This window comes from Pristiophorus japonicus, chromosome 5 (genome assembly GCF_044704955.1).
Source record: "Pristiophorus japonicus isolate sPriJap1 chromosome 5, sPriJap1.hap1, whole genome shotgun sequence".
Classification (NCBI taxonomy): domain Eukaryota; kingdom Metazoa; phylum Chordata; class Chondrichthyes; family Pristiophoridae; genus Pristiophorus; species Pristiophorus japonicus.
The window spans coordinates 303,398,431-303,470,519 of record NC_091981.1 but is presented as its reverse complement, the minus strand read 5'-3'; the positions used below and the strand labels follow the sequence as shown (position 1 = coordinate 303,470,519).

Sequence of the window (72,089 nt, the reverse complement as noted above, 5' to 3'; positions counted from 1 at the left end):
AGCCCAGGTGGAGGGGCGGAGCCCGGGCGGAGGTTGGAGCCCGGATGGAGGGGGGAAGTCCGGGCGGAGGGGCGGGAGGGGAGGGGCGGGGCCTGGGTGCAGGGGCGGAGCCAGGGGGAGGGTCTGTGTGGACATTGGGGAAATGTGAATGTGAAAAGGTGAACAATATTGCCTCCAGGAGAGGGACACTGTGTTGAAGGAGTTTCTGAGCGTTCGGTGGGGACCAGTTTCAGTGAACAGAATGGACACAGCAACAAGGATCAGCAGTCAGCTCTTTTATTGCTTTATTCAGGCAGAAACGGCAGAAAGGTTACAGGTCACACACACAGCCTCACAGAACAGCAACTCTCCAATGCAGACAGTGAATGGAGAGTCAGTGCAGGGGGCCTATCAGACAGGCAGTGATGAGGATAAACTGCACGGACTCCAGGATTAATCCTGGCTCGGCTCAGAACAGCAGATGTTACATTGGAGCAGGAATTGGATGAAAGGAGTGGGGCAGTCAGTGGGATGGGCCTGGGACTGATGCCATCAGTCTATACCCGATGTCCTGGGCACAGTGTTGTACAGACACTTTCCCCACTCACTGGTTCCCTTTCACTGACCACTGCCCCCGTGCCCGTGATTTCTCCACCAACGATGTTTTACTGATAGTCCATCTACTGTTTGTTCTCGGATGTGTTGCACAAACCCTTAAAGGGAGCCTCGTTGTGTAAAATCATTGCTGAAAGCAGGTTTGTCCGGAGCTGTGCCCAGGATCAGAAGCTGGCAATAATGGGGATTGGTTGCAGAAGCTGGAAGCACAAAGTGGATATTCCCCAACAAGCAGCGGTTTCAGTTTGGATCAATCCGAAATTCTGGAAAAAAAAAAATCACCGTGTCAGGAAACAATCACAGAAATTTACAGCACGGAAGGAGGCCATTCGGCCCATCGTGTCCGTGCCAGAGACAAAGAACTACCCAGCCTAATCCCACTTTCCAGCTCTCGGTCCGTAGCCCTGCAGGTTACGGCACTTCAGGTGCACATCCAGGTACTGTTTAAATGTGGTGAGGGTTTCTGCCTCTACCACCCTTTCAGGCCGTGAGTTCCAGAACCCCACCACCCTCTGGGTGAAGCCATTTCCCCTCAAATTCCCTCTAATCCTCCCCACAATTAGTTTAAATCTATGCCCCCTGGTTATTGACCCCTCTGCTGAGGGGAATAGGTCCTTCCGATCCACTCTATCCAGGCCCCTCATAATTTTATACACCTCAATCAGGTTTCCCCTCAGCCTGCTCTGTTCCAAGGAAAACAACCCCAGCCTATCTAATCTGTCCTCATGGCTAAAATTCTCCAGTCCAGGCAACATCCTCGTAAATCTCCTCTGTACCCTCTCCAGTGCAATCCCATCTTTCCTGTAATGTGACCAGAACTGCACGCAGTACTCCAGCTGTGGCCTAACCAGTGTTTTATACAGTTTAAGCATAACCTCCTCGCTCTTATATTCTATGCCTCGGCTAATAAAGGCAAGTATTCCGTATGCCTTCGTAACCACCTTATCTACCTGGCCTGCTACCTTCAGGGATCTGTGGACCTGCACTCCAAGGTCCCTCTGTTCCTCTACACTTCTCAGTGTCCTACCATTTAATGTGTATTCCCTTGCCTTGTTGGCCCTCCCCAAATGCATTACCCCACACTTCTCCGGATTGAATTCCATTTGCCACTGTTCTGCCCACCTGACCAGTTCATTGATATCTTCCTGCAGTCCGCAGCTTTCTTCTTCATTATCAACCACACAGCCCATTTTAGTGTCATCTGCAAACTTCTTAATCATACCCCCAACAGTCAAGTCCAAGTCATTGATATATACCACAAAAAACAAGGGACCCAGTACTGGGCCCTGTGGAACCCCACTGGATACATCCTTCCAGTCACAAAAACACCCATCAACCACAACCCTTTGCTTCCTGCCTCTGAGACAATTTTGGATCCAACTTGCCACTTTGCCCTGGATCCCATGGGCTTTTACTTTCGTGACCCAGTCTGCCATGTGGGACCTTATCAAAAGCTTTGCTAAAATCCATTTACACTACATCGTATGCACTGCCCTCATCGACCCTCCTGGTTACCTCCTCGAAAAATTCAATCAAGTTAGTCAGACACGACCTTCCCTTAACAAATCCACGCTGACTGTCCTTGATTAATCTGTGTCTTTCTAAATGAAGATTTATCCTGTCCCTCAGAATTTTTTCAAATCATCTTCCCACCACCGAGGTTAGGCTGACTGGCCTGTAATTACTTGGTCTATCTCTTTCTCTCTATTTAAACAACAGTACTACATTAGCAGTCCTCCAGTCCCCTAGCACCACACCTGTAGCCAGAGAGGACTGGAAAACGATGATCACAGCCTCTGCTGTTTCATCTTTTGCTTCGCTTAACAGCCTGGGACACATTTCATCCGGGTCTGGAGATTTATTCACTTTCAAAGCTGCTGAGCCCCTCAATACTTGCTCTCTCACTATATTTATTTAATATAATATTTCACATTCCTCTGCAAAGAATTCATTAAGAATCATACCCACGTCTTCCGCTTCCACACACAGATTACGCTCATGGTCTCGAATAGGTTTTACTCTTTCTCTAGTTATCCTCTTGCTCTTAATCTATTTATAAAACGTCTTTGGGTTTTCCTTGATATAATTACCAATATTTTTTCATGAACTCTCTTTGCTTTCTTAATTTCCTTTTTAATTTCACCACTGCACTTTCTATACTCCAGGGTTTCAGCAGTATTTGGCCCTCGGTATCTGTCATAAGCTTCCCTTTTTGTCTTTATCCTCCCCTTTATATCCCTCGACATCCAGGGGGCTCGAGATTTATTAGTCCAACACTTTCCCTTTAAGGGCACATATTTGGCCTGAGCCCTCCGGATCTCCCCCTTTGAATGCCTCCCACTGTTCTGACACTGATTGACCTTCAAGTAACTGTTTCCAGTCCACAATGGCCAAATCACTTCTCAGCTTAGCAAAGTTAGCCTTTTCCGAATTGAGAAATTTTATTCCTGGTCTGTCCTTGTCCTTTTCCATAACTACCCTAAATCTGATGAATTATGGTCACTAGCACCTAAATACTCTCCTACTGATACCCCTTCCACCTGCCCAGCTTCATTCCCTAAAACTGCCCCCTCCCCCCCCGCCCCCCGCATACCTTTCACACTAATTCTACCCCAGTTAATATTAAGGTATTACTGCCTTATAGTTTTTGGCACTTGTCAGAATAATATTTTATTTTTTCATTCTCGGGATGTGGGCGTCACTGACAAGGCCGGCATTTATTGCCCGTCCCAAGTTGCCCTGAGAAGGGGCGATGGGCCTTGAACCGTTGCAGTGCAGTTTGACACAAACTGAGGGAATCGCTGGGCCACTTCAGGGGGCAGTTATAGTCAGCCATGTTGGTGTGGGACTGGAGTCACATGTAGGCCCAGACCGGGTAAGGACGGCAGGTTTCCTTGCCCAAAGGACGCGAGTAAATCGGAAATTCCCATTATCGGGATCTTTTCCCCAGGAACACTCTGAGCTCAGTGTACTGGGGGCGGAGCTGAGTGAATGGCCCAGGTATTTGTCGACTGATTGATGCAGCAGTTGGTGGGGATGGCAGGGAATCTCAGCCCAAAGAGTTGAGCAGCTCTGTGACAGTGCGGCATTGGGCAGGGGCCTGGGTAACGGGGGAAGGGTGAGCCTCGATTGTTGGGGGTCGGTCCGTCTATAAACAGGTTGAACGGCATTTGTGAGTCAGTGCTGACACTGGCAGCCTCTGCCTGCTCCAATACCAGTCAGACATTTGACTGCTCCGGCTCGGACAAAGACTGTTAGCTTGGCTCAGTCAGTGGTGTACACACCCAGGGCTCAGCGGGCTGTGGGTTCAAGACCCACTGCAGCACAGGACCGTACAATCTAGGCTGACACGGGCTGTTATACAGTAATATAGTCAATGTGATTCACAGTGTGAGGATATTGGACAACTTTCAACATGATAACCCCCAATATATCAGTGTCAGGACCGTATACTGCAAACCCGTTTATAACCTCCAACCCTATTCGGACTAAGAAACCCATCCCCATTTCCTAGGTCGCCCCCTTCTCACACTAGCTCAGTGTTGATACCATCTCTCCCCCCCGGGCCTGCTGATACAAAGGCAATGGATAAATAACCGCTGTAATCTCACAGGACCTGGGAGTTGGTGGGGCTGGGCAACTCCCGGCCCTCTGGCCTCAAACCCCTGAGCCCTGAGCCCTGAGCCCTGAACCTTGAACCCTGAGCCCTGAACCCTGAGCCCTAAACCGTGAATCCTGAGCCCTGAACTCTGAACCATGAGCCCTGAACTCTGAACCCTGAGCCTTGAACCCTGAGCCCTGAACACTGAGCCCTGAGCCCTAAACCGTGAGCCCTGAACCCTGAACACTGAGCCCTGAACCCTGAGCCCTAAACCGTGAATCCTGAACCCTGAGCCTTGAACCCTGAACCCTGATCTCTGGGAGGGATCTCAGGCACTGAGCGATTGAACGGACCGAGATGAAAGTAGTGAGCTGTCATCAGGAGTTGGGACAGAGCCTCAGGATTAATAACCAACTGTGCACTGTGAGAGTTTCATAACTCTCAACAAAACGATATCCCAGTGGGAAGCAAAGACTTTAAGAGAAGGAAGAGCCATCCGTGGATAACTAAGGAAGGAAAGGATGGTATCAGATTGAAAACAATGGCATACAATGTTGCCGAGATTAGTGTGAGGACAGAGGATTCGGAAATTTTTAGAAATCAGCAAAGGACGACTAAAAAAATAAAAACGAGAGAGAAGATGGACAAGCAAGAAATATAAAAACAGACAGTTAGAGCTTCTACAGGTAACTAATAAGGAAGAGGGTAGCTAAAGTAAACATTGGGCCCTCAGAGGGTGAGACTGGGGAATTAATAAGAGGGAACACGGACATTTGAACAAATATTTTGTATGGGACCTCACAGTAGAAGACACTAAAAACATCCCAATAATGGATAATCAAGGGGCTATAGAGAAGGAGGAACTTAATACAATCACTATCACTAAAGAAAAAGTACTTGGTAAAATAATGGGGCTATAGGCAGATAATTCTGCTGGACCTGATGGCCTGCATCCCAGGATCTTAAAAGAAGTGGCTGCAGGGATAGTGGATGCATTGGTTGTAATCTACCAAAATTCCCTGGATTCTGGGATGGACCCAGCAGACTGGAAAACCGCAAATGTAATGCCCCTATTTAAAAAAGGAGGCAGACAAAAAACAGGAAACTATAGACCAGTTCGCCTAACATCTGTGGTTGGGAAAATGCTGGAGTCCATTATTAAGGAAGCAGTAGCAGGACATTTGGAAAATCATAATACAGCCAAGCAGAGTCAGCATGGTTTTATCAAAGGGAAATCATGTTTGACAAATTTACTGGAGTTCTTTGAGGATGTAATGAGCAGGGTGGATAAGGGGGAACCAGTGGATGTGGTGTATTTGGATTAACAGAAGGCATTCGATAAGGTGCCACATAAAAGGTTACTGGGTCATTTTCCAGTGGGCAAACAATGACTAGTGGGGTGCTGCAGGGATCAGTGCTGGGACTTCATCTATTTACAATCTAGATATGAGATGAGGAATTTTTTCTCTCATAAGGTCATAAATCTGTGGAATTCTCTACCCCAGAGAGCTGTGGAGGCTGGGTCATTGAATATATTTAAGGCGGAGATTGACAGATTTTTGAGCGATAAGGGAATAAGGGGTTATGGGGAGCGGGCAGGGAAGTGGAGCTGAGTCCATGATCAGATCAGCCATGATCTTATTGAACAACGAAGCAGGCTCGAGGGGCCGAATGGCCCACTCCTTCTCCTATTTCTTATATTCTCCGATTTCTTATGTTCTTACGCTGGATAACCAGTGTCAGCTGTGCCTCAGTATGAATGAACTCACCTCTAAGTCAGAAGGTTGTGAGTTTAAATCCCACTCCAGTTACTTGAGCACATAAAACTAAGCCGACACTCCAGTGCAGTGCTGAGGGAGTGCTGCACTGTCGGAGGTGTCCTCTTTCTGAGACCCCATCTGCCCTCTCAGGTAAACTTAAAAATCCCATGGCACTATTTCGAACAAGAGCAGGGGAGTTCTCCCCGGTGTCCTGGCCAATATTTATCCCTCAATCAACATAACAAAAACTGATTATCTGCTCATTATCACATTGCTGTTTGTGGGAGTTTGGTTGCTGTGTTTTCCAACATTACAACAGTGACTACACTCCAAACGTACTTCATTGGCTGTAAAGCGCTTTGAGATGTCCGGTGGTTGTGAAAGGTGCTATATAAATGCAAGCCTTTCTTTCTATCTTTAATACTCACAGCGAGGAATGGCCATCTTCTGCTTCTAGAGGGTCATGAAATCCAAACACTTCCACCTCACACAGCGTCAGGTTAGTCTTGTAGTCTGGGACGATGATGGTCAGATAACGCCCGGGTACCTTGCCCCTCTCACAGGTAAACTCAGCAGCCTGTCCCGCCGGAAGGGATTCGATATTTGCACAGCTGCAGGAGAATAAGGAGAGAATCTTAGTCCACAGGAATCGGTGGATCCAATCTGTAACAAAATCTACACTGTGCTTTACAGTGGGGCGTCAAATGAGTCTGTAACGCAATCTGCAACTTGTATATTACAGGGGGTGTATATTACAGGGTGTCTATATTACAGGAGGTGTATGTTACAAGTTGTGTATATTACAGGGGGAGTATATTACAGGGTGTGTATATTACAGGAGGTGTATATTACAGGGTGTGTATATTACAGGATGTTTATATTACAGGAGGTGTATATTACAGGAGGTGTATATTACAGGAGGTGTATGTTACAAGGTGTGTATATTACAGGGAGAGTATATTACAGGGGGTGTATATTACAGTGGCTGGATATTACAGGTGATGTATATTACAGTAGCTGTATATTACACGGGGTGTATATTACAGGAGTGTGTATATTACAGGGGCGTACATTACAGGGGGTGTACATTACAGTTGCTGTATATTACAGGAGGTGTATATTACAGGAGGTGTATATTACAGGGGATGTATATTTCAGGGGATGTATATTTCAGGGACTGTATATTACAGCGCATGTGTATATTACAGGGAGATACATATTACAGAGGGATGTATATTACAGAATTATGTATATTACAGAGTGAAGTATGTTATGGAGTGATGTATATTACACAGGATATATATTACAGCGGATATATATTACAGGATGTAGATTACAGGGGTTGTATATTACAGGGGGTGTATTACAAAGGGATGTATATTACTGGGTATATATTACAGGGTGATGTATATCACAGGGTGTATATTACATGAGATGGTTATGAGAGGGGATGTATATTACAGGAGAGAACATCTGTGGTTGGGAAAATGTGGCAGTTCATTATTAAAGAAGCAGCAGCAGGACATTTGGAAAAGTATAATTCGATCAGGCAGAGTCAGCATGGATTTATGAAGGGAAAGTCATGTTTGACAAATTTGCTGGAGTTCTTTGAGGATGTAACGAACAGGGTGGATAAAGGGGAACCACTGGATGTGGTTTATTTGGACTTCCGAAGGCATTTGACAAGGTGCCACATAAAAGGAGCAGCAAGTGCCGGCCATGGGCAGCGTGATGGTGTACCGCGGCAGGGTACGGTGCGAGCTGGTGCAGGAGGGCGACGGCAGCGAAGAGTGACATCACCACGGTCCAGGTCGCTGATTGGAGCGTGGGCAGGTACAGCAGGAGCAGCGAGGTCGGGGCGAATGAGCGGCGAGAGATTGTAGAGCGACGTGATCGGGGCCCAGGAGAGGCGCGAGTTCGGGGCCAGGGGCCCAGGGGCAGCACGGGCCCAGCCCACACTGCGATGTGAGCGCACTGGGTCCGTGCAGCAGAGCAGGTCTCCAGTCGTCCTGGTTAACCCTTGCCACTGGACCAAGACCTCGCTCTGTCGAGCCCGTGTGGTGGCTGGTGTGCAACGGTCACCACACGTTAAAAAAATCCACCCACAGGCATCTTCCACCCTTCCGGATGTAGTTCGGGATCTGGAATATTAGGTCCTTCATTGAAACACCTGTGAACTCATCCTTTTTTGGCGTGGAAGCAAGTCATCCTCGCTTCGAGGGACTGCCTATGATGATGATGATATTACAGGTGAATGCATATTCCAGGGGGTGTATATTACAGCATGTGTATATTACAAGAATATACACACTACAGGGAGATGTAAATTACAGGGTGATATACAATACAGGGCGTATATTACACTATGTATATTACACGGGCAATGTATATTACAGGGGGTGCATGTTACAGGGGGTGCATGTTACAGGGGGTGTATATTACAGGGGCTGTATATTACAGGGTGGTGTATATTACAGTGAATATATAATTACAGGGGATGTATATTATAGGGTGTATATTACAGGGTGTATATTGCAGGGGTGTATATTACAGTTGATGTATATTACAGGGATTGTATATTACAGGTTGTATATTACAGAAGGTGTATATTACAGTGAAGTATATTACAGGGGGTATATATTACAGAAGGTGTATATTAAACGGGGTGTATATTACTGGGGGGTATATTACAGGGGTGTATATTACAGTGGTGTATATTACAGGGGAGTATATTGCAGAGGGTATATATTACATGGGGTTTATATTAAACATGATGTATATTACAGGGGTGTATATTACAGGGCTGTATATTACAGGGTGTGTATATTAAAGGAGGTGTATATTACAGGGTGTGTATATTAGAGAGGGTGTATACTACAGAGGGTGTATATTACAGGAGGATATATATTACAGGTGGTGTATATTACAGGAGGTGTACATTAAAGGGGGTGTATATTACAGGGGGTGTATATTACATGGGCGTATATTACAGGGTTTATATTACAGGGTGTGTATATTACAGGGTGTGTATATTAGAGAGGTGTATATTACAGAGGAGTATATTACAGAGGTGTATATTACAAGGGTGTATATTACAGGGGATGTATATTACAGTGGGTGTATATTAAGAAACATAGAAACATAGAAAATAGGTGCAGGAGTAGGCCATTCGGCCCTTCTAGCCTGCACCACCATTCAATGAGTTCGTGGCTGAACATGCAACTTCAGTACCCCATTCCTGCTTTCTCACCATATCCCTTGATCCCCCTAGTAATAAGGACTACATCTAACTCCTTTTTGAATATATTTAGTGAATTGGCCTCAACAACTTTCTGTGGTAGAGAATTCCACAGGTTCACCACTCTCTGGGTGAAGAAGTTTCTCCTCATCTCGGTCCTAAATGGCTTACCCCTTATCCTTAGACTGTGACCCCTGATTCTGGACTTCCCCAACATTGGGAACATTCTTCCTGCATCTAACCTGTCTAAACCCATCAGAATTTTAAACGTTTCTATGAGGTCCCCTCTCATTCTTCTGAACTCCAGTGAATACAAGCCCAGTTGATCCAGTCTTTCTTGATAGGTCAGTCCCGCCATCCCGGGAATCAGTCTGGTGAACCTTCGCTGCACTCCCTCAATAGCAAGAATGTCCTTCCTCAAGTTAGGAGACCAAAACTGTACATAATACTCCAGGTGTGGCCTCACAGGGTGTGTATATTAGCGGGGTGTATATTAGAGGTGTTGTATATTACAGGATGTATATTACAGGGGTGTATATTACAGGGGATATATATAACAGGATGTATATTACAGGGGTGTATATTGCAGGGTGTATGTTACAGGGGTGTATATTACACGGTATGTATATAACAGGGTGTGTCTATTACAGGATGTATATATTACAGGGGTGTATATTATAGATTATGTATATTACAGAGTATGTATATTACAGGTTGTGTATATTACAGCGTGTTTATTACAGGGTGTGTATATTACCAGGGGTGTATATTACAGGGGTGTATATTAAAGGGTGTGTATATTACTGGGTGCATATTATAGGGAGTGTATATTACAAGGGTGTATATTACAGGGTGCATAATACAGGGTGTATAGTACAGGGTGTGTATTACAGGGTGTATATTACAGGGTATGTATATTACAGGGTTTAAATTACAGGGGTGCATATTACAGGGTATGTATATTACAGGGTATGTATATTACAGGGTGTGTATATTAAAGTGGTGTATATTACAGGGGTGAATATTACAGGGGTGTATATTACAGGGGGAAGTATATTACAGGGTATGTATATTACAGGGGTGCATATTACAGGGTATGTATATTACAGGGTGTGTATATTACAGGGGGGGTATATTACAGGGGTGTATATTACAGGGGTGAATATTACAGGGGTGTATATTACAGGGGTGTATATTACAGGGGTGAATATTACAGGGGTGTATATTACAGGGGGGAGTATATTACAGGGTATGTATATTACAGGGTATGTATATTACAGGGTGTATATTACAGGGGTGCATATTACAGGGTATGTATATTACAGGTTATGTATATTACAGGGTGTGTATATTACAGTGGTGTATATTACAGGGGTGAATACTACAGGGGTGTATATTACAGGGGGGGTATATTACAGAGGTGTATATTACAGGGGTGCATATTACAGAGGTGTATATTACAGTGGTGTATATTACAGTGATGTATATTAAAGGGGGTGTGTATTAGAGGGTGCATATTATAGAAAGTGTATATTTCAGGGGTGTATATTACGGGGGTGTATATTACAGTGGGTGTACAATACAGGGGGTGTACATTATAGGGGATGTACATTACAGGGGTATATATTACAAGGGTGTATATTACAAGTGTGTATATTACAGGGGTGTATATTACGGGGGTGTATATTACAGGGGGCTGTTGTTGATATTTTCTCCGATGCGGATTTCTGCTCCTGTCAAGCCGGGTCCATCGCTGCTGGTGGTGATTCGAACACGTTTTACTTGGTAACGGTAGAACATATCAACTCTCCACCAAGGAGATTCTTCATTTGCTGTGCGGCTGCATGATCCCATACTGTAATCGGTGTTGTTATTTCCATCAATTGCATTCCCAGCATATCCCAGATAATTTGCGATACTGGACTGGGTCGCCCGAATGGTCGCAGCCAGATTTCCTGAAAACAGGAGGATGAAAGGTGTTGAAAGGGTTAACTTTTACTCAACTTTCACCGAAGGTCAGGATTGAAGGTGATTGACAAAAGAACCAGAGGCCAGATGAGAAAACATGTATTTACGCAGCGAGTGTTTGTGATCTGGAACACACTGCCTGAACTAGCGGTGGAAGCAGATTCAATAATAACTTTGAAAAGGGAACTGGATAAATATTTGAACAGGAAACATTTGCAGGTTGATGGGGAACGAGCTGGGGACTGGGAGTAATTCAATCGCTCTGTCACAGAGCCAGCACAGGCAGGATGGGCCGACTGGTCTCCTGTTGTACGTGTGAGTCTATGATTGTATGGTCAGTATCCCATCACACACACACACACACACACACACACACACAGAACAATACAGACAGTCACAGACCCAGGATGGGGTAGGGTTAGGGTTTCCTGCCAGTCCGGAAAAAGAGTGGGAGAGCGATAATGATCGGGGATTCGATTGTAAGGGGAATAGATAGGCGTTTCTGCAGCTGCAACCAAGACTCCAGGATGGTATGTTGCCTCCCTGGTGCAAGGGTCAAGGATGTCCTGGAGCGGGTGCAGGGCATTTTGAAGGGGGAGGGTGAACAGCCAGTTGTCGTGGTGCTAAAAGGTACCAACGATATAGGTAAAACACGGGATGAGGTCCTACAAAATGAATTTAGGGAGCTAGGAGCTAAATTAAAAAGTAGGACCTCAAAAGTAGTAATCTCAGGATTGCTACCAGTGCCACATGCTAGTCAGAGTAGAAATCGCAGGATAACTCAGATGAATACGTGGCTTGAGGAGTGATGCAGAAGGGAGGGATTCAAATTCCTGGGACAATGGAACCGGTTCTGGGGGAGGTGGGACCAGTATAAACCGGACGGTCTGCACCTGGGCAGGACCGGAACCAATGTCCTAGGGGGAGTGTTTGCTAGTGCTGTTGGGGAGGAGTTAAACTAATATGGCAGGGGGATGGGAACCAATGCAGGGAGACAGAGGGAAATAGAATGGGGGCAGAAGAAAAAGATAGAAAGAAGAAAAGTAAAAGTAGAGGGCAGAGAAACCCAAGGCAAAAAGCAAAAAGGGCCACATTACAGCAAAATTCTAAAGGGGTAAAGGGTGTTAAAAAGACAAGCCTGAAGCTCTGTGCCTCAATGCGAGGAGTATTTGGAATAAGGTGGATGAATTAACTGCGCAGATAGCAGTTAATGGATATGATGTAATTAGCATCACGGAGACATGGCTCCAGGGTGACCAAGGCTGGGATCTCAACATCCAGGGGTATTCACCATTCAGCAAGGATAGACGGAGAGGAAAAGGAGGTGGGGTGGCATTGCTGGTTAAAGAGGAAATTAATGCAATAGTAAGGAGGGACATTAGCCTGGATGATGTGGAATCGGTATGGGTGGAGCTACCGAATACCAAAAGGCAGAAAACGCAAGTGGGAGTTGTGCACAGTTCACCAAACAGTAGTAGTGAGGTTGGGGATAGAATCAAACAAGAAATGAGGGATGCGTGCAATAAAGGTACAGCAGTTATCATGGGCGACTTTAATCTACATATTAATTGGACAAACCAAACTGGTAGCAATACAGTGAAGGAGGATTTCCTGGAGTATATTAGGGATGGTTTTCTAGACCAATATGTCGAGGAACCAACTAGAGGGCTGGCCATCCTAGACTGTGTGATGTGTAATGAGAAGGGACTAATTAGCAATCTTGTTGTACGAGGCCCCTTGGGGAAGAGTGACCATAATATGGTAGAAGTCTTTATTAAGATGGAGAGCGACACAGTTAATTCAGAGACTAGGGTCCTGAACTTAAGGAAAGGTAACTTCGATGGTATGAGACGTGAATTGGCTAGAATAGACTGGGAAGTGATACTTAAAGGGTTGGCAGTGGATAGGCAATGGCAAACATTTAAAGATCACCTGTATGAACTACAACAATTATACATCGCTGTCTGGAGTAAAAATAAAACGGGGAAGGTGGCTCAACCGTGGCTAACAAGGGAAATTAAGGATAGTGTTAAATCCAAGGAAGAGGCATATAAATTGGCCAGAAAAAGCAACAAACCTGAGGACTGGGAGAATTTGATAATACAGCAGAGGAGAGCAAAGGGTTTAATTAGGAGGGGGAAAATAGAGTATGAGAGGAAGCTTGCTGGAAACATAAAAACTGATTGCAAAAGCTTCCATAGATGTGTGATGAGAAAAAGATCAGTGAAAACAAACGTAGGTCCCTTGCAGTCAAATTCAGGTGAAATTATAATGTGGAACAAAGAAATGGCGGACCAGTTAAACAAATATTTTGGTTCTGTCTTCACGAAGGAAGACACAAATAACCTTCCGGAAATACTAGGGGACCGAGGGTCTAGTGAGAAGGAGGAACTGAAGAAATCCTTATTAGGTGGGAAATTGTGTTAGTGAAATTGATGGGATTGAAGGCTGATAAATCCCTGGGGCCTGATGGTCTGCATCCCAGAGTACTTAAGGAAGTCGCCCTAGAAATAGTGGATGCATTGGTGATCATTTTCCAACAGTCTGTCGACTCTGGATCAGTTCCTATGGACTGGAAGGTAGCTAATGTAACACCACTTTTTTAAAAAGGAGGGAGAGAGAAAACGGGTAATTATAGACCGGTTAGCCTGACATCAGTAGTGGGGAAAATGTTGGAATCAATCATTAAGGGTGAAATAGCAGCGCATTGGAAAGCAGTGACAGGATAGGACCAAGTCAGCATGGATTTATGAAAGGGAAATCCTGCTCGACAAATCTTCCAGAATTCTTTGAGGATGTAACTAGTAGAATGGACAAGGGAGAACCAGTGGATGTGATGTAATTGGACTTTCAAAAGGCTTTTGACAAAGTCCCACACAAGAGATTGGTGTGCAAAATTAAGGCACATGGTATTGGGGGTAATGTACTGACGTGGATAGAGAACTGGTTGGCAGACAGGAAGCAGAGAGTCGGGATGAACGGATCCTTTTCAGAATGGCAGGCAGTGACTAGTGGGGTGCCGGAGGGCTCAGTGCTGGGACCCCAGCTCTTTACAATATACATTAATGATTTGGATGAGGGAATTGAGCATAATATCTCCATGTTTGCTGATAACACTAAGCTGGGTGGCGGTGTGAGCTGTGAGGAGGACACTAAGAGGCTGCAGGGTGACTTGGACAGGTTGGGTGAGTGGGCAAATGCATGGCAGATGCAATATAATGTGGATAAATGTGAAGTTATCAACTTTGGTGGAAAAACACAAAGGCAGAATATTATCTGAATGGCGGCAGATTAGAAAAAGGGGAGGTGCAACGAGACCTGGGTGTCATAATACATCAGTCATTGAAAGTTGCCATGCAGGTACAGCAAGTGGTGAAGAAGGCAAATGGTATGTTGGTTTTCATAGCTAGAGGATTTGAGTATAGGAGCAGGTAGGTCTTACTGCAGTTGTACAGGGCCTCAGTGAGGCCTCACCGGGAAAATTGTGCACAGTTTTGGTCTCCTAATCTGAGGAAGGACATTCTTGCTATTGAGGGAGTGCAGCGAAGGTTCACCAGACTGATTCCAGGGATGGCTGGACTGTCACATGAGGAGAGACTGGATCAACTGGGCCTCTATTCACTGGAGTTAAGAAGGATGAGAGAGGATCTCATAGAAACGGATAAGATTCTGACGGGACTGGACAGGTTAGATGCGGGAAGAATGTTCCCGATGTTGGGGAAGTCCAGAACCAGGGGACATAGTCTTAGGATAAGGCATAGGCCATTTAGGACTGAGATGAGGAGAAACCTCTTCACTCGGAGAGTTGTGAACCTGTGGAATTCCCTGCCGCAGAGAGTTGTTGATGCCAGTTCATTGGATATATTCAAGAGGGAGTTAGATATGGCCCTTATGGTTAAAGGGATCAAGAGGTATGGAGAGAAATCAGGAAAGGGGTACTGAGGGAATGATCAGCCATCACCTTATTGAATGGCGGTGCAGGCTCGAAGGGCCAAATGGCCTACTCCTGCATCTATTTTCTATGTTTCTATGTTTCTATGCCTGCACATGCATGCAACTAGTGGCAACTCATACACCTTCATTGCTTACCTGTTGAGGGATGAGATTGAGCAAGCTCCCAGAGGCAGGCAAACACCAGCATGTAATGGGAATTCATCCTGTAGAAAAGGCACAAAGTCAAGGAAACACTCCCAGGACAGGTATAGCACGGGTTAGATACAGAGTAAAGCTCCCTCTACACTGTCCCATCAAACATTCCCAGGGCAGGTACAGCACGGGTTAGATACAGAGTAAAGCTCTCTCTACACTGTCCCATCAAACATTCCCAGGGCAGGTACAGCACGGGTTAGATACTGAGTAAAGTTCCCTCTACACTGTCCCATCATACATTCCCAGGGCAGGTACAGCACGGGGTTAGATACAGAGCAACGCTCCCACTACACTGTCCCATCCAACACTCCCAGGACAGGAGCAGCATTGGTTGCATACATAAGACCATAAGAAATAGGAGCATGAGTCGGCCACTTGGTCCCTCGAGCCTGCTCCGCTATTCAATACGAACATGGCTGATCCGATCATGGACTCAGCTCCACTTCCCCGCCCGCTCCCCATAACCATTCAATCCCTTATCGCTCAAAAATCTGTCTATTTCAATCTTAAATATATTCAATGACCCAGCCTCCACAGCTCTCTGGGGCAGAGAATTCCACAGATTTCTCAACCTCTTAGAGAAGAAGTTCCTACTCATTTCATTTCTAGATAGGCGGGCCCTTATTCTGAAACTATGCCCCCCAGTTGTAGATTCCCCCATGAGGGGAAACATCCTCTCTGCATCTACCTTGTCGAGCCCCCTCTATCTTGTATGTTTCAATACGATCACCTCTCATTCTTCTAACCTCCAATGAGTACAGGCCCAACCTGCTCAACCTCAGTACAGTCCCATTAAACACTCCCAGGGCAGGTACATCATGGGGTATCTTACAGAGTAAAGCTCCCTCTACACTGTCATAGAAATATAGAAACATCGAAAATAGGTGCAGGAGTAGGCCATTCGGCCCTTCGAGCCTGCACCGCCATTCAATGAGTTCATGGCTGAACATGCAACTTCTGTACCCTATTCCTGCTTTCTTGCCATACCCCTTGATCCCCCTAGTAGTAAGGACTACATCTAACTCCTTTTTGAATATATTTAGTGAATTGGCCTCAACAACTTTCTGTGGTAGAGAACTCTCTGGGTGAAGAAGTTTCTCCTCATCTCGGTCCTAAATGGCTTACCCCTTATCCTTAGACTGTGACCCCTGGTTCTGGACTTCCCCAACATTGGGAACATTCTTTCTGTATCTAACCTGTATAAACCCATCAGAATTTTAAACGTTTCTATGAGATCCCCTCTCATTCTTCTGAACTCCAGTGAATACAAGCCCAGTTGATCCAGTCTTTCTTGATATGTCAGTCCCGCCATCCTGGGAATCAGTCTGGTGAACCTTCGCTGCACTCCCTCAATAGCAAGAATGTCCTTCCTCAAGTTAGGAGGACCAAAACTGTACACAATACTCCAGATGTAGCCTCATCAAGGCCCTGTACAACTGTAGTAACACCTCCCTGCCCCTGTACTCAAAACCCCTCACTATGAAGGCCAACATGCCATTTGCTTTCTTAACCGCCTGCTGTACCTGCATGCCAACCTTCAATGACTGATGTACCATGACACCCAGGTCTCGTTGCACCTCCCCTTTTCCTAATCTGCCACCATTCAGATAATAGTCTGTCTCTCTGTTTTTACCACCAAAGTGGATAACCTCACATTTATCCACATTATACTTCATCTGCCAAGTATTTGCCCACTCACCTAACCTATCCAAGTCACTCTGCAGCCTCATAGCATCCTCCTCGCAGCTCACACTGCCATCCAACTTAGTATGATCCGCAAATTAGGAGATACTACATTTAATCCCCTTATCTAAATCATTAATGTACAATGCAAACAGCTGGGGCCCCAACACAGAACCTTGCAGTACCCCACTAGTCACTGCCTGCCATTCTGAAAAGTACCCATTTACTCCTACTCTTTGCTTCCTGTCTGCCAACCAATTCTCAATCCACGTCAGCACACTACCCCCAATCCCATGTGCTTTAACTTTGCACATTAATCTCTTGTCGAAAGCCTTCCACATCAACTGGTTCTCCCTTGTCCACTCTACTGGAAACATCCTCAAAAAATTCCAGAAGATTCGTCAAGCATGATTTCTCTTTCACAAATCCATGCTGACTTGGACCTATCATGTCACCTCTTTCCAAATGCGCTGCTATGACATCCTTAATAATTGATTCCATCATTTTACCCACTGCCGATGTCAGGCTGACAGGTCTATAATTCCCTGTTTTCTCTCTCCATCCTTTTTTAAAAAGTGGGGTTACACTGGCTACCCTCCATTCCATAAGAACTGATCCAGAGTCTATGGAATGTTGGAAAATGACTGTCAATGCATCCGCTATTTCCAAGGCCACCTCCTTAAGTACTCTGGAATGCAGTCCATCAGGCCCTGGGGTTTTATCGGCCTTCAATCCCATCAACTTCCCCAACACAATTTCCCGACTAATAAGGATTTCCCTCAGTTCCTCCTTCTTACTAGACCCTCTGACCCCTTTTATATCCGGAAGGTTGTTTGTGTCCTCCTTAGTGAATACCGAACTAAAGTACTTGTTCAATTGGTCTGCCATTTCATTGTTCCCCGTTATGAGTTCCCCTAATTCTGACTGCAGGGGACCTACGTTTGTCTTTACTAACCTTTTTCTCTTTACGTATCTATAGAAGCTTTTGCAGTCCATCTTAATGTTCCCTGCAAGTTTCTTCTCGTACTCTATTTTCCCTGCCCTCATCAAACCCTTTGTCTTCCTCTGCTGAGTTCGAAATTTCTCCCAGTCCCCGGGTTCACTGCTATTTCTGGCCAATTTGTATGCCACTTCCTTGGCTTTAATACTATCCCTGATTTCCCTTGATAGCCACGTTGAGCCACCTTCCCTTTTTTATTTTTACGCCAGACAGGGATGTACAATTGTTGTAGTTCATCCATGCGGTCTCTAAATGTCTGCCATTGCCCATCCACTGTCAACCCCTTAAGTATCATTCACCAATCTATCCTAGCCAATTCACGCCTCATACCTTCAAAGTTACCCTTCTTTAAGTTCTGGAACATGGTCTCTGAATTAACTGTTTCATTCTCCATCCTAATGTAGAATTCCACCATATTATGGTCACTCTTCCCCAAGGTGCCTCGCACAACGAGATTGCTAATTAATCCTCTCTCATTACACAACACCCAGTCCAAGATGGCCTCCCCCCTAGTTGGTTCCTCGATATATTGGTCTAGAAAGCCATCCCTTATGCACTCCAGGAAATCCTCCTCCACCGTATTGTTTCCGATTTGGTTAGCCCAATCTATATGCATATTAAAGTCACCCATGATAACTGCTGCACCTTTATTGCATGCACCCCTAATTTCCTGTTTGATGCCCTCCCCAACATCACGACTACTGTTTGGAGGTCTGTACACAACTTCCACTAACGTTTTTTGCCCTTTGGTGTTCTGCAGCTCTACCCATATAGATTCCACATCATCCAAGCTAATGTCCTTCCTAACTATTGCATTAATCTCCTCTTTAACCAGCAATGCTACCCCACCTCCTTTTCCTTTTATTCTATCCTTCCTGAATGTTGAATACCCATCAAACACTCCCAGGGCACGTACAGCACGGGTTACCTACAGAGTAAAGCTCCCTCTACACGGTCCCATCAAACAATCCCAGGGCAGGTACAGCACAGGTTAGATACAGAGTAAAGCTCCCTCCAAACTGTCCCATCAAACACTCCCAGGGCAGGTACAGCACGGGTTTGATACAGAGTAAAGCTCTCTCTGCACTGTCTCATCAAATACTCCCAGGGCAGGAGCAGCATGGGTTGCATACATAAGAACATAAGAAACATGAGCAGGACTAGGCCATATTGCCCCTCGAGCCTGCTCCACCATTAAATACGATCATGGATGATCTGACCATGGACTCAGTTCCACTTCCCTGCCTGCTCCCCATAACCATTCATTCACTTATCGCTCAAAAATCTGTCTATCTCAGTCTTAAATATATTCAATGACCCAGCCTCCACAGCTCTCTGGGGCAGAGAATTCCACAGATTTATGACCCTATGAGAGAAGAAATTCCTGCTCATCTCATATCCAGATGGGCGGCTCCTTATTCAGAAACTATTCCCCCTAGTTGTAGATTCCCCCACGAGGGGAAACATTCTCTCTGCATTCACCTTGTCGAGCCCCCTCTATCTTGTATGTTTCAATACGATCGCCTCTCATTCTTCTAACCTGCAATGAGTACAGGCCCGACCTGCTGAACATCAGTATAGTCCCATCAAACACTCCCAGGGCAGGTACAGCATGGGGTATCTTACAGAGTAAAGCTCCCTCTACACTGTCCCATCAAACACTCCCAGGGCAGGTACAGCACGGGGTTAGATATAGAGTAAAGCTCCTTCTACACTGCCCCATCAAACACTCCCAGGGCAGGTACAGCACGGGGTTAGATATAGAGTAAAGCTCCCTCTACACTATCCCATCAAACACTCCCAGGGCAGGTGCAGCATAGGTTAAATACAGAGTAAAACTCCCTCTACACTTTCCCATCAAACACTCCCAAGGCAGGTACAGCATGGGTTAAATACAGAGTAAAGCTCCCTCCACACTGTCCCATCAAACACTCCCAGGGCAGGTACAGGGGGATAGATCCAGAGTAAAGCTCCCTCTACATTGTCCCATCAAACACTTCCAGGGCAGGTACAGCATGGGTTTAGATACTGAGTAAAGCTCTCTCTACACTGTCCCATCAAACACTCCCAGGGCAGATACAGCACGGGGTTAGATACAAAGTAAAGTTCTCTCTACACTGTCCCATCAAACACTCCCAGGGCAGGTACAGCACGGGTTTAGATACAGAGTAAAGTTCCCTCTACACTGTCCCATCAAACACTCCCAGGGCAGGTAAAGCACGGGTTAGATACAGAGTAAAGCTCTCTCGACACTGTCCCATCAAGCACTCCCAGGGCAGGTACAGCACGGGGTTAGATACAGAATAAAGTTCTCTCTACACTGTCCCATCAAACACTCCCAGGGCAGGTACAGCATGGGGTTAGATACAGAGTAAAGTTCTCTCTACACTGTCCCATCAAACACTCCCAGGGCAGGTACAGCACGGGGTTAGATACAGAGTAAAGTTCCCTCTACACTGTCACATCAAACATTCCCAGGGCAGGTACAGGGGGATAGATCCTGAGTAAAGCTCCCTCTACATTGTCCCATCAGACACTCCCAGCGCAGGTACAGAATGGGTTAGATACAGAGTAAAGCTCCCTCTACATTGTACCATCAAACATTCACAGGGCAGGTACAGCACGGGTTAGATACTGAGTAAAACTCCCTCTGAACTGTCCCATCAAACACTCCCAGGGCAGGTACAGCACGGGTTAGATTCAGAGTAAAGTTCTCTCTACACTGCCCAATCAAACATTCCCAGGGCAGGTACAGCACGGGGTTGGATCCAGAGTAAAGCTCCCTCTACACTGTCCCATCAAACACTCCCAGGGCAGGTACAGCACGGGTTAGATACAGAGTAAAGTTCCCTCTACACTGTCCCATCAAACACTCCCAGGGCAGGTACAGCATCGGTTAGATACAGTGTAAAGTTCCCTCTACACTGTCCCATCAAACATTCCCAGGGCAGGTACAGCACGGGTTAGATACAAAGTAAAACTCCCTCTGAACTGTCCCATCAAACACTCGCAGGGCAGGTACAGCACGAGTTAGATACAGAGTAAAGCTCTCTCTACACTGCCCAATCAAACATTCCCAGGGCAGGTACAGCACGGGGTGAGATACAGAGTAAAGTTCCCTCTACACTGTCCCATCAAACACTCCCAGGGCAGGTCCAGGGGGATAGATCCAGAGTAAAGCTCCCTCTACACTGTCCCATCAAACACTCCCAGGGCAGGTCCAGGGGGATAGATCCAGAGTAAAGCTCCCTCTATCTTGACTGGAATGTGACCTAATCCAAACCTCGGACAGCATCCAACGTCACATTTATCAATGTGTTGCATTGTGCTGCCAATATCGCAGATAGGTAGATGTCCAGTGGGAAGGTTTGGTGACTGTTGGACACAGGAGGGACCTTCGATCCAACAGAAAGACACCTCTTTGATCTGGTCAGTCTACACTGGGTCTGATCGCCACTCCACCTTTACACTGCCTCATTGAATCCCTGCTCCCTCCATGTCTCCTTCACTGACACACATTTCCTCCCTACAGCTCAGCTCTCCTTGAAATCCCAGGCTGCAGAGGGGCAGCAGTGAAGAGGGACTGCGAATAATGACTCACCTTCCACAGGACTTCGCAGTAGCTGAGCGTCCGTTTAACCGGAGCTTATATGTCCCTGAGGTTTGTGCACAGGGCGGTGGACAATTGGTCACACACTATGCCAGCTGTGCCCCTATTGGTCCCAGCTATCACTGGGTATTTTATCAGCAGGTCCCGGGATGGATGCAATTGATGGCCCTGTGATGGACAGCTGTTGAGGAACAGGATTTGCAGCGCGGATGTTCGAAACCTTTTGTTCCGACTGAGTCACTTCACATTGTTCGAGCGACTGAAGTTTGTTTCATGCTCCATCAGTAACTGTTCCTGGTGTTCTCTGCACAAACTGCACGCCACAATGCTCCGACCTTGGTAATCTTACAGCTCACTGGATTGCTGCCTGCATTGTGTTGCCATTGCCAGGGTTGCTGGAGGTGACTCTCAGGCCAACCCCATATCTTTCCATTGAAGCCTCTTACAAATCATACAGTCCTCGAAATTTACAGCATGGAAGGAGAGCATCTCAGCCCATCGTGTCCGCGCCGGCCGACCAAGAGCTATCCAGCCTAATCCCACTTTCCAGCTCTCGGTCCGTAGCCCTATGGGTTACAGCACTTCAGGTGCACATCCAAGTACTTTTTAAATGTGGTAAGGGTTTCTGCCTCTACCACCCTTTCAGGCAGTGAGTTCCAGACCCCCAGTACCCTCTGGGCGAAAAACGTTCTCCTCAAATCCTCTCTAATCCTTCCACCTTTAAATCTATGCCCCCTGATTGTTGACTTCCCTGATAAGGGAAACAGGTCCCTCATATCAACTCTTAACCGATAAGGGAATAAGGGGTTATGGGGAGCGGACAGGGAAGTGGAGCTGAGTCCATGATCGGATCAGCCATGATTGTATTAAATGGCAGAGCAGGCTCGAGGGGCCGTATGGCCTACTCCTGTTCCTATTTTTTATGACTCTATCTCAGCCCCTCATAATTTTACACACCTCAATCAGCCCTCCTCTCAGCCTCCTTTGTCCCAAAGAAAACAAACCCAGCCTATCCAATTTTTCCTCATAGCTAACATTCTCCAGTCCAGGCAACATCCTCGTAAATCTCCTCTGTACCCTCTCTAGTGCAATCACATCTGTCCTGTAATGTGGTGACCAGAACTGCATGCAGTACTCCAGCTGTGGCCTAACCCGAGTATTATACCAGAGTAGCATAACCCCCCTGCTCTTGTATTCTATGCCTCGGCTAATAAAGGCAAGTATCCCATCGGCCTTAACCACCTTATCTACCTGGCCTGCTACCTTCAGGGATCTGTGGACCTGCACTCAAGGCCCCTCTGTTCCTCTACACTTCTTAGTGTCCCACCATTTAGGGAATGAAGCTGGGCAGGTGGAACTGGTATCAGTGGGAGAGCATTTAGGTGCTAGTGATCATAATTCAGTTAGATTTAAGGTAGCTATGGAAAAGGACAAGGATAGACCAGGAATAAAAGTTCTACTTTGGAGAAAAGCTAACTTTGCTAAGCTGAGATGTGATTTAGCCATTGTGGACTGGAAACAGCTACTTGAAGATAAATCAGTGTCAGAACAGTGGGAGGTATTCAAGGAGGAGATCCGGAGGGTTCAGAGCAAGTATGTTCCCTTAAAGAAAAAGGGTGGGACAAACAAATCTCGAGCCCCCTGGATGTCGAGGGATATACAGGGGAGGATAAAGAAAAAAAGGGAGGCTTATGACAGATACCGAGGGCTAAATACTGCAGAATCTCTCGAGGAGTACAGAAAGTCCAGGGGTGAAATTATAAAGTGTTTTTGTGACTGGAAGGCTGTTTCCAGTGGAGTGCCGCAGGGCTCAATGCTGGATCCCTTGCTTTTTGTGGTATACATCAATGATCTAGACTTGAATGTAGAGGGTATGATTAAGAAGTTTGCAGATGATACTAAAATAGGCTGTGTGGTTGATAATGAAGAAAGCTGTAGACTGCAGGAAGATTTCAATTAACTGGTCAGGTGGGCAGAACAGCGGCAAATGGAATTTAATCCGGAGAAGTGTGAGGTCATGCATTTGGGGAGGGCTAACAAGGCAAGGGAATACACATTAAATGGTAGGACACTGAGAAATGTAGAGGAACAAAGGGCCGTTGGAGCCCAGGTCCACAGATCCCTAAAAGTAGCAGGCCAGGTACACAAGAAATTAAGAAATAGGAGCAGGAGTAGGCCACCTGACCCCTCGAGCCTGCTCCGCCATTTAATAAGAGCATGGCTGATCTGATCATGGACTCAGTTCCACTTCCCTGCCCGCTCCCCATAATCCTTTATTCCCTTATCGCTCAAAAATCTGTCTATCTCCACCTTAAATATATTCAATGACCCAGCTTCCACAGCTCTCTGGGGCAGAGAATTCCACAGATTTACAACCCTCTGAGAGAAGAAATTCCTCCTCATCTCAGTTTTAAATGGGCAGCCCCTTATTCTGAAACTATGGGCCAGACTTTCCATAAAGGCCCTCAACGCCCGATTGCCCGGTGAGAAGGACCGCTATCGCTCGGTGAAAAAAGCGGCCGAGAATTTCCACTTTGAGGGTAAAAGTAAGTAGAACTGATCGCCCGGCGAGAAAAATGGGCGTTGCCCTCATTCTTGGCGGCTTCTCGGCGGGTAAGTGCAAAGTTACACAAGTGGGCGATCGTTACCGGAATGGACGGAAAGGAGAAAAATTTAGTCCCAGGCTGCGGTTGGGCCTAGGGAGGGGGGAGGGGGGAAAGTCCCAAAAAAATTTTCATTTAACAATATAAACACATACTACTCATTCCCAAGACAGTTTTAACCCAAATCGCCATGGTAAAATTAATAAAAAATAATTAAAGAACCTTTAACTGACCTTTCTTTGCAGGGACCCCCTTACCGCCCGGTTTAAGCAGCGTTAACAGGGCGGGTCTCTCGGCGATCTGGACCTCGGCGGTTGAGGCCAAACTTACATCCTGCCGGTTGTTCTCGGCGTTGCACGCGGGCAGTTTTGGTTCTGGCGGGCAACTTCAGAAGTGGGCGATACCATGAAAAACTAACGTGGAAACTCTCACCGGGCGAAAAACCAGCTGTAACACTAATAAATTCACCGACAATCAAGAAAAAGTCTGGCCCTATGTCCCCTCATTATCTTATACGTTTCCATAAGATCAACTCTCATTCTTCTGAACTTCAATGACTTAAGGCGCGACCTGCTCAACCTATCCTCATAACTCAACCCCCTCATCTCCGGAATCAACTGAGTGAACCTTCTCTGAACTGCCTCCAATGCAAGTATATCCTTTCATAAATACAGAGACCAAAACTGCATGCAGTACTCCAGGTGTGGCCTCACCAATACCCTGTTCAGTTGTAGCAGGACTTCTCTGCTTTTATACTCTATCCCCCTTGCAATAAAGGCCAACATTCCATTTGCCTTCCTGATCACTTGCTGTACCTGCATCCTAACTTTATGTGTTTCATGCACAAGGACCCCCAGGTCCCTCTGTACTGCAGCACTTTGCAATTTTTCTCCATTTAAATTATAATTTGCTTTTCTATTTTTTCTGCCAAATTAGATAACCTCACATTTTCCCACATTATACTCCATCTGCCAAATTTTCACCCACTCACTGAGCCTGTCTACATCCCTTTGCAGATTTTTTGTGTCCTCCTCACAATTTGCTTTCCCACCCATCTTTGTATCATCAGCAAACTTGGCGACATTACACTCGGTCCCTTCATCCAAGTCATTAATATAGATTGTAAATAGTTGGGGTCCCAGCACCGATCCCTGCGGCACCCTATTAGTCACTGTTTGCCAACCGTAAAATAAAATATGGATGAACTCCATCAATTGTATATACCTGTCTGGAGTAAAAATAAAATGGGGAAGGTGGCTCAACCGTGGCTAACAAGGGAAATTAAGGATAGTGTTAAATCCAAGGAAGAGACATATAAATTGGCCAGAAAAAGCAGCAAACCTGAGGACTGGGAGAGATTTAGAATTCAGCAGAGGAAGACAAAGGGTTTAATTAGTAGGGGGAAAATAGAGTGTGAGAGGAAGCTTGCCGGGAACATAAAAACTGACTGCAAAAGCTTTTATAGATATGTGAAGAGAAAAAGATTAGTGAAGACAAACGTAGATCCCTTGCAGTCAGATTCAGGTGAATTTATAATGGGGAACAAAGAAATGGCAGACCAGTTGAAAAAATACTTTGGTTCTGTCTTCACGAAGAAAGACACAAATAACCTTCGGGAACAACTCGGGGACCGAGGGTCTAGTGAGCAGGAGGAACTGAAGGAGATCCTTATTAGGCGGGAAATTGTGTTAGGGAAATTGATCAGATTGAAGGCTGATAAATCCCCGGGGCCTGATAGTCTGCATCCCAGAGTACTTAAGGAAGTGGTCCTAGAAATAGTGGATGAATTGGTGATCATTTTCCAACAGTCTGTCGACACTGGATCAGTTCCTATGGAATGGAGGGTAGCTAATGTAACATCGCTTTTTAAAAAAGGAGGGAGAGAGAAAACGGGTAATTATAGACCGGTTAGCCTGACATCAGTAGTGGGGAAAATGTTGGAATCAATTATTAAAGATGAAATAACAGCGCATTTGGAAAGCAGTAACAGGATCGGTCCAAGTCAAGATGGATTTATGATGTGCAAAATTAAAGCACATGGTATTGGGGGTAATATACTGACGTGGATAGGGAACTGGTTGGCAGACAGGAAGCAGAGAGTCAGGATAAAAATATTATCTGAATGGCGGCAGATTAAGAAAAGGGGAGGTGCAACGAGACCTGGGTGTCATGGTTCATCAGTCATTGAAAGTTGGCATGCAAGTACAGCAGGCGGTGAAGAAGGCAAATGGTATGTTGGCCTTCATAGCTAGGGGATTTGAGTATAGGAGCAGGGAGGTCTTACTGCAGTTGTACAGGGCCTTGGTGAGGCCTCACCTGGAATATTGTGTTCAGTTTTGATCTCCAAATCTGATGAAGGACGTTCTTGCTATTGAGGCAGTGCAGCGAAGGTTCACCAGACTGATTCTCGGGATGGCTGGACTGACATATGAGGAGAGACTGGATCAACTGCGCATTTATTCACTGGAGTTTAGACGGATGAGAGAGGATCTCAGAGAAACATATAAAATTCTGACGGGACTGGACAGGTTAGATGCGAGAAGAATGTTCCCGATGTTGGGGAAGTCCAGAACCAGGGACACAGTCTAAGGATAAGGGGTAAGCCATTTAGGACTGAGATGATGAGAAACTTCTTCACTCAGAGAGTTGTTAACCTGTGGAATTCCCTACCGCAGAGAATTGTTGATACCAGTTTGTTGGATATATTCAAGAGGGAGTTAAATGTGACCCTTACGGCTAAAGAGATCAGCGGGTCTGGAGAGAAAGCAGGAAAGGGGTACTGAGGTGAATGATCAGCCAAGATCTTATTGAATGGTGGTGTAGGTTCGAAGGGCTGAATGGCCTACTCCTGCACCTACTTTCTATGTTTCTATGTTTCTATGACCCATTAATCTGACTCTCTGTTGTCTGTTAGTTAGTCAATCCTCTTTCCACACTATATTACCCCCAACACCGTGAATTTTTATCTTGTGCATTAATCTTTTATGTGACACCTTATCGAATGCCTTCTGGAAATCCAAATACACCACATCCACTGATTCCCCTTTACCCACCCTGCTCATTACATCCTCAAAGAACTCCAGCAAATTTGCCAAACATGATTTCCCTTTCATAAAACCATGCTGACTCTGCTTGATTGGATCATGCTTTTCCAAATGTCCCGCTACTGCTTCCTTAATAATGGACTCCAGCATTGTCCCAACCACAGATGTTAGGCCAACTGGTCGATAGTTTCCTGCTTTCTGTCTCCCTCCTTTTTTAAATAGGGACGTTACATTTGCAGTTTTCCAATCTGCTAGGACATAGAAACATAGAAACATAGAACAATAGGTGCAGGAGTAAGATATTCGGCCCTTCGAGCCTGCACCACCATACAATAAGATCATGGCTGATCATTCACCTCAGTACCCCTTCCCTGCTTTCTCTCCATACCCCTTGATCTCTTTAGTTGTAAGGGTCACATCCAACTCCTTCTTGAATATATTTAATGAACTGGCATCAATAACTCTCTGCGGAAGAGAATTCCACAGGCTAACAACTCTCTGAGTGAAGAAGTTTCTCCTCATCTCAGTCCTAAATGGCCTACATCTTATCCTAAGATTGTGACCCCTGGTTGTGGACTTCCCCAACATCGGGAACATTCTTCCTGCATCTAACCTGTCTAGACCCATCATAACTTTATATGTTTCTGTGAGATCCCCTCTCATTCTTCTAAACTCCAGTGAATAAAGGCCCAGTTGATCCTCATATGTCAGTCCTGCTATCGCTGGAATCAGTCTGGTGAACCTTCGCTGCACTCCCTCAATTACAAGAACGTCCTTCCTCAGATTAGGAGACCAAAACTGAACACAATATTCCAGGCGAGGCCTCACCAAGGCCCTGTACAACTGCAGTAAGACCTCCCTGCTCTTATACTCAAATCCCCTAGCTATGAAAGCCAGCATGCCATTTGCCTTCTTCACCACCTGCTGTACCTGTATGCCAACTTTCAATGACTGATGAACCATGACACCCAGCTCTCGTTGCACCTCCCCTTTTCCTAATCTGCCGCCATTCAGATAATATTCTGCCTTCGTGTCTTTGCCCCCAGAGTGGATAACCTCACATTTATCCACATTATACTGCATCTGCCATGCATTTTCCCACTCACCTAACCTGTCCAAGTCACCCTGCAGCCTCTTAGCATCCTCCTCACAGCTCACACCACCACCCAACTTAGTGTTATCTCAATTCCTTCATCTAAATCATTGATGTATATTGTGAAGATCTGGGGTCCCAGCACTGAGCCCTGCGGCACCCCACTAGTCACTGCCTGCCATTCTGAAAAGGACCCGTTTATCCCGACTCTCTGCTTCCTGTCTGCCAACCAGTTCTCTATCCACATCAATACATTACCCCCAATACCATGTGCTTTAATTTTGCACATCAATCTCTTGTGTGGGACCTTGTCAAAAGCCTTTTGAAAGTCCAAATACACCACATCCACTGGTTCTCCCTTGTCCACTCTACTAGTTACATCCTCAAAAAATTCTAGAAGATTTGTCAAGCATGATTTCCCTTTCATAAATCCATGCTGACTTGGACCGATCCTGACACTGCTTTCCAAATGCGCTGCTATTTCATCTTTAATAATTGATTCCAACATTTTCCCCACTACTGATGTCAGGCTAACCTGTCTATAATTCCCCATTTTTTCTCTCCCTCCTTTTTTAAAAAGTGGTGTTACATTCGCTAACCCCAAGTCCATAGGAACTCATCCAGAGTCGATAGACTGTTAGAAAATGATCACCAATGCATCCACTATTTCTAGGGTCACTTCCTTAAGTACTCTGCGATGAAGACTATCAGGCCCTGGGGATTTATCGGCCTGCGATCCCATCAATTTCCCTAACACAATTTCCTGACGAATAAGGATATCCTTCAGTTCCTCCTTCTCGCTAGACCCTCGATCGCCTAGTATTTCCGGAAGGTTATTTGTGTCTTCCTTCGTGAAGACAGAACCAAAGTATTTGTTCAATTGGTCTGCCATTTCTTTGTTCCCCATTATAAATTCACCTGATTCCGACTGAAAGGGACCTACATTTGTTTTCACTAATCCTTTTCTCTTCACATATCGATAGAAGCTTTTGCAGTCCGTTTTTATGTTCCCGGCAAGCTTCTTTTCATACTCTATTTCCCCCCTCTTAATTAAACCCTTTGTTCTCCTCTGCTGAATTCTAAATTTCTCCCAGTCCTCAGGTTTGCTGCTTTTTCTGGCCAATTTATATGCCTCTTCCTTGGATTTAACACTATCCTTAATTTCCCTTGTTAGCCACGGTTGAGCGACCTTCCCCATTTTATTTTTACTCCAGACAGGGATGTACAATTGTTGAAGTTCATCCATGCGATCTTTAAATGTTTGCCATTGCTTATCCACCATCAACCCTTTAAGTGTCATTCGCCAGTCTATTCTAGCCAATTCACATCTCATACCATCGAAGTTACCTTTCCTTAAGTTCAGGACCCTAGTCTCTGAATTAACTGTGTCACTCTCATCTTAATAAAAAATTCTACCATATTATGGTCACTCATCCCCAAGGGGCCTCGCACAACAAGATTGCTAATTAGTCCTTTCCCATTACACATCACCCAGTCTAGGATGGCCAGCCCTCTAATTGGTTCCTCGACATATTTGTCTAGAAAACCATCCCTAATACACTTCAGGAAATCTTACTCCACTGTACTGCTACCTGTTTGGTTAGCCCAATCAATATGTAGATTAAAGTCCCCCATGATAACTGCTGTACCTTTATTGCACACATCCCTAATTTCTTGTTTGATGCTGTCCCCATCCGCACTACTGTTTGGTGGTCTGTACACAACACCCACTAGCGTTTTCTGCCCTTTGGTATTCCGCAGCTCCACCCATACCGATTCCACATCATCCATGTCAATGTCCTTCCTTACTATTGCATTAATTTCCTCTTTAACCAGCAACACCACCCCGCCTCCTTTTCCTCTCTGTCTATCCTTCCTGAATGTTGAATACCCTGGATGTGAGTTCCCAGCCTTGGTCACCCTGGAACCATGTCTCTGTAATCCCAATTATATCATATTAGTTAATAGATGCCTGCACAGTTAATTCGTCCACCTTATTACAAATACTCCTCACATTGAGGCACAGAGCCTTCAGGCTTGTCATGTTAACACACTTTGTCCCTTTAGACATTTGCTGTCATGTGGCCCTTTTTGCTTTTTGCCTTGGGTTTCTCTGCCCTCCACTTTTACTTTTCTTCTTTCTATCTTTTGCTTCTGCCCCCATTCTACTTCCCTCTGTCTCCCTGCATAGGTTCCCATCCCCCTGCCATATTAGTTTAACTCCTCCCCAACAGCACTAGCAAACACTCCCCCTAGGACATTGGTTCCGGTCCTGCCCAGGTGCAGACCGTTCATTTAGTACTGGTCCCAACTCCCCCAGAACCGGTTCCAATGTCCCAGGAATTTGAATCCCTCCCTGCTGCACCACTCCTCAAGCCACATATTCATCTGAGCTATCCTGCAATTCCTACTCTGACTAGCCCGTGGCACTGGTAGCAATCCTGAGATTACTACCTTTGAGGTCCTGCTTTTTAATTTAACTCCTAGCTCCCTAAATTGAACTTGTAGGACCTCACCTTTTTTACCGATATCGTTGGTACCTATATGCACCACGACAACTGGCTGTTCACCCTCCTCCTCCAAAATGTCATGCAGCCGCTCCGAGACATCCTTGACCCTTGCACCAGGGAGGCAACATACCATCCTGGAGTCTTGATTGCAACCGCAGAAACGCCTATCCATTCCCCTTACAATTGAATCCCCTATCACTATAGCTCTCCTACTCTTTTTCCTGCCCTCCTGTGCAGCAGAGCCACCCACGGTGCCATGAAGTTGGCTGTTGCTGCCCTCCCCTAATGAGTCATCCCCCTCAACAGTACCCAAAACGGTGTATCTGTTTTGGAGGGGGATGACTGCAGGGGGCTCCTGCACTACCTTCCTTGCACTGCTCTGCCTGATGGTCACCCATTCCTTATCTGCCTGAGTAACCTTTGCCTGCATTGTGCCCAACTCACTAAACGTGCTATTCACAACATCCTCAGTATCGCGGATGCTCCAGAGTGAATCCATGCACAGCTCTAGTGCCGCAATGCGATCTGTCAGAAGCTGCAGCTGCATACACTTCCTGCACACTGAGTAGTCAGGGACACTGGAAGCGTCCCTGACTTCCCACATAGCACAGGATGAGCATGACATGTGTCTAAGCTCTCCTGCCATGACTTAACCTTTAGATTAACTTAATTTGGCAACAATATCAAAGGTTACCTACTGATAAGGAAATAAAAAGAAGAAATGGACCTCCCCAGAATCCAGGGAATTTTGGCAGATTACAATCAATGCATCCACTATCTCTGCAGCCACTTCTTTTAAGACCCTAGGATGTAGAAACATAGAAACATAGAAACATTGAACATAGGTGCAGGAGTAGGCCATTCGGCCCTTCTAGCCTGCACCGCCCTTCAATGAGTTCATGGCTGAACATGCAACTTCAGTACCCCATTCCTGCTTTCTCGCCATACCCCTTGATTCCCCTAGTAGTAAGGACTACATCTAACTCCTTTTTGAATATATTTAGTGAAATGGCCTCAACAACTTTCTGTGGTAGAGAATTCCACAGGTTCACCACTCTCTGGGTGAAGAAGTTTCTCCTCATCTTGGTCCTAAATGGCTTACCCCTTATCCTTAGACTGTGACCCCTGGTTCTGGACTTCCCCAACATTGGGAACATTCTTCCCGCATCTAACCTGTCTAAACCCGTCAGAATTTTAAACGTTTCTATGAGATCCCCTCTCATTCTTCTGAACTCCAGTGAATACAAGCCCAGTTGATCCAGTCTTTCTTGATATGTCAGTCCCGCCATCCCGGGAATCAGTCTGGTGAACCTTCGCTGCACTCCCTCAATAGCAAGAATGTCCTTCCTCAAGTTAGGAGACCAAAACTGTACACAATACTCCAGGTGTGGCCTCACCAAGGCCCTGTACAACTGTAATAACACCTCCCTGCCCCTGTACTCAAATCCCCTCACTATGAAGGCCAACATGCTATTTGCTTTCTTAACCGCCTGCTGTACCTGCATGCCAACCTTCAATGACTGATGTACCATGACACCCAGGTCTCGTTGCATCTCCCCTTTTCCTAATCTGTCACCATTCAGATAATAGTCTGTCTCTCTGTTTTTACCACCAAAGTGGATAACCTCACATTTATCCCATAGGCCACCTGGCCCCACAAACCTGCTCTGCCAGTTAATAAGATCATGGATGTAAGCCATCAGGTCCAGGGGACTTGTTCGCCTTTAGTCCCATTATTTTACCGAGTACTACTTCATTAATGATAGTGATTGTATTAAGTTCCTGCCTCCCTATAGCCCTCGTAAGGATAGGCAGAAACGTAAAGGAGGTGAGGTAGCTCTGTTAATAAGGTATGAGATCAGTGCTGTAGTGACAAATGATATTGCTTCAGAAGATCAAGATGTAGAAACAGTTTGGATGCAGATCAGGAATAATAAGGGAACAAAGTCACTGATGGGCCTAGTCTACAGGTTGCTACACACTGTAGGACAGAGTATAAATCAAGAAATAATGGAGGCTTAAAAGAAAGGTACGGCAATAATCAAGGGCGATTTTAATCTTCATATTGATTGGACAAATCAAATTGCAGGGGGTAGCCTTGAGGAAGAATTCATAGAGTGTATGCGGGATGGTTTCTTGGAACAATACATTGTGGAACCAACCAGGGAGCAGACTATTTTAGATCAGGTAATGTGTAACGAGGCTGGATTAATTAATGATCTCGTAGTGAAGGATCCTCTTGGGAAGAGTGATCATAGCATGGTAGAATTTCAAATGCAGTTTGAGGGTGAGAAGGTTCGGTCTCAAACTAGTGTCCTTAACTTAAATAAAGTTAATTACAAAGGTATGAAGGCAGAGTTTGTTAATGCAGAAAATAGATTAAAGAGTAAGACTGTAGAAAAGCAGTGGCAAACATTTAAGGAGATATTTCTTAATCTCAGCAAAGAGTTATTCCAGTGAGAAATAAAGATGTTAAGAGAAGGATGAACCATCCGGGACTAACTGAGGAAGTAGATGATGATATCAGATTGAAAACAGAGGCATACAATGTTGCGAAGAAGGGTGGAAGCCCAGAAGATTGGGAACATTTTTCGAAACGCGCAAAAAATGATAAAAACAGAGAAGATGACCGATGAGAGTAAACGAGCATGAAATATAAAACAGACAGTAAGAGCTGATAGAGGTATATAAAATGGAAGCGAGTAGCTCAAGCAACGTTGGTTCCTTAGAGGATGAGACTGGAGAATTAATAATGGGGAACAGGGAAATGGCAGAGACATTGAACAAATATTTTGTATTGGTCTTCACGGTAGAAGATACTAAAAAGATCCCAATAATTGATAATCAAGAGGCTTTTGGTGGAGGCGGGGGGAACTTAAAACAATCACTATCACGAGAGATAAAGTACGAGCCAACCTAATGGGACTAAAGGTGGACAAATCCTCTGGACCTGATGGCCTGCATCCCAGGGTCTAAAAAGAAGTGGCTGCAGGGATAGTGGATGCATTGGTTGTAATCTCCCAGAATTCCCTGGATGGGTGTTTTTGTGACTGGAAGGATGTTTCCAGTGGGGTTCCGCAGGGCTCAGTACTGGGTCCCTTGCTTTTTGTGGTATATATCAACGATTTAGATTTGAATATAGGGGTATGATTAAGAAGTTTGCAGAAGATACAATAATAGGCTGTGTGGTTGTTAATGAAGAAGAAAGCTGTAGACTGCAGGAAGTTATCAATAAACTGGTCAGGTGAGCAGAACAGCGGCAAATGTAATTCAATCCGGAGAAGTGTGAGGTAATGCATTTGGGGAGGTCTAACAAGGAAAGGGAATACACATTAAATGGTAGGACACTGAGAAGTGTAGAGGAACAAAGGGACCTGGGAGTGCAAGTCCACAGATCCCTGAAGGTAGCAGGCCAGGTCGATAAGAAGGTAAAGTAGGCATACAGAAAGCTTCCCTTTATTAGCCGAGGCATAAATAAAAAACCAGGGCGGTTATGCTTGAACTGTATAAAACACTAGTTAGGTCACAGCTGGAGTACTGCGTGCAGTTCTGGTCACCACATTACAGGAAAGATGTGATTGCACCAGGGAGGTACAGAGGAGATTTACGAGGATGTTGCCTGGACTGGAGAATTTTAGCTATGAGGAAAGATTGGATAGGCTGGGGTTGTTTTCTTTGGAACAGAGGAGGCACAGGGGAGACCTTATTGAGGTGTATCAAATTATGAGAGGCCTAGATAGAGTGGACAGGAAGGACCTGTTTCCCATAGCAGAGGGGTCAACAACCAGGGGACATCGATTTAAAGTAATTGGGGGAGGTTTAGAGGGGATATGAGGGGAAATACCTTCACCCAGAGGGTGGTGGGGGTCTGGAACTCACTGCCTGAAAGGGTGGTAGAGGCAGAAACCCTCACCACATTTAAAAAGTATTTGGATGTGCACCTGAAGTGCCGTAACCTACAGGACTACGGACCAAGAGCTCGAAAGTGGGATTAGGGTGGAAAGCTCTTGATCAGCCGGCACGGACATGATGGGTCGAATGGCCTCCTTCCGTGCTGTAAATTTCCAGGATTCTATCCCCATATCCCTTGATTCCCATAATATCCTTATAAAGCGGGAAATTGTGTTTGGGAAATTGATGGGATTGAAGGCCAATAAATCCCCAGGGCCTGATAGTCTCCATCCCAGAGTACTTAAGGAAGTGGCCCTAGAAATAGTGGATGCATTGGTGATCATTTTCCAACAGTCTATCGACACTGGATCAGTTCCTATGGACTGGAGGGTAGGTAATGTAACACCACTTTTTAAAAAAGGAGAGAGAGAGAAAACGGGTAATTATAGACCGGTTAGCCTGACATCAGTAGTGGGGAAAATGTTGGAATCAATTATTAAAGATGAAATAGCAGCGCATTTGGAAAGCAGTGACAGGATCGGTCCAAGTCAGCATGGATTTATGAAAGGGAAATCATGCTTGACAAATCTTCTGGAATTTTTTGAGGATGTAACTAGCAGAGTGGACAAGGGAGAGCCAGTGGATGTGGTGTATTTGGACTTTCAAAAGGCAAGGTCCCACACAAGAGATTGGTGTGCAAAATTAAAGCACATGTTATTGGGGGTAATGTACTGACGTGGATAGAGAACTGGTTGGCAGACAGGAAGCAGAGAGTCAGGATAAACGGGTCCTTTTCAGAATGGGAGGCAGTGACTAGTGGGGTGCCGCAGGGCTCAGTGCTGGGACCCCAGCTCTTTACAATATACATTAAAGATTTTGATGAAGGAATTGAGTGTAATATCTCCAATTTTGCAGATGACACTAAACTGGGTGGCAGTGTGAGCTGTGAGGAGGACGCTTGGACAGGTTAGATGAGTGGGCAAATGCATGGCAGATGCAGTATAATGTGGATAAATGTGAAGTTATCCACTTTGGGGGCAAAAACATGAAGGCAGAATATTATCTGAATGGCGGCAGATTAGGAAAAGGGGAGGTGCAACGAGACCTTGATGTCATGATACATCAGTCACTGAAAGTGGGCACGCAGGTACAGCAGGCGGTGATGAAGGCAAATGGTATGTTGGCTTTCATAGTTAGGGGATTTGAATATAGGAGCAGGGAGGTCTTACTGCAGTTGTACAGGGCGTTGGTGAGACCTCACCTGGAATATTGTGTTCAGTTCTGAGGAAGGACGTTCTTGATATTGAGGGAGTACAGCAAAGGTTCACCAGACTGATTCCCGGGATGGCGGGACTGACATATGAGGAGAGACTCGATCAACTGGGCTTTTATACATTGGAGTTTAGAAGGATAAGAGGGGATCTCATAGAAACATATAAGATTCTGACGGGACGGGACAGGTTAGAGGCGGGAAGAATGTTCCCGATGTTGGGAAAGTCCAGAACCAGGGGACATAGTCTAAGGATAAGGGGTAAGCCATTTAGGACTGAGATGAGGAGAAACTTCTTCACTCAGAGAGTGGTGAACCTGTGGAATTCCCTGCCGCAGAGAGTTGTTGATGCCAGTTCATTGGATATATTCAAGAGGGAGTTAGATATGGCTATTACGGCTAAAGGGATCAAGGGGTATGGAGAGAAAGCAGGAAAGGGGTACTGAGGGAATGATCAGCCATGATCTTATTGAATGGTGGTGCAGGCTCGAAGGCCCGAATGGCCTACTCCTGCACCTATTTTTTATGTTTCTATGGGCCCAAGTTTCGAGCCGCGCCTAGAACAGCGCAGCTCCGACCTGGATGCCCGTTTTTCGCGCCACAAAGTGCGCCTAAAAAAAAATTACAGATTCTCCAGCTCGCTGCAAGTCCTCTGGCCCTCGGCGCAGCACAGCAGGAGCTGTAGGGGGCGGAGCCAGGTCCCAGAGCTGAAAACAGTGCCGGGACCTCTGCACATGCGCGGTACAGTGGGCGCGCATGTGCAGTAGCTCCAGGCACCCAAAACCGTGTGGGAGGGGCCCGAAGCACGCAACCCCTAGCCCTGGCCGAATGGCCTCACTGGGGCTGCATGAATAAGGTCCTCCCACGCTCAGCTCCTGCTTCCTCCCGACCCGACTCGACTCCCGCTTCCTCCCCCTTCCGGACCAGACCCTGACCCGACTCCCCAGACTGGAGCCGACCCGTGCTCCCCCCCACACCCGACCTCCCTCTCCCTCCCTCCCTCCCCCCCCGACCCGAACCGAATCGACCTCCCTCCCTCCCTCCCCCCCCTGACCCGAACCGAACCGACCTCCCTCCCACCACCCCCCCCCCGACCCTCGATCCCCCTGGAGCCTGATAGTCTGCATCCCAGAGTACTTAAGGAAGTGGCCCTAGAAATAGCAGATGCATTGGTGATCATTTTCCAACAGACTATCGACTCTGGATCAGTTCCTATGGACTGAAGGGTAGCTAATGTAACACCACTTTTTAAAAAGGGAGGGAGAGAGCAGCGCATTTGGAAAGCAGTGACAGGATCGGTCCAAGTCAGCATGGATTTGTGAAAGGGAAATCATGCTTGACAAATCTTCTGCAATTTTTTGAGGATGTAACTAGCAGAGTGGACAAGGGAGAACCAGTGGATGTGATCTATTTGGACTTTCAAAAGGCTTTTGACAAGGTCCCACACAAGAGATTGATGTGCAAAATTAAAGCACATGGTATTGGGGGTAATGTACTGACGTGGATAGAGAACTGGTTGGCAGACAGGAAGCAGAGAGTCGCGATAAACGGGTCCTTTTCAGAATGGCAGGCAGTGACCAGTGGGGTGCCGCAGGGCTCAGTGCTGGGACCCTAGCTCTTTACAATATACATTAATGATTGAGATGAAGGAATTGAGTGTAATATCTCCAAGTTTGCAGATGACACTAAACTGGGTGGCAGTGTGAGCTGCGAGGAGGACGCAAAGAAGCTGCAAGGTGGCTTGGATAGGTTAGGTGAATGGGCAAATGCATGGCAGATGCAGTATAATGTGGATAAATGTGAGGTTATCCATTTTGGGGGCAAAAGCACAAAGGCAGATTATTATCTGAATGATTACGAAAAGGGGAGGTGCAACGAGACCTGGGTGTCATGGTTCATCAGTCATTGAAGGTTGGCATGCAGGTACAGCAGGCGGTGAAGGCGGCAAATGGTATGTTGGCCTTCATAGCTAGGGGATTTGGGTATAGGAGCAGGGAGGTCTTACTGCAGTTGTACAGGGCCTTAGTGAGACCTCACCTGGAATATTGTGTTCAGTTTTGGTCTCCTAATCTGAGGAAGGACGTTCTTGCTATTGAGGGAGTGCAGTGAAGGTTCACCGGACTGATTCCAGGGATGGCTGGACTGTCATATGAGGAGAGACTGGATCAACTGGGCCTTTATACACTGGAGTTTAGAAGGATGAGAGGGGATCTCATAGAAACATAAAAGATTCTGACGGGACTGGACAGGTTAGATGCGGGAAGAATGTTCCCGATGTTGGGGAAGTCCAGAACCAGGGGACATAGTCTTCGGATAAGGGGTAGGCCATTTAGGACTGAGATGAGGAGAAACTTTCTCACTCAGAGAGTTGTGAACCTGTGGAATTCCCTACCGCAGAGAGTTGTTGATGCCAGTTCATTGGATATATTCAAGAGGAAGTTAGATATGGCCCTTACGGCTAAGGGGATCAAGGGGTATGGAGAGAAAGCAGGAAAGGGGTACTGAGGTGAATAATCAGCCATGATCTTATTGAATGGTGGTGCAGGCTCGAGGGGCTGAATGGCCGACTCCTGCACCTATTTTCTATGTTTCTATATGCACCACTGTTCATCAACCGTCCTACACTTTAATCTATTTTCCCATCCACTTTAGCCAACTCTTCCCTCATACCTTCATAGTCTCCTTTATTTAAGTTTAGTTCGCTGGTTAGAGATCCAACTTTCTCACCCTCCATCTAAATTTAAATTCAATCGTGCTATGATCACTCATTCCGAGGGGATTCTTTACTAGTTTATTAATCCTGTCTCATAGCTTGCCCCCTGGTTGATTGCATTACATAATGCTCAAGGAACCCGTCCCTTATGCACTCTATGAACTCTTCCTCAAGGCTACCCTGACCAATTTGATTTGTTCAATCAATATGGAGGTTAAAATCACCCATGATTCTTGCTGTTCCCTTTTTACAAGCCCCAACTATTTCCTGGTTTATACTCCGACCAACAGAGTTGCTACTGTTCGGGGCCTATAGACTACACCCACCAGTGATTTTTTTCCCCTTATTGTTCCTTATCTCCACCCAAACTGTTTCAACATCCTGATCATTTGAGCCAATATCGTTTCTTACTATTGCAGTGATTCCATCCTTTATCAACAGAGCTACCCCACCTCCTTTTCCTTTCTATCTGTCCTTCCGGATTGTCAAATACCCCTGAACATTTAGTTCCCAGACCTGGTCACTTTGCAATCACATCTCTGTCATAGCTATCAGGGTGGTTAATATCAGGAATTCTCTACCCAGAGGGCTGTGGAGGCTCAGTCTTTGAGTATATTCAAGACGGAGATGGATAGATATTTGGATATTATGGGAATTAAGGGATATGGGGATCGAGGGGAGGGAAGTGGAGTTGAGGTTGATGGCCTGCTGTGACCTCATTGAATGGCAGAGCAGGCTCGAGGGCCGACTCCTGCTCCTATTTATGATGTTCTTATGAGAATGTGAAAATGTGAACAATATTCCCTCCAGGGGAGGGGCTGAGCCCGGGTGGAGGGGCGGAGCCCAGGTGGAGGGGCGGGAGGGGAGGGGCGGGGCCTGGGCGGAGGAGCAGGAGGGGAGGGGCGGAGCCAGGGGGAGGGTCTGTGTGTAAATTGGGGAAATGTGAATGTGAAAAGGTGAACAATATTGCCTCCAGGAGAGGGACACTGTGTTGAAGGAGTTTCTGAGCGTTCGGTGGGGACCAGTTTCAGTGAACAGAATGGACACAGCAACAAGGATCGGCAGTCAGCTCTTTTATTACTTTATTCAGGCAGAAACGGCAGAAAGGTTACAGGTCACACACACAGCCTCACAGAACAGCAACTCTCCAATGCAGACAGTGAATGGAGAGTCAGTACAGGGGCCCTATCAGACAGGCAGTGATGAGGATAAACTGCACGGACTTTAGGATTAATCCTGGCTCGGCTCAGAACAGCAGATGTTACATTGGAGCAGGAATTGGATGAAAGGAGTGGGGCAGTCAGTGGGATGGGCCTGGGACTGATGCCATCAATCTGTACCCGATGTCCTGGGCACAGTGTTGTACAGACACTTTCCCCACTCACTGGTTCCCTTTCACTGACCACTGCCCCCGTGCCCGTGATTTCTCCACCAATGATGTTTTACTGATAGTTCATCGACTGTTTGTTCTCGGATGTGTTGCACAAACCCTTAAAGGCAGCCTCGTTGTGTAAAATCATTGCTGAAAGCAGGTTTGTCCGGAGCTGTGCCCAGGATCAGAAGCTGGCAGTAATGGGGATTGGTTGCAGAAGCTGGAAGCACAAAGTGGATATTCCCCAACAAGCGGCAGTTTCAGTTTGGGTCAATCCGAAATTCTGGAAAAAAAATCACCGTGTCAGGAAACAAGATTTTATTTTTTCATTCCGGGGGTGTGGGGGTCGCTGGCAAGGCTGACATTTATTGCCCGTCCCGCCTTGCCCTGAGAAGACCTCCCCCCCAAGGATGAAAGATGAAAGCAGTGAGCTGCCGTCAGTAGTTGGGATCAATACTCACATTTAGGATTGTAACTCCTCTTCATGGTGAGGTTCGTGCGTTCCAAACGCTTCCACCTCACACAGCGACAGCGCTGCGTTACGGCCCGGGATGATAATGTTCAGGTAACGACCATGCACTCCCAGTCCGCCACAGGCAAACCTGGCAGTCGTGCCAGCTGCAATGGATTCGATTTTTGCACAGCTGTAGGAGACACAGGGAGAATAAGGAGTGAGTCCACAGGAATCGGCGGATCCAATCTGTAACAAAATCTACACTGTGCTTTACAGTGGGGAGTTAAATACATCTGTAACACAATCTGCAAGTTTTATATTACAGGGTGTGCATATTACAGGGTGTATACTACAAGGTGGTGTATATTACAAGGGTTGTATATTGCAGGGGTGTGTGTATATTACAGGGGTTGTATATTACAGGGGGTGTATATTACATGGGCTGTGTATATTACAGGGGGTATGCATATTACAGGGGGTGTGCATATTACAGGGGGGCTGCATATTACAGGGGGTGTGTATATTATAGGGTGTGTATATTACAGGGGGTGTGTATATTACAAGGGTTGTATATTACAGGGGGTGCATATTACAAGGGTTGTATATTACATGGGTTGTATATTACAGGGGGTGTATATATTACAGGGGTTGTATATTACAGGGTGTATATTACAGGGGTTGTATATTACATGGGCTGTGTATATTACATGGGCTGTGTATATTACATGGGTTGTATATTACAGGGGTTGTATATTACAGGGGTTGTATATTACAGGGGTTGTAAATTACAGGGCATTGTTGTTGCCATTGTTTTCCGTCGAGTCTCCGATGCGGATTTCTGCTCCCTGCAAGCCTTCTCCATTTTTGCTGGTGGTGATCAGTACGACATAGACGTGGTAATGGTAGAACAGATCGACTCTCCACCAAGGTGATCTTTCAATTGCTGTGCTGCTGCATGATCCCAACTTGCAATCGGTGTTGGCATTTCCATCAATTGCATTTCCAGCATTTCCAAGATGGTCTGCGATGCTGGACTGGCTCGCACGAATGGTCGCAGCCAGATTTCCTGAAAACAGGAGGGTGAAAGTTCTTTCAGAGTTTATCTTTTACTCAACTTTGACAAAAGTTCTGTCTAAAAAATAGAAGAACTTGCATTTGTATAGCCACTTTCTCAACCTCAGGATGTCCCAAAGCGCTTTACGGCCAATAAAGTTATTTTGGAGTGTAGTCACTGTTGTAATGTAGGAAACGCTGCAGGCAATTTGCGCACAGCAAGCTCCCACACACAGCAATGAGATAATGACCAGATAATCTGTTTTTGTTCTGTTGATTGAGGGATAAATATTTTCCAGGACATTGGGGATAACTCCCCTGCTCTTCTCCGAAATCGCGCCATGGGACCTTTTACGTCCACCTGGTTCAATGTCTCATCCGAAAGACGGAAGCTCCGACAGTGCAGCACTCCCTCAGTACGGCACTGGAGTGTCAGCCTGGATTGTTCTGCTCAAGGCTCTTGAGTAGGACTTGAACACACGGGATGGCGGGACTGACCTATCAAGAAAGATTGGATCAATTGGGATTGTATTCACTGGAGTTCAGAAGAATGAGAGGGGACCTCATAGAAACGTTTAAAATTCTGACGGGTTTAGACAGGTTAGATGCAGAAAGAATGTTCCCAATGTTGGGGAAGTCCAGAACCAGGGGTCACAGTCTGAGGATAAGGGGTAAGCCATTTAGGACCGAGATAAGGAGAAACTTCTTCACCCAGAGAGTGGTGAACCTGTGGAATTCTCTACCACAGAAAGTAGTTGAGGCCAATTCACTAAATATATTCAAAAGGGAGTTAGATGAAGTCCTTACTACTCGGGGGATCAAGGGTTATGGCGAGAAAGCAGGAAGGGGGTACTGAAGTTTCATGTTCAGCCATGAACTCATTGAATGGCGGTGCAGGCTAGAAGGGCTGAATGGCCTGCTCCTGCACCTATTTTCTATGTTTCTATGTTTCTACACAACCTTCTGATTGAGCGACGAGGCAAAGCCTACCAACAGAGCCACGGCTGACATTGAGATTAAAGGTGATTGACTAAAGACCCAGAGGCCAGATGAGGTAACATGTATTTACGCAGCGAGTGTTTGTGATCTGGAACACACTGCCTGAACTAGCGGTGGAAGAAGATTCAATAATAACTTTGAAAAGTGAACTGGATAAATATTTGAACAGGAAACATTTGCAGGTTTATGGCGAATGAGCTGGAGACTGAACATAAGAACATAAGAAATAGGAGCAGGAGTGGGCCATATGGCCCCTTGAACCTGCTCCACTATTTAATAAGATCATGGCTGATCCGATCATGGACTCAGCTCCACTTCCCTGCCCGCTCCCCATAACCCCTTATCGGCCCCGACCAGCGAGAGACCATCAGCGGCAGGTCGGGGCCATAACTGGAGCGACGAGTGCCGGCCGTGGGCAGTGTGCCGGTGTACCGCGGCAGGGTACGGTGCGAGCTGGTGCAGGAGGGCGACGGCTGTGAAGAGTGACATCACCACGGTCCAGGTCGCTGATTGGAGCGTGGGCAGGTACAGCAGGAGCGGCGAGGTCGGGGCGAAGGAGCAACGAGAGATTGTAGAGCGACGTGATCGGGGCCCAGGAGAGGCGCGAGTTCGGGGCCAGGGGCCCAGGGGCAGCACGGGCCCAGCCCACACTGCGATATGTGTGCGCACTGGGTCCGTGCAATAGAGCAGGTCTCCTGTTAGTCTTGGGTAATCCTTGCCACTGGACCAAGACCGAGCTCAGTCAAGCCCGTGTGGTGGCCGTTGCACACCAGTTAAATAAATCCACGCACAGGCATCTTCCACCCTTCAGGATGTCGTTCGGGATCTGGAATATCCGGTCCCTCATTGGAACACCTGTGAACTCATCCCTTTTTGACGTGGAAACAAGTCATCCTCGCTTAGAGGGACCGCCTATGGTAAAAACCTTACTGGTTAAGAAACTGTCTATATCTGTCTTAAATTTATTCACTGTCCCGGCTTCCACAGCTCTCTGAGGCAGCAAATTCCACAGATTTACAACCCTCTAACTGGGACTATTTCGATCGCTCTATCACAGAGCCAGCACAGGCATGATGGGTCGAGTGGTCTCCTGTTGTACGTGTGAGTCTATGATTGTATGGTCAGTGTCCCATCTCACACACACACACACAGACAGTCAGAGACCCAGGATGGGTTAGGGTTAGGGTTTCCTGGGGTCTGTATCAGAGCTGTGACTGTACTCAGCTAGCTGACAGTCAGGGACAGTGTGAGCCAACACAGGCTGTACCTGGTCTGACTCACCGAGCACTGACCCAGTCTGTCCATCCCCAGTCTGCACCAATAACCCGTGTATATGGGAATCAGACACTGCCTGAATCTCAGTCACATCCTTCATACCCTGCCTGCACATGTCTGTAACTAGTGGCAACTCACACACATTCATTGCTTACCTGTTGAGGGATGAGACTGAGCAAGCCCCCAGAGGCAGGCAAACACCAGCATGTAATGGGACTTCATCCTGTAGAAAAGACATAAAGTTGAGGAACTGTTAACCACAAAGAAAAAGGGGCATCCTGGTGTTGAGAGGGATCTTCCACATCACATAGAAAAATAGAAACAGAGAAACATAGAAAATAGGTGCAGGCCCTTCCAGCCTGCACCACCATTCAATAAGATCATGGCTGATCATTCCCTCAGTACCCCTTTCCTGCTTTCTCTCCATACCCCTTGATCCCTTTAGCCGTAAGGGCCATATCTAACTCCCTCTTGAATATATCCAATGAACTGGCCTCAACAACTTTCTGTGTTAGAGAATTGCACACGCTCACAAATCTCTGAGTGAAGAAGTTTCTCCTCATCTCGGTCCGAAATGGCTTATCCCTTATCCTTAGACTGTGACCCCTGGTTCTGGACTTCCCCAACATCAGGAACATTCTTCCTGCATCTAACCTGTCCAGTCCCATCAGAATGTTATATGTTTCTATGAGATCCCCTCTCATTCTTCTAAACTCCAGTGAATACAGGCCCAGTCGATTCAGTCTCTCCTCATATGGCAGTCCAGCCATCCCTGGAATCAGTCTGGTGAACCTTCGCTGCACTCCTTCAATAGCAAGAATGTCCTTCCTCAGATTAGGAGACCAAAACTGAACACAATATTCCAGGTGAGACCTCACCAAGGCCCTGTACAACTGCAGTAAGACTTCCCTGCTCCTATACTCAAATCCTCTCGCTATGAAGGCCAACATACCATTTGCCTTCTTCACCGCCTGCTGTACCTGCATGCCAACTTTCAATTATTGATGTACCATAATACCCAGGTCTCGTTGCACCTCCCGCTTTCTCAATCTGTCACCATTCAATAATAATCAGCCTTCCAGTTTTTACCATCAAAGTGGATAACCTCCGATTTATCCACATTATACTGCATATGCCATGCATTTGCCCACTCACCTAACCTGTCCAAATCACCTTGCAGCCTCTTAGCATCCTTCCCGCAGCTCAGACTGCCACCCAGTTTAGTGTCATCTGCAAACTTGGAGATATTACATTCAATTCCTTCATCTAAATCATTAATGTCTATTGTAAATAGCTGTGGTCCCAGCACTGAACCTTGCAGTACCCCATTAGTCACTGCTTGCCATTCTGAAAAGGACCAGTTTATCCCTACTCTCTGCTTCCTGTCTGCCAACCAGTTCGCTATCCACATCAATAATACATTACCCCAAATATCATGCGCTTTAATTTTGCACACTAATCTCTTGTGTGGGACCTTGTCAAAAGTCTTCTGAAAGTCCAAATACACCACATCTATTGGTTCTCCCTTGTTCACTCTACTAGTTACATCCTCAAAAGATTCCAGAAGATTTGTCAAGCATGATTTCCCTTTCATAAATCCATGCTGACTTGGACCGATCCTGTCACTGCTTTTCAAATGCGCTGCTATTTCATCTTTAATAATTGATTCCAACATTTTCCCCACTACTGATGTCAGGCTAACCGGTCCATAATTACCCGTTTTCTCTCTCCCTCCTTTTGTAAAAAGTGGGGTCACTGACAGACTTTACTAAGATGTTGATGATTATTTATTGGGAGATTTAGCTCCTTCCATCACCAGCCGTGTCAGGAAGACTTCTTTTTTCCCGGCCACAGTTGATTACGACTCAGGACGGTTCAGTCGCTGGCAGATGAGTAAAGTTCCCTCTACACTGTCCCATCAAACACTCCCAGGGCAGGTACAGCACAGGGTTAGATACAGAGTAAAGCTCCCTCTACACTGGCCCATCAAACACTCCCAGGGCAGGTACAGCACGGGGTTAGATACAGAGTAAAGCTCCCTCTACACTGTCCCATCAAACACTCCCAGGGCAGGTACAGGGGGTTAGATACAGAGTAAAGCTCCCTCTACACTGTCCCATCAAACACTCCCAGGGCAGGTACAGGGGGTTATATACAGAGTAAAGCTCCCTCTCCACTGTCCCATCAAACACTCCCAGGGGAGGTACAGCACAGGGTTAGATACAGAGTAAAGCTCCCTCTACACTGTCCCATCAAACACTCCCAGGGGAGGTACAGCACAGGGTTAGATACAGAGTAAAGCTCCCTCTACACTGTCCCATCAAACACTCCCAGGGCAGGTACAGCACAGGGTTAGATACAGAGTAAAGCTCCCTCTACACTGTCCCATCAAACACTCCCAGGGCAGGTACAGCACGGGTTAGATACAGAGTAAAGTTCCCTCTACACTGTCCCATCAAACACTCCCAGGGCAGATACAGCACAGGGCTAAATACAGAGTAAAGCTCCCTCTACACTGTCCCATCAAACACTCCCAGGGCAGGTACAGCAAGGGTTAGATACAGAGTAAAGCTTCCTCTACACGGTCCCATCAAACACTCCCAGGGCAGGTACAGCATGGATTAGATACAGAGTAAAGCTCCCCCTACACTGTCCCCATCAAACACTTCCAGGGCAGGTACAGCGGGGTTAGATAGAGAGTAAAACTCTCTTATAAAGATAGGTTGAGTAGGTTGGGTCTATACTCATTGGAATTCAGAAGAATGAGAGGAGATCTTGTCGAAACATTTAAGATAATGAGGGGGCTTGACAAGGTAGATGCAGAGAGGATATTTCCACTCATAGGGGAAACTAAAACGAGGGGACATCGTCTCAGAATAAGGGGCCGCCCATTTAAAACTGAGATGAGGAGGAATTTCTTCTCTCAGAGGGTTGTAAATCTGTGGAATTCTTTGCCCCAGAGAGCTGTGGAGGCTGGGTCACTGAATATATTTAAGGCGGAGATAGACAGATTTTTGAGCGATAAGGGAGTAAAGGTTTATGGGGAGCGGGCAGGGAAGTGGAGCTGAGTCCATGGTCAGATTAGCCATGATCTTATTAATAGAAACATAGAAAATAGGTCCAGGAGTTGGCCATTTGGCCCTTCGAGCCTGCACCACCATTCAATGAGTTCATGGCTGAACATGCAAATGATGGAGCAGGCTCAAGGGGAAATATGGCCAACTCCTGCTCCTATTTCTTATGTTCTTATGTACACTGTCCCATCAAGCACTCCCAGGGCAGGTACAGCACGGGGTTAGATACAGAGTAAAGCTCCCTCTACACTGTCCCATCAAACACTCACAGGGCAGGTACAGCACAGGGTTAGATACAGAGTAAAGCTCCCTCTACACTGTCCCATCAAACACTCCCAGGGCAGGATATAGGAAATATTCTGTTATTCGGTGCCCCTCCTGCTGTCTGTGCGCCCCAATACAGATTTAAGATGGACCTTGAGGACCAGGATGTTTGGGAAGAGTCCCAGCTTGGATCCACTCCCTGAGCCCCAGACAACAATCGGACTGTGAGAAAAGAGATCAGGAAAGCTCACTCACCTTTCGTAGCTTCTTCACAGGTGTTGAGATCACCCGCAGGCTCAGAGTTTATATCACAGCAGTTTGGGGATGGGTCAGTGTGCAACTGGTCACATGCTGCCAGAGCTGGCTTTCTATTGGCTAAAAGTTTGATGCCATTTCTCAATCTTTGGAAATATCAATTGAGCAAAAGTTGCTGGGAAATAGGAGAAGAGAAATGTGCAATGTGTGTGGGGCCGTTACACGGGATGGGGAAAGAGGGAGCGGGCTGTTTGAAAGGAGAAGTTTAGCCAGACCAAGAGCTCAGGGGGTGGGTGAAGAGGTCAGACAATCACAAGATTTCTTTTCAATGGTACAAGAAACAGAAATAATCAGGTTTAGGAATCACTGAGAAAGCAACTGTGAATACAGGAGGGATTAGAACAAGTGTCAGAGAAGTCAACCAAACCAGACTCGACATTTCAGCAATACTGCAAAGCGTGGAAGTGAAGTCAAAGAACTGCCAGGTCCCTTACAGGATTAACGGGGTACAATTATTGCACTTAATCAGGGCAGCGAAACATAGGAACATAGAAACATAGAAAATAGGTGCAGGAGTAGGCCATTCGGCCCTTCGAGCCTGCACCACCATTCAATAAGATCATGGCTGATCATTCCCTCAGTTCCCCTTTCCTGCTTTCTCTCCATACCCCTTGATCCCTTTAGCCGTAAGGGCCACATCTAACTCCCTCTTGAATATATCCAATGAACTGGCCTCAACAACTTTCTGTGGTAGAGAATTCCACAGGTTCACAATTCCCTGAGTGAAGAAGTTTCTCCTCATCTCAGTCCTAAATGGCCTACCCCTTATCCTTCGACTGTGACCCCTGGTTCTGGACTTCCCCAACATCGGGAACATTCTTCTTGCATCTAACCTGTCCAGTCCCGTCAGAATTTTATATGTTTCTATGAGATCCCCTCTCACTCTTCTAAATTCCAGTGAATATAAGCCTAGTCGATCCAGTCTTTCTTCATATATCATCCTGCCATCCCTGGAATCAGTCTGGTGAACCTTTGCTGAACTCCCTCAATAGCAAGAATGTCCTTCCTCAGATTAGAAGACCAAAACTGCATACAATACTCAAGGTGTGGCCTCACCAAGGCCCTGTACAACTGCAGTAAGACCTCCCTGCTCCGATACTCAAATCCCCTCGCTATGAAGGCCAGCATACCATTTGCCTTCTTCACCACCTGCTGTACCTGCATGCCAACCTTCAATGACTGATGAACCATGACACCCAGGTCTCATTGCATCTCCTCTTTTCCTAATCTGTCACCATTCAGATAATATTCTGCCTTCCTGTTTTTGCCACCAAAGTGGATAATCTCACATTTATCCACATTATACTGCATCTGCCATGCATTTTCCCACTCACCTAACCTGTCCAAGTCACCCTGCAGCCTCTTAGCGTTCCCCTCACAGCTCACAATGCCACCCAGTTTAGTGTCATCTGCAGGAGGGGACCATTCAGCCCTGTGGAGTGAGTGTGTTCTGCCATTCAATTCGATCACAGCTGATCTGTACCTCCACTCCATTTGTCCCCCTTTGAGTCATACCCCTCGATACCTTTATCCAACAATAATCCATCAATCTCAATGCTGAAAGCTCCGACTGAGCTCCAGAATCCACAGCTTTTTGGGGCTCAGAGTTCCAGAGCGGCCTGGCTATAATTTCAATGTTGTGTTCTAGACTGCCCCACCAGAGGAATGTGTCTCTCTATCAGCCCTGTCAAATCCTTGAATCAGCTTAAAGACCTCTGTCATGTTTTCAACTATCATTGTAACCCATGTATAAACTGACCAAAGTTGTACACCTTGTGAACATTGACCACAAGGGGGTGAACTTGTGGGAGACACTCCTAACCTGGACTTTCCAGTATAAAAAGTGAAGCTCCACCCACCTTCATCACTTGAGGTCTTGGTAATAAAGGTAACTGGTCACAGAGTGACCTTCTCTCAAGTATGGGCCTTGTGTGCATTTATACTGTATAGTAAGGACACATCATTGGCGACGAAAAACTGGGATTTAAACCACGCGAGCATGGCCACTAACAGCACAGAAGAGAGGTACTGTGTTGGTGATGATTAGGACGACTTTATTGAGAGACTACAGCAAAATTTTGTCACTAAGGAATGGTTGGGACAGGATTCGGCCGACAAACGCAGGGCTCATCTCCTGACGGTTTGTGGATCCAGGACATACTCCCTGATGAAGGGCCTTCTAGCACCAGAGAAGCCGGCGGACAAGAAATTCGAAGAGCTCAGTAAGTTGATCGGGGAACACTTTAAACCGGCGAGCAGCATGCACATGGCGAGACACCGGTTTTACATACACCGGCGGCGAGAAGGGCAAAGCGTTCCAGACTTCGTGGCAGACCTCCGGTGACTGGCGAGCCTATGTAAGTTCCCAGATACATGCAGAGCGGAGATGCTGCCAGACTTTTTCATTGAGGGCATCGGTCATGCTGGGGTTTTCAGGAAACTGATTGAGACCAAAGACTTGACCTTGGAAGCGGCGGCTCTGAAAGCCCAGACATTTATTTCAGGGGAGGAAGAGACCAGAATGATGTATGACAAAAATCTTGGCTCAAATGCGACAAATGACCAGGGAGTCAACATTGTTAACGCGGCACACAGTTCTCCAGGCAGACAGGGGCAATCGGACATGCCCGAGCATGTAGTCGAACCCAAAGGGTGAATTCAACAGAGACAATGGCTAGCTGAACGGTAATTCATGCCATCGCAATGAACAATGCGGCCAGTAATGAGGCCATCAACACCTGTTAATGGTGCACTTAAGGACAGTTACAGAGACAGTCAGAGACGATCGACTGGTAATGGACCTTTTGTTTCCAACAACGGGGCCTCCAGCTCATGTTGAAGGTGTGGAGGCAAACACCCAGCCAGAGCTTGCAGGTATCAGCAATATACCTGCAGAACCTGCAACGTCAGCGGTCACTTGGCGCGTATGTGCAGGAAGCCTGCAGCCAGGTCGATGTATGAGGAGGACGGGCCCGATGTAAGCTCTACGAGGCCAAATGAATATTGGGGGAAATCGCTGGAAGCTGAAGTTCAGCGAGTTCATGTGGAGCACATATACAGTTCATATACCAGGACGCCACCGATAATGATGAAAGTGCTCCTCAATGGCATCCCAATATTAATGGAGCTAGACACGGGGGCCAACCAGTTCCTGATGAGTATCAAACAGTTCGAAAGGTTGTGGGTGTCCAAGGCCAGGAGGCCAAAATGATTGCCGATTGATGTACAGCTACGGACATATACAAAGGAGATCATTCCGGTGCTAGGCAGCACCACGATAGTCATGACCCATATAGATTCGGAGAACAGGTTGCCACTCTGGATTGTCCTGGGGAACGGTCCCGCACTACTGGGGAGGAGTTGGCTTGCTGTCATGAACTGGAAATGGGGCAATGTCAATGCAATTTCTTCTGCGCAGTGAGTATCATGCTCACAGGTACTGGACAAATTTGACTCATTATTTCAACCCTGTATCGGCACTTTCATGGGGGCCAAGGTAGTGATTCACATAAACCCGGACACCAGGCCAGTACACCACAAGGCCAGAGCGGTGCCGTACATGATGCGGGAAAAGATAGAAGGCGAATTGGACCACCTGCTGAGGGAAGGCATCATCTCGCCAGTCGAATTCAGTGACTGGGCGAGCCCGATTGTGCCGGTGCTCAAGGCGGATAGGTTGGTCAGGATATATGGCGATTACAAGGCCACCATCAATCAGGTGTCACTCCAAGACCAGTACCCGCTACCGAGAGCGGAGGACCTCTTTGCGACGCTATCCGGTGGCAAACTTTTTTCAAAATTGGACCTGACCTCAGCTTACATGACCCAGGAGCTGGCAAGTGAGTCGAAGAAGCTGACCACCATCACGACACACAAGGGGTTGTTTGAGTATAATAGATGTCCGTTCGGGATTCGTTCGGCCGCCGTGATCTTTTAGCGAAATACGGAAAGCCTACTCAAGTCGATTCCAAGGACAGTGGTTTTTCAAGATGACATCCTCATCACGGGTCGCGATACTGAAGAACACCTCCACAACCTGGAGGAGGTGCTACGCAGACTGGACCGGGTAGGGCTGCGACTGAAAAAGGCGAAGTGCGTCTTCCTAGCTCCAGAGGTAGAATTCCTGGGGATGAGTGTAGCAGCAGACGGGATCAGACCTACTGTGTCCAAAACGGAAGCGATCCAGAGAGCACCCAGATCCCATAACACGCCGGAGCTGCGTTCATTCCTGGGGCTCCTGAACTATTTTGGTAACTTTCTTCCCAAATTGAGCACGCTGCTAGAGTCGCTACACGTGCTCCTACGCAAAGGTCGCGATTGGGTCTGGGGGGACAGCCAGGAAAGGGCTTTTGATAGAGCACACAACTTGTTATGCTCCAACAAACTGTCAACGTTATATGACCTGTGTAAGAAACTTGTTCTAACGTGCGATGCGTCGTCCTATGGGGTTGGGTGTGTGTTGCAGCATGTTAATGTCAAGGGTCAGTTACAGCCGGTAGCTTATGCCTCCAGAAGTCTGTCCCAGGCAGAAAGGAGCTACGGGATGGTAGAAAAGGAAGCGCTAGCATGTTTGTATGCAGTAAAAAAAAATGCACCAGTAGCTGTTTGGCAGGAAATTTGAGCTGTAAACAGATCACAAACCCCTAACGTCCCTTTTGGCCGACAACAAGGCCATAAATGCAAACGCATCGGCCCACATACAGAGGTGGGCATTTACGTTAGCCGCCTATGACTATACAATTTGGCACAGACCGATCACCGAAAACTGCGCCAATGCACTCAGCAGGCTCCCACTAGCCACCACTGAGGGGGCAACTGAGCATGATGCTGAGATGGTTATGGCTGTTGAACCTTTCGAAAGCGAAGGCTCACCTGTGACAGCCCGTCAGATTAAAGTCTGGACAAATAGAGACCCGCTATTGTCTTTAGTTCAGAAATGTGTCCTGAATGGGGACTGGGCAGCCACGTACGGGGCATGCCCTGAGGAATTTAAACCGTTTCAAAGGCACAAGGATGAACCCTCGATTTAGGCCGATTGCCTACTGTGGGGAAACCGAGTAGTCATGCCCCAGAGGGGCAGAGAGGTGTTTATCAGAGAACTTCACAATGAGCACCCGGGCATTGTCATGATGAAGGCAATTGCCAGGTCACATGTCTGGTGGCCAGGGATAGATGCAGACCTGTAACTTAGTGTTCACAGGTGCAGCACGTGCGCCCAGCTGGGCAATGCGTCCAGGGAAGCCCCCCTTAGCCCCTGGTCCTGGCCCGCCAAGCCATGGTCACGCATCCATGTGGACTACGCAGGTCCTTTCATGGGAAAAATGTTTTTGGTTGTCGTAGACACCTACTCCAAATGGATTGAGTGTGACATTTTAAATTCAAGCACATCCTCTGCCACGTAGAAAGTCTACGGGCAAAGTTCGCCACCCATGGTCTACCGGATGTCTTGGTCAGCGACAATGGCCCGTGCTTCACAAGCACTGAATTCCAGGACTTCACGGCAGGCAATGGAATCAACCATGTCAGAACAGCACCGTTCAAGCCGACCTCAAACGGCCAGACGGAACGAGCAGTGCAGATAATCAAACAGGGGATGCTCAGAATCCAAGGGGGTTCCCTACAAAGCCGCTTATCACGCTTCCTGTTGGCCAATAGATCCCGACCACACTCGCTCACAGGGGTTCCACCCGCAGAGTTGCTAATGAAAAGGACGCTCAAAACCAGGTTATCTCTTATGCACCCCACCATGAAAGAAATTGTTGAGAGCAGGCGTCAGTCACAATGTGACTACCATGACAGGAATGCGAGGGCACGATGTATTGATGTTAATGACCCTGTTTTTGTCCTTAATTACGCTGCAGGGCTCAAATGGCTCGCAGGCACTGTGATTGCCAAAGAGGGGAATAGGGTTTTGCTAGTTAAACTTACCAATGGACAAATCTGCCGCAAACACGTGGATCAAACTAAAAGGAGGCTCAGCAACCCCATAGAAGAAACAGAGGAAGAACACGACGTAGAGTTTACTCCACCACAGGTGACCGAACACCGGAACCAAAGGGAGGTGAGCCCAGTCACTGTGGGCAGTCCGGACAGGCCTGAGGCACCGCAAACAGCAGACACTCAGGCCAGCGCCCAACAACTGGAGCCCCAACTCAGGCGCTCTACAAGGGAGCGTAAACCACCAGAGAGACTTAACCTGTGATCCCAATAAGGCTTTGGGGGGGGAGGTGATGTCATGTATTCAACTATCATTGTAACCCATGTATAAGCTGACCTAAGTTGTACACCTTGAGAACATTGACCACAAGGGGTGAACTTGTGGGAGACACTCCTAACCTGGACCTTCAGGTATAAAAGGGGAAGCTCCACCCACCTTCATCACTTGAGGTCTTGGTAATAAAGGTAACTGGTCACAGAGTGACCTTCTCTCAAGTATGGGCCTCGTGTGTATTTATACTGTATAGTAAGGACATATTAACCTCGATTACATCACCCCATAAACTCGAGGTAATACAAATCTGGTCTGAGAAGCCTGTACTCATAAAATTCAACCCTCCAAGCCTCAGTATTATTCTGGTGAATCTGCCCCCTCCGAGGCCCATATACCCTCCCTGGGGTGTGGGGGGCCCAGGACTGGACACAATGTCCAGCGAGGGTCTGACCGAGGCCGATATACTCTCCCTGGGGTGTGGGGGGCCCAGGACTGGACACAATGTCCAGCGAGGGTCTGACCGAGGCTGATATACTCTCCCTGGGGTGTGGGGGGCCCAGGACTGGACACAATGTCCAGCGAGGGTCTGACCGAGGCTGATATACTCTCCCTGGGGTGTGGGGGGCCCAGGACTGGACACAATGTCCAGCGAGGGTCTGACCGAGGCTGATATACCCTCCCTGGGGTGTGGGGGGCCCAGGACTGGACACAATGTCCAGCGAGGGTCTGACCGAGGCCGATATACCCTCCCTGGGGTGTGGGGGGCCCAGGACTGGACACAATGTCCAGCGAGGGTCTGACCGAGGCTGATATACTCTCCCTGGGGTGTGGGGGGCCCAGGACTGGACACAATGTCCAGCGAGGGTCCGACCGAGGCCGATATACTCTGCCTGGGGTGTGGGGCCTCGGACTGGACACAATGTCCAGCGAGGGTCTGACCGAGGCCGATATACTCTCCCTGGGGTGTGGGGCCTCGGACTGGACGCTGTGTCCAGCGAGGGTCTGACCGAGGCCGATATACTCTGCCTGGGGTGTGGGGCCTCGGACTGGACGCAGTGTCCAGCGAGGGTCTGACCGAGGCCGATATACCCTCCCTGGGGGGCCCGGGACTGGACACAGTGTCCAGCGAGGGTCTGACCAGAGCTCTGTACAACTGAAGTATGACTTCCTGCCCTTTGACCCCCCCAGCCCAAGATAATGGCCAACATCCCATGAACCTTGGTCCTCTGGCTTTTAATGGCCTGGGTACAGGGACTCTCAAATCTCTCGGCTCCTCCACAGTTCCGAGCACCTCACCATTTACAGAATACTCTGGTCAATCTTGGATCCAAAGTGATGGCCACACACTTCCTCACATTGATGTCCATCTGCCACAGTTTGCCCCGCTCACTCAATCCATCAATGTCCCTTTGTGACTTCCCACTCCACAAAAACACTTACATTTCTACAGCAGCTTTCACAGCCTCAGGACGTCCCAAAACCCTTCGCAGCCAATGAAGTACTTTTGACGTGTGGTCACTGTTGTCTTGTGGGAAACGCAGCAGCCAATTTGCGCACAGCAAGCTCCCACACACAGAAATGTGATAGCGACCAGATAATCTGTTTGAGTTCTGACGAAGGGTCACAGACCTGAAACATTAACTCCGCTTCCTCTCCACAGAGGCTGCCTGACCCGCTGAGACTTCCAGCTTTTATTCCAGATTTCAGCATCCCAGTATTTTGCTTTTGTAATCTGTTTTAATCATGTTGATTGAGGGATAAATATTGACCACGAGACCGGGAATAACTCCCCTACTCTCTTCAAAATAGTGCCATGGGAAATTTTACATCTTCCTGAGAGAGAAGATAAAACCTGAGTTTAACGTCTCATTCAAAAAGCAACACCTCCGACAGTACAACACTCCCTCAGTACTGCACCTCCGACAGTGCAGCACTCCCTCAGTACTGTCCCTCCGACAGTGCAGCACTCCCTCAGTACTGCCCCTCCGACAGTGCAGCACTCCCTCAGTACTGCCCCTCTGACAGTGCGACACTCCCTCAGTACTGCCCCTCTGACAGTGCGACACTCCCTCAGTACTGCCCCTCCGACAGTGCGGCGCTCCCTCAGTACTGCCCCTTCGACAGTGCGGTGCTCCCTCAGTACTGCCCCTCCGACAGTGCAGCACTCCCTCAGTACTGCCCCTCCGACAGTGCGACACTCCCTCAGTACTGCCCCTCTGACAGTGCGACACTCCCTCAGTACTGCCCCTCCGACAGTGCGGCGCTCCCTCAGTACTGCCCCTTCGACAGTGCGGTGCTCCCTCAGTACTGCCCCTCCGACAGTGCAGCACTCCCTTAGTACTGCCCCTCCGACAGTGCGACACTCCCTCGGTACTGCCCCTCCGACAGTGCGGCGCTCTCTCAGTACTGCCCCTCCAACAGTGCGGTGCTCCCTCAGCACTGCCCCTCCGACAGTGCAGCACTCCCTCAGTACTGCCCCTCCGACAGTACGGTACTCCCTCAGTACTGACCCTCCGACAGTGCAGCACTCCCTCAGTACTGCCCCTCCGACAGTACGGTACTCCCTCAGTACTACCCCTCCGACAGTGCGGCACTCCCTCAGTACTGCCCCTCCGACAGTGCTACACTCTCTCAGTACTACCCCTCCGACAGTGCAGCACTCCCTCAGTACCGCCCCTCCGACAGTGCTGCACTCCCTCCTGTTTGTCCTGATGTAAGGAGAACCGTCCCGTCGCTGTGTTTCTCTGGGACAGACTTGGAGTGGTGGCGAGTTTGACCTATTTTTAGGATTCGAATTCAGGAGGTTTTAAGGAGCGTCTTAATGGAGGAGAGAGAGGCGGGGAGGTTTAGGGAGGGAATTCCAGAGCATCGGGCCCAGGCGGCTGAAAGCACGGCCACTGATGGCAGACCGGTGTAAATTGGGACTGTGCAAGAGGTCAGAGTTGGAGGAGCGCAGAGATCTTGGGGGGTTGTAGGGCCGGAGGCGGTTACAGAGATAGGGAGGGGGTGAGCCCATGGAGGGATTTGAAAACAGGGATGAGAATTTTGTGATCGAGGCCCCATTTGTCCACAGTTTATGACAACCATCAGCCAAAGTTACGGTGGGAAAACCCACACGGAAACTCTATCCCCGTCAGTCGAGCTGTCTCTGCTGCTTCGCCCAAAGTATTTACAGCACGGGAAAAGATCACCATGTCTGTCATGTATGTATTTTTGGGATCACCAGCCACTAGATGGCGTCACTGTTGGAGGCCATTGTCATGTATTGCATACACAACATATGGCGACGAGACAACAAGAACCTTTGCATGCAAAAATGAGCACAATTGGATTGTTGGAGCGATTTGTGGAAGGAGAAGATTGGACAGACTTTGTGAGCCATTTGAGCCAGTTCTTCGTGGCCAATAAAATGGAGGAGTTTGGCGATACAGATCGGTGCCGGGCAGTGTTCCTCACGGTCTGCGGTCCAAACATTTATGGTCTGATAAAGAACCTACTCCTGCCTGTGAGTCCAACAGAGAAGACGTATGAAGAATTGTGTACCCTGGTACAGGACCACCTTAAGCCAGACGAAGGCGTCATCATCATCTCGAGATACAGATTTTACACGCACGTTCGCTCAGAGGGCCAGAATGCGGCGGAATTCGTTGCCGACCTGAGACGTCTAGCGGGACCGTATAAGTTCGGGGCTGTGTTGGCAGACATGCTGCGGGACTTCATTGTAATCGGCATCAACCACGAGGTGATGCTGCGTGAACTACTGGCGGTGGGGACGTTGGACTTGAACAGGGCCATCACAATCGCTCAGTCATGCATGAAATGGATAGAAGTCGAAAGCAGATATCAGTGAAAAATCAAAACTCGGCAAGTACTGTAAATACGATTGATTCGGCGTTCGGCAGAGCAGCACATGGCAGGGCCAACCCGATGGTGTACACGAAACCTGTGGATGCCCAAAGTCCACCAGCGGGAATGCATCCGATTTCTCCTTGTTGGCGTTGTGGGGGAAATCACGATTTAAGCAATATAGTTGCAAAGGCTGTCTGAGAGTGGGGCATCTCTAGAGCAAGTGTCCGCAGATGAGCAAGCGTGCTGCGACACACCACATGGAGGATGATGGTCAGACTAGTGCATATCCCTATATGCAATCCAAGATACCAGAGGAGGAAATGCATGGACTGTACCCGTTCCTAACTAAGAGCAAACCGATAATGATCAACGTGAAATTTAATGGGGTTCCAGTATCAATGGAACTGGACACGAGGGCGAGTCAACCGATAATGAGCCAGCGGGCATTCGACAAGCTGTGGGATATTAAGGCTCTGAGGCCCAGGCTGAGTTCAGTCAATGCCAAGTTGTGCACATAAACCAAAAAACTCGTAACGGTGGTTGGCAGTGCCACAATTAAAGTGTCCTATGACAGTGCAGTTCATGAGTTACCGCTATGGATTGTCCCAGGCAATGGCCCAATGCTGTTGGCAGGAACTTTTCTTGAAAAAATCAGATGTGACTGGAACGACATCAAGGTGTTATTGTCTGAGGAAGATACATGTGCCCAACTACTGAGCAAGTTCCCCTCACTGTTCGAACCGGGCATCGGCAACTTCACGGGGGCCAAATTGCAGATCCACGTGGACTCGGATACAAGACCCGTCCACATAAAGCTCAGGCAGTTCCGTATATGATGAGGGAGAAGGTCGAAATTGAACAGGACAGACTCCAGTGTGAAGGGATCAGATCACCAGTTCAATTTAATGAATGGGCCAGTCAGAATCTGTGGAGACTACAAGGCTACGATCAACAGGGTTTCGAAACAGGATCAGTACTCGTTACCAAAGGCTGATGACTTGTTTGTAACGCTAGCCGGGTGGATGTCGTTCACCAAACTGGATTTGATGTCGGCCTACATGACACAGGAGCTGGTTGAGACGTTGAAGAGACTTGCGTGCATTAACACGCATAAAGGACTATTTATTTATCACAGGTGCCCTTTTGGAATTCGCTCGGCTGCAGCAATATTCCAGAGGAACATGGAGAGTCTACTGAAGTCCGTTCCCAGAACCGTCGTGTTCCAAGATGACATCCTGATCACAGGTCGTGACTCCGAGGAACATCTGAACAACCAGGAAAAGGTTCTACATCGTCTGGACAAAGTGGGACTCAGACTGAAATGCTCGAAGTGTGTCTTCATGGCACCAGAGGTCGAATTCCTGGGGAGGAAAATTGCTGCTGACGGCATCAGGCCCACGATCGCGAAAACCAAGGCCATCAAGAATGCACCCAAGCTGCAGAATGTGACGGAGCTGCGTTCGTTCCTGGGTCTATTCATCTACTTTGGTAACTTCCTACCTAAATTGAGCACCTTATTAGAATCACTGTACATGCTGCTAAGTAAAGGCAACAACTGGGAGTGGGGTGCGTCACAAGACAGAGCTTTTGAGAAAGCCCCTAATCTGCTTTGCTCTCACAATCTGTTGGTACATTATGACCCATGTCAACGTTTAGTATTGGCCTGTGATTGCTTCGTCATATGGAATTGGTTGCATACTCCAACAAGCTAATGAGTCGGGTAAACTTCAACCAGTTGCCTATGCTTCAAAAAGTTTGTCGAAAGCAGAATGAGCCGACAGAGAAAGAAGCACTAGCCTGTGTGTATGGGGTTAAAAAGATGCATCAGTACTTGTTCAGTCTTTGGTTTGAACTGGAGACAGATCACAAGCCGCTCATTTCACTGTCTCTGAAAACAAAGGTATCAATACCAATGCTTCATTCCACATCCAGAAGTGGGCGCTGACATTATTCGCTTATGATTATGTCACTTGCCATAGACCTGGCACTGAGAATTGTGCCGATGCTTTGAGCTGTCTGCCGTTGCCCACACCAGAGGTGGAAATGCCACAACAGGCGGACCTATTGTTAGTTATGGATGCTTTTGAGAGTGAAGGAACCCTTGTCACGGCTCAACAAGTTAGGAGCTGGACCAGCCAGGACCCAATTTTATCGGTGGTGAAGAGTTGCATCCTCAAAGGTGATTGGTTCTGCCATACCCAAGCAAATGTGCGAGGAGACCAAAACTTACATTCGTCGCAAAGACGAACTGTCTATTCAGTCGGATTGTGTACTGTGGGGCAATCGTGTTGTTATGCCCAAGAAAGGGAGAGAGAAATTTGTACGTGAGCTACATAGCACACATCCCAGCATTGTAATTGTTGTGTTCCTAACACAGATGAGACTGCACACAGAGAGGTTAAAGTAACAGTGACCTCAGTCTTTATTAAGACACTCCAGAGTGAGGAACAGGCCTTAGGGGCCGGCTTATATACAGTGCACCCAAGGGATGCTGGGATCCCTTGGGACTTCAGGGGATGCGCTCCCTGGTGGTGGAACATGGGAGTGCATGCTTTACAGATACACAACATCACTCGCCCCCAAAGTCAAAGTGAAAACTATTTACAAGATGAGGCGGCCGGGAGCCTTTCTTTCCCTGGTGGACCACCTCGGTATAAATGTCTGTTCTGGTGTGTTGGCTGTGCCCTCGCTGGGCTGGCGTGTTGTTGGCCCTGCAGGGCTGCTGGGTGAGCCTGGCCTTGCTGGGCTGTTGGGCATGATGGGTTCAATTTCCTGGTCCGGCGTGGTGTCGTTGATCCTTTGTGTGTGTGTTGTGGGCTCGAAAAAGGTGGTGTCTGCTGTGGGTTGTTCAGGGCAGTCTGTGAACCGCAGCCTCGTTTGGTCCAGGTGCTTTCTGCAAATTTGTCCATTGTCTAGTTTGACTACAAACACCCTACTCCCTTCTTTAGCTATCACCGTGCCCACGATCCACTTGGGACCATGTCCATAGTTTAACACATACACAGGGTCATTCAGATCAATTTCCCGTGACACAGTGGCGTGACCATCGTTTACATTTTGTTGCTGCTGCCTGCTCTCTACCTGATCATGCAGGTTGGGGTCACATTCAATCCATTTTGAAAAAGCATCTACCACCATCAGGAACATTTTACTGAGAAACGGGCCCGCATAGTCAACATGGATCCTCGACCATGGTCTGGAGGGCCAGGACAACAAAGTTCGTGGTGCCTCTCTGGGTGCATTGCACAACTGAGCACACACGCTGCATTGCCGTACACAGGACTCGAAGTCAGAGTCGATACCGGGCCACCACACGTGGGATCTGGCTATCGCTTTCATCATTACTATACCCAGGTGTGTGCTGTGGAGATCCGAGATGAACGTCTCCCTGCCCTTTTTGGGTAGTACTACGCGGTTACCCCAAAACAGGCAGTCTGCCTGAATGGACAGCTCGTCCTTTCACCGCTGGAACGGCTTGATTAACTCTTGCATTTCAACGGGGATGCTGGCCCAGCTCCCATGCAGTACACAGTTTTTTACTGGGGACAGCAGAGGATCTTGGCTGGTCCAAGTCCTAATCTGGCGGGACGTGACAGGTGATTTATCATTTGGAAATGCTTCCATGACCATCAACAAGTCTGCGGGCTGCGCCACCATCAACAAGTTTGCAGGCTGCGACATTTCCACCCCCGTGGTGGGCAATGATAGCCGACTGAGAGAATCCGCACAGTTCTCGGTGCCTGGCCTGTGGCGGATGGTATAGTTATACGCTGATAGCGCGAGTGCCCACCTTTGTATGTGGGCTGAGGTATTAGTATTTATCCCCTTGTTTTCAGCGAACAGGGATGTGAGGGGCTTGTGATCGGTTTCCAGCTCAAATTTGAGGCCAGACAGGTACTGATGCATTTTCTTTACCCCGAACACACACGCTAATGCCTCTTTCTCAATCATGCTGTAGGCCCTCTCGGCCTTAGACAAGCTCCTGGAGGCATAGGCGACAGGTTGCAACTTCCCTGCAACGTTAGCTTGTTGTAATGCACACCAGACTCTGTACGACAACGCGTCACATGCTAGCACAAGTCTTTTACACGGGTTATACAATACAAGCAGCTTGTTGGAGCATAAAATGTTTCTGGCTTTCTCAAAACCAATTACTTGGTTTTTTTCCCCATATCCATAGACATAGACATAGAAAATAGGTGCAGGAGTAGGCCATTCGGCCCTTCTAGCCTGCACCGCCATTCAATGAGTTCATGGCTGAACATGCAACTTCAGTACCCCATTCCTGCTTTCTCACCATACCCCTTGATTCCCCTAGTAGTAAGGACTTCATCTAACTCCTTTTTGAATATATTTAGTGAATTGGCCTCAACAACTTTGTGGTAGAGAATTCCACAGGTTCACCACTCTCTGGGTGAAGAAATTCCTCATCATCTCGGTCCTAAATGGCTTCCCCCTTATCCTTAGACAGTGTCCCCTGGTTCTGGACTTCCCCAACATTGGGAACATTCTTCCTGCATCTAACCTGTCTAACCCCGTCAGAATTTTAAAGGTTTCTATGAGGTCCCCTCTCATTCTTCTGAACTCCAGTGAATACAAGCCCAGTTGATCCAGTCTTTCTTGATAGGTCAGTCCCGCCATCCCGGGAATCAGTCTGGTGAACCTTCGCTGCACTCCCTCAATAGCAAGAATGTCCTTCCTCAGGTTAGGAGACCAAAACTGTACACAATACTCCAAGTGTGGCCTCACCAAGGCCCTGTACAATTGTAGCAACACCTCCCTGCCCTTGTACTCAAATCCCCTCGCTATGAAGGCCAACATGCCATTTGCTTTCTTAACCGCCTGCTGTACCTGCATGCAAACCTTCAATGACAGATGTACCATGACACCCAGGTCTCTTTGCACCTCCCCTTTTCCTAACCTGTCACCATTCAGATAATATTCTGTCTTCCTGTTTTTACCACCAAAGTGGATAATCTCACATTTATCCACATTATATTGCATCTGCCATGCATTTGCCCACTCACCTGTCCAAGTCACCCTGCAGCCTCTTAGCATCCTCCTCACAGCTCACACTGCCACCCAGCTTAGTGTCATCTGAAAACTTGGAGATATTACATTCAATTCCTTCATCTAAATCATTGATGTATATTGTAAATAGCTGGGGTCCCAGCACTGAACCCTGCGACATCCCACTGGTCACTGCCTGCCATTCTGAAAAGGACCCGTTTATCCCGACTCTCTGCTTCCTGTCTGCCAACCAGTTCTCTATCCACGTCAGTATATTACCCCCAATACCATGTGATTTAATTTTGCACACCAATCTCTTGTGCGGAACTTTATCAAAAGCTTTTTGAAAGTCCAAATACACCACATCCACTGGTTCTCCCTTGTCCACTCGACTAGTTACATCCTCAAAAAATTCTAGAAAGTTTGTCAAGCATGATTTCCCTTTCATAAATCCATGCTGACTTGGACCGATCCTGTCACTGCTTTCCAAATGCGCTGCTATTTCATCTTTAATAATTGATTCCCACATTTTCCCCACCACTGATGTCAGGCTAACCGGTCTATAATTACCCGTTTTCTCTCTCCCTCCTTTTTTAAAAAAGTGATGTTACATTAGCTAACCTCCAGTCCATAGGAACTGATCCAGAGTCATTAGAATATGTTGGAAAATGATCACCAATGCATCCACTATTTCTAGGGCCACTTCCTTAAGTACTCTGGGATGCAGCCTATCAGGCCCTGGGGATTTATCAGCCTTCAATCCCATCAATTTCCTGACTAATAAGGATTTCCTTCAGTTCCTCCTTCTCACTAGATCCTCAAACCCTTAGTATTTCCGGAAGGTTATTTGTGTCTTTCTTAGTGAAGACAGAACCAAAATATTTATCCAATTGGTCTGTCATTTCTTTGTTCCCCATTATAAATTCATCTGATTCTGACTGCAAGGGACCTATGTTGGTCTTCACTAATCTTTTTCTCTTCACATATCTATAGAAACAAAGCTTGAAAGGCATGTCGGAAGGCTCCCTGCAGACCCGCCTGTCCCGAGTCCTGCTCAGCCACCGCACAAGATTCCACTCGCTCACGTGGGTTCCCCCAGCCGAGCTGCTGATGAAAAGGGCGCTCAAAACAAGGCTCTCTCTTGTCCACCCTGATCTCCAGGATCATGTCGAGGGCAGGCACCATCAACAAAGCATGTACCATGATCGCACAAACTTGTCACGCGATATTGAAGTCAATGACCCTGTATTTGTATTGAATTATGGACATGGTCCCAAATGGCTTGCTGGCACCGTCATAGCCAAAGAAGGGAGTAGGGTGTTTCAGGTCAAACTTGCTAATGGACTAATTTGCAGAAAGCATTCGGACCAAACCAAACTGCGATTCACAAACAGCCACGAGCAACCCAAAGAGGACACCACCAGCTTCGACCCTTCAACACACACACAAGTGGCAACCGACATCATGGTTGACCACGAAGCCGAACTCACCATCCCCAGCCCCGGCAAGGCCAGCTGGCCAACAGCCCAGTGAAGAACCAACCAACTCACCCACACCTGCATTTGTACCGAGACGATCGACAAGGAAGCGAAAAGCCCCAGATCGTCTCACCCTGTAAATAAGTGTACTGTTGACTTTGGAAGGAGTGATGTTGTGTGCAACCCCAGGCAACCTGTATAAAACTGCCACCAGAGGGCGCATCTGTTGGAGTCCCAAGGGATCCCAGCATCCCTTGGGAGCACTGTACATAAGCAGGCCTCTCACGCTGTACCAACAATCTGGAGTCTGAATAAATGAGCTAAGGTCACACTTACTCATTGTCTCCAGTACTCAGTTACATTACTTTATTATGAGCATAACACACAGGACTCTAACCCGGCAAATACTGTGAACCGACTGACGCCTTTTAGAGGCAAGGCTGCTGCAAGTGGTCTCTCTCAGGGCCGAGAGAACAGCACCCTGAGTCCCGCAACCCTGAGTCCGCCACATGGGGCCAACTGGCCTGCCTCATGCTGGCACTGTGGAGGGAATCACAGGGCCCACCAGTACCGCTACAAAGACTATACTTTCAAAAGCTGTAACACGAAGGGCCACCTCCAGCGAATGTGCAAGAGAAATTTTACTCACTGAGTCGCTGAAGAGTCGGCCGATTATCTGGACTCCGGCGCTGATGAAGATGAAGAGACAGTCCAGGAGGCAGCTCAGCCACAGGATGATGTGTACGGAGTGTTTACCTGCTCCACCGAGCGTTCCCCGTTGAAAATGGAAGTTGAAATCAACGGTGTTGCAGTCACGATGGAGGTGGACAAAGGGGCGAGCCAATCGCTGGTGAATCAGGCGGCCTTCGAGAAACTCTGGGACAATCCCACCGAACGACCCAAAATGCTCCCGATCCAGGTGAAGCTGCTCACTTACACAAACGACACCATCCCAGTCATCGGCGGCGTGGATGTCCAGGTGTCCCACGGCGGTGCGATGCACAAGTTACCTTTGTGGATCGTTGCTGGTGATGGTCCAACGCTGTTGGGAAGAAGTTGGATCTGTTGGAGCTGGGAAAGCCTCCAGGCCCCGGCGATCGACGTCCTACGCGGCCCCAAATTTGGATCCAGCACAACACGTGGAGATCCAACCGTCCAACTCGACTGTGTGGAGACGACACAGACCGCACTGCCCAACGGCGAGATGATCCAGCCCGACCTCACCCCCCAGGCTCCAGTGGCAGGACTCCGGAGGAAGAAGATCAGCGCAGAAGGCAACTTCCCTGTTTCCGTGGCAGAACCTGGGGAGAAAAGAATCACCGCAGCCTACCTCGTGGAGAGAGAGAAGATGGCGCCCGAACCTCGAGGCGACGCGACTGAAGTAAAGATGGCGGCGGCCAGACCGCGAGGGGCAGCGTTGATGGAGTGACATGTGATGCCGAGCAGCGAACCGGATTGGGGTAAAGATTGCAAGGCCCTCTTAAAGGAGACCGGCAACCCATCACTATTAAAGGGACAGTTCCACTCTTTGTACAGCGATGCCAGTAATACATATGGAAAAGATGTAATTGACAAATGCAAGTATGTAAAGGCAGCTAACAGTGTCAAGTCGGGCGATTGTGGTCAGAGCCAATGTATGATGACAGTAAATGAAGGAATGATGTGCGATGTCGGGTTCTACCTGTAACACTAACAAAACCAAGGGCTCCCTCCCGTGGGAAGCACCCAGGTCCAGCGAGTTACCCGATCATGTAGCCTGTGCCTCCGGGACCAAGGTGATGCCCCAGGGAACATGGCCACACACAGTGGGAGCAGACCAGCTGCAGGGCCAGCGATCAGCGAATGGCAAAGTCACCACGACCGGTACCCTGCCCCCGATCGGCTCGACCTCTCTGGCCAACAGGGCCAGTACTGGGAGCAAGAGGCCAGCACCCGCCAGCCCTCCCAACGGGACCTGGGACGACCAGGCTCCCGCTATCGCTGAAGGGCAGCACGGAGACACCACAACCCTCACAGGAGGGCAGGGAGGCCACACATTCCTGTGGCTCTGCCCACCACTTGGCAACGGCAAAGGCCCCGAGACTCAGCCAGTGGAGCGATCCGAGCACACCCAGCTGGCAGGGGGCACAGTGCCAACATCAGACAACCTGGACACAGTCCGATTACTCTGGAACTAGTGTCCTCACCCACCTGCACCTACAGCCCAGGGGCAAGTCTGTGATACCACATATGTACCTTACCTGAAACTACTGCAGAACCCAAACAGTGATGTAACTAATTCTATGTGTTTTTTTGTTCTTTCTGTCTGTACATGTATGTACATGCAGGTGTTGAGCCACACACATGTTCTATGTATGGGGGGGCGGGGTTGTATGTAGCCATGGACACACATAGATCACACCCAGAACCCACCCAACCCCCACTGCAACCTCAAACCGTCCACTGCTGACCATTTCCCAACATTGTGGCAATAAGGACTTGGGGGTCTACAGGGAGAGAGCCAAGGCAAAGCATTGACAAGGTGCAATGGCTTTGGGCACTCAAGTCTAGGGCCAGAGCACACAATGCAAAGGCCAGTGGCACAAGACTTAGGGGAGAGTGATGTTGTGCATGTATAACATAAATATATACCCTGTACACTCAATGTACAGACTACTGGATATACCTTCACACTGTATACACGATCTTTGTACCACCAGAGGGTGCAACTGTGGAGACCTAGGGGTCACCTGTACACGACAGGTAACCAGGTATAAAAGAGAGCTCACCATGCTGTACCCTCACTTAGGAGCTGCAATAAATGGATTGAGGTCACCACAGTTCAAGTACAATACCTTACCTCATGGAGTCATTACTAGAGTGCTTCCAGACACAATAGGAACCAAATGTAATATTTCCAAATTTGCTGAGACACAAAACTCGGTGGGATTGTGAGTTGTGAGGAGGATGGAAAGACACTGCAAGGTGATTTAGATAGGTTGAGAGAGTGGGCAAACACATGGCAGATGCAGTATAACGTGGATAAATGTGAAGTTATCCACTTTGGTAGGAAAAACATAGACAAAGTATTATTTAAATGGTGATGGCTTGGGAAGTGTCGATATACAGAGGGACCTTGTACACCAGACATTGAAAGCTAACATGGTGCAGCAAGCAGTTAGGAAGGTAAATGGTATGTTGGTCTTCATTGCAAGAGGATTTGAGTACAGGAGCAAGAATGTCTTACTACAGTTATACAGGGCCTTGGTGAGACCACACCTGGAGTATTGTGTGCAGTTTTGGTCTCCTTACCTAAGGAAGGATATACTTGCCATAGAGGGAGTGCAGCGAAGGTTCACCAGACTGATTCCTGGGATGGCAGGACTGTCGTATGAGGAGAGATTGGGTCGACTAGGCCTGTATTCACTGGAGTTTAGAAGAATGAGAGGGGATCTCATAGAAACGAATAAAATTCTGACTGGGTTGGACAGACTGGATGCGGGGAGGATGTTTCCCTTGGGCTGGGAAGTCTAGAACAAGGGGTCACAGTCTCAGGATACGGGGTAGGAAATTTAGGACCGAGATGAGGAGAAATGTTTTCACTCAGAGGGTGGTGAACCTGTGGAATTCTCTATCACAGAAGGCTGTGGAGGCCAAGTCACTGAATATATTTAAGAGGTCGATAGATAGATTTCTAGACACAAAAGGCATCAAAGGGTATGGGGAGAAAGTGGGAATATGGTGTTGAGATAGAGGATCAGCCATGATCATCTTGAATGGCGGTGCAGTTTCGAAGGGCCGAATGGGCTTGTTGCTGTTCCCTTCCTTGGCCAAAACAGTGCCAGAAACCCACTTGGGACCATGACCGTAATTCAGAACAAACACAGGATCATTAACATCAATGTCACACGATACAGCCGCCGATGGTGGTATTATCTGCCGGTGTCGCCAGGTTTCCATGTGATCATTAAGATCCGGGTGGACTCGGGAGAGCCTGGTTTTAAGGGCTCTCTTCATTAATAATTCTGCCGGGGGAATCCTGGTGAGCGAGTGGGTCGCGTCCGGTAACTGAGCAGAATGCGAGACAAGCGGGTCTGCAGGGAGCTGTCCGTCATGCATTTCAGGCTCTGCTTGATTGTTTGACTGTTAGACGCTGGCTTAAACGGCGCAGACCTGAGATGCTTGATGCCATTGCGGGTCATAAACTCATTGAATTCCGAGCTGGTGAAACACGGTCCATTGTCACTGACAAGGACGTCAGGTAGGCCATGGGTGGTGAACATGGCCCGGAGGCTTTCAATGGTGGCTGTGGATGTGCTGGATGACATTATTATGCATTCAATCCATTTGGAGTAAGCGTCCACTACTACAAAAAACATCTTTCCTAGAAAGTGGCCGGCAAAATCTACGTGGATCCTGGACCACGGCTTGGAGGGCCATGATCACAGACTCAGTGCAGCCTCCCTTGGTGCATTGCTCAGTTGCACTGATGCATGCATGACTCCCAAGTCCGAGTCAATGCCGGGCCACCAAACATGCGACCTGGCAATTGCCTTCATCATGACGATGTCTGGGTGGGTACTGTGTAGGTCGCGTATAAATGTTTCCCTGCCTTTTTTTGGCAAAACCAGGCGATTACCCCATAAGAGACAATCTGATTGGATGGACATTTCATTTTTGCGTCTGTGAAATGGCCTAATTTCATCTTGCATTTCCTGGGAATGGCCGACCTGTTCCTGTTTAGCACGCAACGTTTTACTAATGATAGCACAGGATCCTGGCTGGTCCAGGTCCTGATCTGGTGTGCCGTGACAGGTGACCCCTTGCTCTCAAAAGCATCCATGACCAGTAGCAAGTCTGCGGGCTGCGCCATTTCAACCCTGGTAGTGGGTAATGGTAGCCGGCTGAGACCATCGGCACAGTTTTCAGTGCCTGGTCTGTGGCGGATAACATAGTCATAAACGGATAATGTTACTGCCCATCTTTGGATGCGGGACAAAGCATTGATCTTTATATCTTTTGAAGGGTTAATAACGTTAGTGCAATTGCGGGAAAAAGGAACATGCCACTGATAAATGTTGGGCCCAAGGAGAAAAGAAACAGTCAGTCAGGCCTTAGAGTAGAGGACATGAACCGACAGCAGCTAATCACAGCGATGAGGGACTTCGGAAGAGACTGAAGGCCAGCGGCTCCCCGTGGGGCAGGGAGAGGATCGCTGTATTCACATAACAGCGCTGTTAGGGGGCCGGCAGCTTGATATGTTAGTGGATACCGGAGCATCGGTATCTATGACAGATATTCCCTTACCCACAACTAAATGTATAGTCCATATAACTGGAATGGGAGGATCTGCCACCACAGCCCACCAGAGTGAAGTCATTCTACTGGAGATAGCCGGTATTCTGATCCCGGCACAATTTTATGTATACCCAAATGCAGAAGGGACCTTATTGTGGATCGACCTCCTGGAACAGTTAGGGGCAATAATAGACCCACAGAATAAGAGAATAGTTTGGAGAAATAAGGGAGGACACAAAATCACGACGTACGGGGAAGAGACTAATTTGCACAATCACGCAAAGGTCGGAAGTGTGCAACTTCTCACCCGGGATTGGGATACAGCAGGAGACTACGGCCCATTATGTGAACAAATGAGGGAAGTGTGGGCTCAATCAAAGCAGGATTGTGGGCTGGTAAAGACCAAGCCAGTGGTCATTCTTGGGCCCGAACACACTCCTCATAAGCAATACTCCATTAAACCTGAAGCCCGAGAGGCCGTAAAACAAATAGTGCAGGACCTCTTGTGGAGCGGTGTCCTTCGAGAAGCCAAAAGCACTACAAACCCCCCAACCTGGCCTGTAAAGAAACCAGATGGGTCATACCGATTGACCATAGACTATACGGCGTTAAATAAAGTAACTCCCCGCCAGCACCCCATCGTTGCAAGCCCAACGACCATATTTAATGGGCTGAAACCAGAACATAAAATATTCACGGTCTTCGATATAGCTAATGGATTTTGGGCCAGGAGCCCCAAGGTAAATTCGCATTCACAATAAGGGATAGGCAATACACTTGGACATGAGTGCCCAAGGGTTTTCACAACAGTCCGGCCATATTCCACCGAACTATGAGTCGAGCCTTGGAGACCATAGATTTAGCCCCCACCGAAGTACCATCCTTCAATATGTGGACAATCTGTTGATTGCCTCAGAGGACGAGAGAGGACATATGGGGGCTCTAATAGAAACCCTAGAAGCCTTAAAGAAAGCGTGATTTAAGGTAAACCCCAAGAAAGCTCAGATCGGATTGAAGGAGGTACAGTACTTGGGACACAAACTGTCGCAGGGGACAAAAACAATGCCCCACGACAGAAAGGAAGCAATTCGCATTATGCCCTACCGAAAACGGTCCGAGGAGTGCGTAAAGTATTTAGGACTCTTTAACTACTGTAGGAACTTTATTGCCAACTTCGCGGCAATCGCGGAACCAATACAGAGACTAGTTAAGGGAGGAAAACCAGCTCTAGAAAGTGTGGAGTGGGGCCCGGAACAAGAAACAGCATATGGCCAGATAAAGGAAGCCCTGATGTTGGCACCAGGCCTCGGACTGCCAAATATGAACGCACCATTTCACATTCATTGTGAAAACGAGGGCGGGTTTTACAGAGCAGTAGTTACTCAAATGGATGGAGACTGAGCCCGCCCAGTAGCTTACTATTCCACCCAACAGTCGCCCGTGGCAGGAGGTCTGTCCATATGTATAGCAGCTTTGGACTGTGCAATGTGGGCGGTGAAAGTTAGTGAGCCAGTAGTAATGACAGGGGAGGTTATACTACATACCAAGCATACCTTGGTGGAAATGCTCAACACCGGGAAATTGCGCTCCGAGTCCAACGTCCGGGCTAAATGGGAAGTAGTATTACTTCCCTTAGATGGGTCCGTAAAAATTGTACGAGACACGGGGGAGAACCCGGCAGAGGGCCTCTTATCCGTGGGTGAGCCTCATGAGTGCCAGGCACAGGAATGGGAGGACTCACCGGGACACATAAGTGAGATTCCCCTTGAAAACCCCGAGCTGATCCTGTGCGTGGTCCCAGAAATATATTCAGGGGACCCCGCATACGAGACGAAGCGCTAAACACTGCCGAAAGGGAAGGTTAGACTGAGGACTGTCGGCCCAAGTAGCTGAACTCACTGCCCTGACTGAAGCCCTCCAACTGGCCAAAGGCCGGCGGGCAAATATATATACGGATAGCCGCTATGCCTTCGGGGTAGTCTATGACTACATGACTGCCTGGGCCAGGAGAGGGTTCATCACTACGGGCGGGGAGGGCTATCAAACATGAGGGCCGAATCAGACTACCATTCAACGCCACCAGTAAACCCGCAGAGGCAGCAGTGATCAAGTTTAAGGCTCACCAGAAAGTAGTAAACAATGTCCAACGGGGCAATGAAACGGGATAAAGCGGCACAGGAAGCAGATAAATCCTTAGAAGTGCAGGAAGAAACATAGAAACATAGAAAATAGGTGGAGAAGGCCATTCGGCCCTTCGAGCCTGCTCCACCATTCAATAAGATCATGGCTGATCATTCCCTCAGTACCCCTTTCCTGCTTTCTCTCCATACCCCTTGATCCCTTTAGCTGTAAGGGCCATATCTAACTCCCTCTTGAACATATCCAATGAACTGGCATCAACAACTCTCTGCGGCAGGGAATTCCACAGGTTAACAACTCTCTGAGTGAAGAAGTTTCTCCTCAACTCAGTCCTAAATGGCCTACCCCTTATCCTAAGACAATGTCCCCTGGTTCTGGACTTTCCCAACATCGGGAACATTCTTCCCGCATCTAACCTGTCCAGTCCCATCAGAATCTTGTGTTTCTATGAGATCCCCGCTCATCCTTCTAAACTCCAATGTATAAAGGCCCAGTTGATCCAGTCTCTCCTCATATGACAGCCCAGTCATCCCTGTAATCAGTCTGGTGAACCTTCGCTGCACTCCCTCAATAGCAAGAACGTCCTTCCTCA

General features: G+C 47.6%; 2 protein-coding genes across 2 annotated transcripts; both read right to left on the bottom strand.

Annotated features, from left to right (window-relative positions):
• Window positions 1–262: 262 nt before the first annotated feature.
• Window positions 263–15,318, bottom strand: LOC139264788 (fucolectin-5-like). The gene is made up of 4 exons (XM_070881927.1): window positions 15,251–15,318; window positions 10,884–11,148; window positions 6,384–6,566; window positions 263–857 (listed from the first exon to the last, which is right to left on the bottom strand). The coding sequence occupies exons 1-4, from the start codon at window positions 15,315–15,317 to the stop codon at window positions 845–847; spliced, it is 528 nt and encodes a 175-aa protein (XP_070738028.1). The 5' UTR covers window position 15,318; the 3' UTR covers window positions 263–844.
• Window positions 15,319–39,787: 24,469 nt separating this feature from the next.
• LOC139264789 (fucolectin-like) lies at window positions 39,788–47,498 on the bottom strand. The gene is made up of 5 exons (XM_070881928.1): window positions 47,474–47,498; window positions 44,036–44,103; window positions 41,343–41,619; window positions 40,561–40,743; window positions 39,788–40,382 (listed from the first exon to the last, which is right to left on the bottom strand). The coding sequence occupies exons 2-4, from the start codon at window positions 44,100–44,102 to the stop codon at window positions 40,563–40,565; spliced, it is 525 nt and encodes a 174-aa protein (XP_070738029.1). The 5' UTR covers window position 44,103; window positions 47,474–47,498; the 3' UTR covers window positions 39,788–40,382; window positions 40,561–40,562.
• Between the last annotated feature and the right edge of the window lie 24,591 nt (window positions 47,499–72,089).

Bases quoted from the DNA above. Each gene is read 5' to 3' on its own strand.
- LOC139264788 (XM_070881927.1), bottom strand. From the start codon at position 15,317: ATGAATTCCCATTACATGCTGGTGTTTGCCTGCCTCTGGGAGCTTGCT. The intron at 11,149-15,250 runs GTAAGCAATGAA...TCCTGTTTTCAG, and splicing joins TCAATCTCATCCCTCAACAG to GAAATCTGGCTGCGACCATT. The intron at 6,567-10,883 runs GTAATATACACC...ATTCTCCTGCAG, and splicing joins AATATCAACAACAGCCCCCT to CTGTGCAAATATCGAATCCC.
- LOC139264789 (XM_070881928.1), bottom strand. From the start codon at position 44,102: ATGAAGTCCCATTACATGCTGGTGTTTGCCTGCCTCTGGGGGCTTGCT. The intron at 41,620-44,035 runs GTAAGCAATGAA...TCCTGTTTTCAG, and splicing joins TCAGTCTCATCCCTCAACAG to GAAATCTGGCTGCGACCATT. The intron at 40,744-41,342 runs GTAATTTACAAC...TGTCTCCTACAG, and splicing joins AATGGCAACAACAATGCCCT to CTGTGCAAAAATCGAATCCA.